The sequence below is a fragment of the Ammospiza caudacuta genome, chromosome 2 (genome assembly GCF_027887145.1).
Source record: "Ammospiza caudacuta isolate bAmmCau1 chromosome 2, bAmmCau1.pri, whole genome shotgun sequence".
NCBI classification, from domain to species: domain Eukaryota; kingdom Metazoa; phylum Chordata; class Aves; order Passeriformes; family Passerellidae; genus Ammospiza; species Ammospiza caudacuta.
In genome coordinates, this window is record NC_080594.1 from 40,668,988 (window position 1) to 40,741,076 (window position 72,089).

Here is a 72,089-nt window from a genome sequence, read left to right on the forward strand (position 1 = left end):
AAGTATAGAACTGAATTAAAGCAACTGCTGTGCTGGGAGTCCCTGATGTGTGCTTCATCTGATTTCGAAGTGTTTGGCATCTCCAGACAACTTAAGGAGACGATGATCTTTGCAAAATACATAAATAAATAGATAAATAGAGAAAATGCTCTAAAAATAAAGCTATTTAAGAATGAAATTAGACCCTGTTACAGCTCTCAAAAATAAAAATGCATTAATGAGACTGAATACCTTACAGAAGAGATGATGTACAGCCTGTTGTATTCTACAGCCCCTTCTGCCAGGGACAGGGCGCTTTTCCTGTATTCCAGGTTGCTCAAAACCCCATTCAAACTGTCCTTGAACACTTGTCCCAGGAATGGGGCATCTACAAGTTCTCTGGGCAACCTATTCCCTGTATCTCACCAGCCTCACAGTGAAGAATTTCTTCCCAATACAGGTCTAATTCTACTCTTTCTCAGTTTGCAGCCAGCTATTTGAAGACTGGATCCATGTGAGCCCAGCGCTGCAGAGTTGCAGACAGGCTGTGTGAACAAGACATTCAGTGCAGAACTGAATCATGGACAGATCATGGACATCTCTCTCTGTAAGGGAGGCATTGAGACACTTTCTGTCTCTAAAATCTCAGTAGGACAAGGCCCTCCAACACCCCTGAGCTCATGCTTCCTGCTGACACCAGCTCATTTGATAACACTCCTTAACTTGCTCCTTACCCAGGTGTGAAAGAAAGGGCAGCATCTTTTGCAGATCTGGTTGGCACTAACACACAGCATAACCACAGCCTTTTCCTCCTTCCTTCTTGCCTCTGTCATCGTTTCTCCCATGGCCTCTTGCACAGTGGGCCTCAGCCAGAGTGGCTTAACCAAAGTTTAAAAAAGAGACTCATGAAATTTCAATCAATGTTTATTCAGAAATTTTTCAAATGTGACTCACTTATGTAAAGCCCTGGAGCCTGGAGACTCAATTCGGATTACTTACAATTACCTGGAATCATTTGAGCAGAGTAAATCTTCCTCTTTCAAGCTCTTTAAGATCAAAGAGTCAGCATTCACCCTTTATGGCTTGTCACTTTAAAACCCTGAAGTAATAATCAGAGGGCACCTTTTCTCAAGAGCTTCTATTATATCCAGACTATATAACTGTGCTGCAATGGAAATAGGAATGGAAAGATATTTGCTTTTTTTGTTATATTTCATCAGGTGCCTTTAGCTTTTTTCTAAGGATATCAGTCAAATTTCCCAAAAATCATCTCTCCTCGTCTCTTCAGAGCTTCATTTTTACAAGTTCAAATGGATATTTACTTCAAAGCTGTAAAACCAGCCTTAAAAATGCCATATTCCTCGGGTCATCTGGGTTGCAGAGATCAAATATGGGGGCTATCCAAAATCAGAAGTCCGTTTAATAGATCTTTATATTTTACCATGACCCTACAAAGCAGAGACCACTCTTGGGCCTTCAGTGTAACACACCAATCTGTGTCCTTAAGGGCAATAATCCTTTGTAATCTTGATCCTCAGGACTCTTTCCCCCCTTCTTCCTCCTCCCCATAAGCATTTGAATACGGTTCTGGTTTTTCTCCTCCAAAACAATTCTTAGCTGAAAACAATCTGCTTTGTGCAGCACATAGTGCCAATGGCACCTACTGCTAGGTTGGAATTTACTGCTCTCTTTTAAGCTAGAGAAAAATGCCTGCTGCCTGCTCTAACAAGCTGGGGACAGTAGGACATCATGAGCCCTCATGTCAGACTTCATAAAATCCATTCACAATCGAGCCTGGATTTTGGCAGTAGCTGTTGTGTCCACTGAAATTCCATTTATGCAGTCAGATTTGATACAGCAGAAAGGGGCAGATGACACCGGTCACTGACACAGAGAAGCAGGAGATGGCAGTTCCAGCCAGAGGCCACACTTCTAGTGCAGGAATCATAGCAATAAAACAAAAGAAATGTTTCATATTTTGGCACTGTCATTCTCTCTATAGGGTAAAAAAATTAGCTTTGAACTGGAAAACTTATAAGGACAAAATGAATTGCAATAACATTCACTGAGGGCCCAGTGCATAGTTGGTTAGATCAAAAGAAAGGCAAAACAATCATCATCCTATTAGTTTCTGGTTTTGTTTATGTCTTTTTTAAAACCAAGGATTGCAATTCATTTGTCAGATAGTGAAAATGTTGGTGTAAAATTAATCAACTCCCTCATGTTGTGAACACTGTGAAACAACTAAAATGCAGATTGCCTTATTACACTGCTCATGTTTATACCATTTTAGACTCAGTAGATAGATTCGATCTCCAGGAGGAGAAATATACTTTGTCAGATAATGGCAATAATCATCACTTACACCAGTGCTACTGTATGGCTGCATATATAAACACCTAGCATTTAAGGAGCACTAATTAAGGCCAAATATTCTGTCTGCTTTTATTTTCCCCACTTGCATATGTGCATTACAGCACAACCACTAATTGTGGGACACACATTATATTAACTGCAAAATAAAATCAATGCCGGCTATATTTCCTCACATTTACCTATGTAGGGCAATAATATAAGAAACTTTTAGCCAAATCTCAGAGCATTTCTGGAATTAAATCACCTGAAACCCAGCAGAAAAGCTACTAATGGAGAGCCTGGGGTATTTTTCTTTGATGGTCCTGAGGGCTTCATTCTCCATCTGTTCTGCAAGTGTCTGTGTTGTCCTCCCCTCCTGCTGCCAGGCGCTCCTTCTGCCGTAGGCCAGTCGCAGGATTATGAGTATGAACGTTAGCTTCTTTCTGCCTGCTCTGCTAAGTAAAAATCTGTTACCTTCAGAAACTTGCCCGCTGCAAAAAAACACTCATTGGTCAGAGATAGGACAGCGCTGGTCCCAAACCAACAGATGAGAACACACACGGAAAGCTGCTACCTGGTTGCTCCAGAGCCAGAACCAAGAGAGGTGCTAGTGTTGAGTATGTCACTTCAGGGTTAGTGGCAGAGGCCTGGGCTTTGATGGCATGCAGGTTTCCATGCTGTCCCTGTTCATCCTAAATAGTTTCCAGGTGGATGTGATTAGTGGTAAAGAAACAACTGTGATGTTTTTAAGCAGCAGTATTTTGCCAAAGGACTGTTACCCTTTTTATGTGTATGCTGGAACTGAGACTCATAACAGCTAGGAAACCAAATCTTTATTTAGGCAACCCAAGCAGCGGCCTGATTTCCTACAGCTTCTACTCCCCTGGAGGGAACAGGAGCTCTGGGCACTCAGTAGGATTGAAAAACTACCCATTAACTTCTGAATCTACAGGCATTTCACAGCTGTATCTCTGTTTCACACCACGCTGCTCAGTTTTCGTCGGCAGCGGAGAAGAGCCTCTCGCGCATAAGAGAAAGGCAGACGGCTGCTCAGTGCACTGATCTCTGGTGTCCTGCTCTGGAAAATGCAACCCATATGGCTGGGTTGCTCGCAGATTGCCTGCTGCATCTCCTCCCACTCCTGGACCTCACCCTCCCAGCAGCTTGCCCTTCCCTAATACCATTGTTGAATGTAAGACAAAAAAAAGACACCATTTTCTTCATTTACATGTAGAGTATAGAGTAAAACATAATTAAATCACATGCTACAGATGCACTATAATAAAAAAGAGAAATAGTGGAAGCAATTACAGGCTGGCATACTTACTGCTTCACATTTAAATAATAATGTGAACTATTAAGTAAACTAGGGCATAATCAGCTGAGGTTCATTAACTTATCTCACTGTAGAAATAGTACTACAATTCAACACAATTAGGTACAAGCTAGCAGGAAACAGTGGTTTTTGTGCACCATGCTGGGTCCAGTCTTAGAGATGCTGAGGTATTTCACTTCCTGCTGACAGCTCAGAGCATGCCTGCTCCCCATCAGGAGGCACCCAGCACCACTCTGGATCCATGCCCTGGTAAAGAAATGGGTGTTGTCAGTTCACTCCAGTGCTGTTGATAGCCATGGAATCCTGAAAAAACTGCTAAGAATAAGCCACATTCATGTGATGCCCTTTTTGGGCTCACCTGAAAAGAAAGGCCAGACAAAGTTAAAAGAATAAAAGCAGATATATTCAATGGGAGCCTTCAGGTACATTAAGGGCAGACAAAGCCTCCCCAAGGGGCTACATCCAAAATGGGCAATGGTCACAAGTTTTTCAGGCAGATATAAGTTTGATCTATTTACATATCGGGGTTAATCCTCCAATTACAGCTTCAGGTAATGAAGTCATATACTCCAAGCTTTCTCCCCCCAATTCACTTTTGTTTATGTTTTTTGGGGCCTGAGGCAGTAGGATGTCCTTGAATTTCAGCCTTGGAGGGATTGTTTTTTGTGACTCAAATGTGAAGACAGTAACTAACACTTTTTGTGGAGTTAAGACTTAAAAACTAACGCTGTACAGGATTTAACAAATGTGCAAGCTAAAATCCTAAAGTATCACATGGGCTATTTTCATCTGGGCTAACATTACCTCTCCACACTTAAGGAGAGCAGCAATGAAGGCATGTATGAAGGAGATATGTATGACATTAGCCTGCACACAATGGGAATCTGGCCTGAGCAGACCCAGAAGTACTTCAGGTAGAAAATCTCCAGGACACTTCTGGCTTTTAAAAGCCCTGGGAGACACTGATTCTGGATAGTTTAAAGTCATGCAGAAGAAATGAGAAAGACTCAAACAATCTACATCCGGCTGTGGCACTTTTTGTGTGCTACAAGCTGCAGTAGATTCTGTCCCACTTCCAAATGACCTTTCAAGTCCCTGTGGAACAGGGAGTTAAGGCACAGAGCCCTTAAAATGTATCCAAAAAATCTCATTACATTGCAAATTAGCCTCTTCACCAGAAGCCATGTGCTGTCCCTGGCTGTGTCTATAGTAGGAAAGCAGGCTAGGATTTGACCACTGATGCTGAGAGCAAGCAGCAGGAGCAGCTGATGTCCATCCAGATTGAGGGGTTTTGCTTGAAAAAAGGCAGGTTTGGCTAAACTGTCTATCTGGTAAAATTCCTGCCTCTCCAGACACAATCTGATACAATGCAGGCAAAACTGCACCACAAGGGCTCAAGCATTTAAATAATATGGAAAATCACACCTCCCTGGTTGACTCAAAGGCTTCACCCATTTATTTTTCTTTGGTTTCCTAAGAGTTAGCCAAGGTGGTATTTTGATGAAAGGGATTTGGCTTGAGTTAACAGAGGATGCTGATAGATTGTAGTGAGCATCTGGAGGATTGTTTGTGATGAATGTCTGAAGAATTTCTCTAATCTTTCTTAAAGTGCTCCTTACTGTCGAAACACTTTTGAACCTCTTGTTTCTTCTGCCTCTAAATAAGTTTGCTCAGTAGAAACTATTTTTTCTCTTCCATCTGTGTTTATCAAGGAGGTACAACATGGGACCATATGGAGATGCTGAAGGTCTCCCTGAGACCACCACATGGAGAGTGGTCAAAAACTTATGAAAAAGGACATTATTCTTTTTGGACAGAAATTTTAATCATAATTTCTACATAACGGCATATGGTACTAGAGAGTAAAACACACAGCTGCTGAGGGAAAAAATACTCTGTCTTTACAAGCTAGGTTCCATAAATATTACTAATTAAATGCATTTATAATATATTCTTTGGGTCACAGCCATTATGCATCCCTAAAATGCATTCAGTTATACATTTCTCCAGGTTATATGAAGTGACTAAGAGTTCCAGCTGCCTATGTCTTCAAGGAAAGGAACTTGGAAAGAGATGCTCCACAACATCTTTACAGCAGGTGTCATGCAGAAAACTCAGCTTAGGAAGCACTGGTTTTAAATCTGGTGCCAGTGAGTGCAGTCAGGCAGAAAGTTTGTTACAAAAATCTCAGATGAACAATTCACCAAAAAGCCCTAAGCAAGGATCTGTTCAATAAAAACATGGGTCAAACAATAGGTCAAACAATTGCTAGCACCAAAGTAACTCATGTTTAAATTAAATACCTCTCTGTGTGTGACATTAGGGATAAGAAAATGAAGTTTAATTGTCTGAATACATTTACTCCAAATTTCCCACTCAGATGCCTATACCACGGAGCTAATAAGCTGGAACTTGAACTTCATGGAAAATTCCACAGATCTCCTGTGCAGTTTTCTTCCAGGCTGGGGAAACAAACAATCAAAGGAAATGAACAAAAATAAAAACCAAAGTATTAATCTATAATACTCTGCAAAAGATGATTTGAATACACAAGATGTATTTTTTGACTTATTGGAATACTTAGTTACAACACAATTTTTTGTTGTTGTTGTTTTATTTTAAGCTGTTTGGGTTTCCCAATTAAATTACCCATAAAAAAATCAGATTAAGATAAAGAAAAAAACCCAACTTTCTAAACTGAAATGCTTTTTAAAAAGAATAGCAAGTAAACTCTATTTACAAATGCAAAGTTGTCCTCATACTCTTAAGGTGACATAGCATTTCCCAGCAGAAAAATGTTCCTTAGGAAAGCATGTGACCAGAATGCAAGGCAGCTCTCCACAGAATGTCTGTGACAGAGTTTGTTTCTATGATTATAGTGCTTCAGAGGAACTTTCTGCAGTACATGTTCTCTAGACATATACCATATCTCTGTGGGTAAACAAAGGAAATCTTAGGTCAAACTGAAAAAAAATCTAAGTACACTTCAGGAAACAGAAAATAAGCAGTCCCTCTGGATTGCCATTCTCAAGGTTTTTCTCCAATGCTGCTTCCGTGATGTCTTACAAATGGATTTACCAGGACTCTGCTGGCCCCAGGTGATTAAACTACTGAAAGCAGGGAAGAATATTCCATTGCACAGGTGCGAAGTCCATTCTTTAATCATATGAAACCTCATAGCTTCAGAAATACATTATAGGCAATTTCAAACAGCAAAGGCTAACTGCTCTTTTTTTTCTTTTACTGCAGTTTACCATATCTAGATCAACTCAGATAATATTCTTTTTTACTCCCTTTCTTTGTTAGGCATGCAAAACCTTTCAGCTTCCATTAAAACTTTCTACACTCCAATAAATAAGCTAAATTACTGACTTACCTGCACACACAGCTATCTGCCTACTTTTCTACCCTGATGATACAGCTCTGCACATAATGCAAATTAACAAAACTAATTTGGTATTCATTATGATGTTAATGAATAGTTCTTTTATAAAATACTTTGAGATCTAGTGACACAAGGCAATATATCAGACTTGGCACTAACATTTACTATGTATTTATGATTATTATACCTCTTACAAATATAATTGATTTTCCATGTTATTAAAATTCTCTGTACACTTGTAAAAATTCCCACTCAAGCATCTCAAAATCAGATGCATTGTTTCTGTTTCTTGGACATCCTAATTAATCTGTTACATTGTTGTAATTAAAGCTTTTCAGAGTTCTGGTTCTTGTGATATAATCACCATCATTTTTATTCATTAGTAGTTGATGGTAGTGACCACAAAATACTCAGCAATTTCCAGACATTCAGAAGGGAGAATAACTGCCCTAAGTAGATGAGAGTCCAAAAAAGAGCTCATTAAAAGAGTATTTAATTTTTTGGACTCACTGAAAATCTGTATTAGACCCATTCATCTTTTGATTTAAAGGTTTTGCTCCGCAGAGGATGCAATATGGGCCTTAGTTAGGAAATGAGCCTGTAAAGTAAGAGTGAGTATATGCACATGTGCTGAGAAATGCACTGCAGCCTCTCATGCTTAAATTCCCAATTTTCTGTTCGGCTAAGGTGGAGTACACAAAGGAAGTGCAGTACACCTTCTTCATAGGAGGAAGGTGCTGTCCTTGTGTCACAGGGAACATTTGCCTGTGCTGGTCCCCAAGGGCCCTTTCCAAAGCTATGGGTGCTTGAGCTGTGGCTTTGTTTGAAAGAGCACTAAAATAATCACATCCTGTAAATCTGGGTCAGATGTCTGACCTATGAAAGCATTTTTTTCTGGCTTTATGTGGGTATAATGAAATCCCTGCATAAAACACTTCTTAAATATCAGCTGCCCACACCTGACCTTCTGCCTCTAGAGACTGTATCCCCTCAAATGGAAACTTTTGAGATCATCAAGAGCTAGAAAGGTGTGTGTGCATGTGTGTGGGTGGGATTTTATGATTCTGAATTAGCTAGAGGGATTTTTCTCTAGCTTTATAAATTTATCAATTTAGTACTGCTACAAAAAATCTCAACCAGAATTTTCTTCAGTCTAAGTATGAAACAATGAAGTGAGTAAATGAGCTTTCATTAGAAGCTGAAATTCTACCTGGCAAGGAGTTCATAGCAGAAATTCGAACCAAGGGACAACATAGATTTTTTGAGGGTTTTATTTAACATTTTCTGTTATTTGATTAACATAGCTTCTATTAGCCTAGAAGCAGCTGGGATTTGATTCTGTTTATGCAGCAGCTCGGAAAACAAATGGTACTTTTGAGCAAGCTCGTGTCCCCCAAAGCAGTTTTGTGATGTAGTAATAGCAATGTGTCAAGTCCTTCCTTTCACTCTTCTTCTTTCTGTGTCTTAGCTGTTCTTAAAATAAATTTGCAGCCTAGAAAATGTGGTTTATCTGAGACAGATTGAAGAGCTTTGGGGTTTTTTTTAATTGTTATTTTCAGTTTATATGAAACAGCAGCACAAGGCCCAAATCTTAGTATTCCTTTTTCACAGTTTTTAATCTGTCAGTGGTTCTCTAACCTTCTACTATCCCCCCGCCCTGTTTTTTTTTAACACTGATTTTAATGTACCTGTTTTGAGCAACATTATCTAATTTCCTAAAACTCTTTGCAATACCAAACTGCAGTAAGTCAAAAAGAGATTTTGGTAGCAGTCACCTCTTTAAGACTGGAACTACAAAATATGTATATTCCCATATCTGCTATGTTCACACAATTTGGCATATTTAATTGATCACTAAAATTATTCTTAGATAACCTGGATAATACTTCTAGAAATGTTTTAATAAGGTGTTGAAGCTAGTCTGTAATCATCTTAATGGGAGTGCAGGGCTATCAGTAAACAAAGAAGCAAATGAAATAAATTCCATTAATTAGGGTGAAACAGTAACAGAACAGTTCTGGTTTTACAGATGGACAAGATGTCTGATTGAATTTCCCAGGCTATGCAGATTGGCTGCAGATGGTGTGGAAAGTGGTCCAGAACTCAGAATTCATATAATCAAAAACATGCTTAGATCCAAACAAGAATGTTTTCCCATGTGATGCTGTATAGCTTGCAACCTTATCACAAGCATTTGGTAACTTTTCAAATCAAATCATAACATAAACCTCACACAACACAGCACACATCAGCAAGGGCTCTCATTAATGATGCCATTATATCTAATAATTCTATAATAGCAGAGTTGCTGGACACAAGTTAATTTGGCCCCAAGTTATAATTTCCTATTGAAAATGCTGACTGATAAGTGCCCAGGCCAACTGGAGATTTGAAGAGAAGAGCATTCACTGAGTAGGTAGTATATGAGCAGCACCTGTTATCATTAAGAAAATTACCCTGGAACAACTCCCTGCCAGTGAAAATATCCTGAAAAATCAGCAACATATTATTACATTGTAATACATTATATTCTCAAGATCTGAATCTGAAATTTTGGATACTTCCATATATAGACATTAGACTGTATAAATTACTTTTCTTTAAATAATGACATGTCAGAGAACAATAATCTCTTGCAAAGGGGTCTGTGTAAATATGGTCACATCTTACCCCCTGGAAGGACACTGAGACTGTTCTGCTGACTTCAGAAATCAGCAAGTAGATGACTCCCCCCTTCAACCCTGTTCAGCTTGCAAGCTCATACCCCTTTTTATAAGGACATTGCTTCAGTTTTAATTTGAACATAATAAACCCTGTTTAAGCAGCTATTACATGCCCTTTGATGCTATTCTGATGTAAAAAGCCAAAAATATGTGCAGCTGCCTATCTGACATAAAAGCTCCTTGCTTCACCATCCTCCTTAGGAAGAATGAGCAAGCCTGCTGAATGCCTGGGGGCAAGAACTGCATGGGAAATAATCCTTTTGTGCTTTTCCTTACACTTGCACCTAGAACTGACCTCAGCTTAACTCACTCTAAGCCAGCAGATACCACATTTCTCAATGAATTTAGCTCACCTGGTGCAGCCTTCACCTCTGCACCAAATCACCTTAATCTAATGGAAGAAACATCAGGATTGACAGAGAACCATGCTCAGAGGCTTTGCAGAGGTGTCCCTAATACTTCAGCCATGCATTGGGCCTTCTTTATCATCACTCATTTTCCTTCTAGCAATAAGAGATTCCGTCTTCAAATTCCATCATTTTTGAGATAAATTAGAAAAATTAGCACACTAAGTTATGTGAGACATTAGATCATAAGCAAATACACAGCAAGACTTAGTAATTAACTGGTATAATGACAGCTGCTAATTTTGGCGGGAACAATTTAGAAAGTCACTCAAGTTCAAAAATTTGTCATTGAGTCTCTTGTAATAGACTGGTACTGCTTGAAGGTAGCAAGACATCCAGAAGTAGAGCAATAAGGGAAGTAAAAATGAATCTCATATATTAATTTGTACACTCAATTTCAGAGAAGAACCACATTTTATACAAAGGCAGTGAGCCTTGTCAGAGAGTTTCACAAAGAATGAGATACCAGTGGAAGCTTAATTTTTATATTCCTCTCAAAAGATCTTAATTAACAGGGGATGATGAAAGTGAACTTTAAAAAAACCCACTAAAGTCACTCCGTAAAGAGAAATGCCATTAAATAAATTCCCATCACTTGGCACTTTTAAATTTAACTTGATAAATGATGGTCTAAAATACAACTGACAGAAATTCTGCACTAAGGCACCTCTAGAGTTTATGAGAATCACCAGATCTTGCAGCTGGGATAAAAAAGTATAGAAAGTCATGAAGGAGAAAAAGGAAAAGGAAAAGCTCATGATTTTAAGGAAAATTCACAAGTGAGGAATACCTTGTGAAGGTATCTCAAGGGGAGTGGGAAAAACCTGTTTCAGATGAAGCTGTCAGCTGCCAGCCACAAGCAGAAAAGCTCTGTCAAATTCCGTATCCAGCAGAAGCTGAGTTTCTGGCAGAAGCGGAATTTGACAATTTTCCCTCCAGCTGGGCTTCAGGGCTAGGGCACTTAGGGAGTCATGCTGTCTATGTAGCAGCTCTGTTTTAGTTACTCTCCTTTTTTTGGCAGATTCAGATAAATTTTGCTTTCTTTCTAGAAACAGAACTGAATATGACAAGAATCTTCCCAGTTGAAAACTAGAGAGACATAATTTTCCTTTTTTTGAATCACAACTAATGTTTTCAACAGAATTGAAATTTAAATTTTGAACAGCTCTAGGTTTCCCTGGTGTTGTGGAATTGTAGGAGACTGGAAATTACTTCTATAAACTATGCATAAATCTCTGGACAAGAAGCAACATCTGTGGCATGATATAGCGCTCAAATGTAATGAAGAATAAAGAAACAGCTGCCACTGCATCAGATGATCAGGAAGCAGGTTAAAGAGGGGAGAAAATGGAAACCTACTTTTTGTGCTAGAAGAATTAAACTGTGAAATTCATTAACACAATTCAGAAAAGCCAATGGATTAAAGAGCCTATTCCTCATAGTAATGGGGAAGAGTTCCCATTTAAGAGAATGGACAACAGGAAAACTCCCAGTTCAGGAAGTCCTTAAAACAACAAAAGACAGAATCCAGGAAAGTTTATGGAACATTGTCTTGGTTCTTATTCTGTGTCTTTAAGTATTTGAACACCAGCTACTATCAGGCAGAAAGACAGTGGTAAAGTGGACAATTGGTCTGAACTGCTGTGGCAGTTCAGGCCACTGAAACCTGCTTTATGTAGTCACAGTGGAAAGATGCGCAAAACCCAAAGCATTAACTGATGTTTAGCTGAGCCTTATCTTCAGTTTGTTAAGGAGAAGTTACATATATGAGTCACCATGTAGAAAGAGGAAAGCAAACATTGCCACACAAGAAGTCTACCTGCTAGGTTAGTTTTACCAGTAGCCTGCTCAAATATCACTAATTTTGACACTTCTTCAAGAGTCAGAAGTTTTAAGAATGAGAAAAGTCTTGCTCCCCAAACACCCTTTTCTCTTTTGACTTTATTTTTGTTTCTTCTAAGATTAAACATGTCTTCAAATACATAACATAAATAGCATTTGAAAGTCCTTGATCTGAATCTGGTTAGGATCAGGTGTTTTCAGTTGACCATTACTCTCTTCTTAAGACCAACAAAGAGTGAAATAAATATTCAATAAATCCATTTCCTTAGAAAAGAGATTTCAAACTGAAGAATGGTAGACTGAAGAGTACCCCAGAATAATGAAAATTGGTTATCTATTTTTACCTCAGTTACAAAACCTTTTTTTTTCACTTTGCCTCACTTGATTCCACTCTTTTTCATGACTTCATTTATAAAATGGTACAATAATTTCCTGAAACACTGTAAAATTCAATGTTTGCAACTCAGTGTTTGCAAAGTCTTCCGAAGACCATACATGAGCAATGTAAGAAGAAGTAAAACCCATCAACTGCTTTTATTCCTAAGGACAATGAGACAATTATTAAAAAGTCTGAATGGGACTACTTACCTTGAATTAATTTTATGACAATTGTAAAAGTATCTGGATGGGGTTGCTTACCTTGAATTAACTTTATAATTAATGCTTGCAAATTTTTTGTGTCACTGGAACCATTATTTTTAGTGAAACGGTGGTTATCTGCACAGTGAACACTTTCAAACCCTTTGCTGTTACATAATAGCATTTCATGGGGGCGATCCATGCTTTAATTGTCTTTAAAATTGAGATTTTGGAAAAAGATATGCACACAAGAACAAACAGACTTTTGAAGGCTATGACACATTTCAGATTTATTGCATGTTTTGAAAGAAGGCCCTGGAGATACCAAATGGGTGGTCAGACTCATACCTGAAAGTGTGCTATATTCAAAGCAGCTGATAATAAATGCTAAAATGGTCACTGTATGCACTTCCTAGCAAAGATCTGTGTGCTCACACAGGAGAAGGCAGGTTTATTTGGGTTTTACAATAACCACATGCAAAGTCCTCGGCAGTTTTGAAGACCTATAAACCTTAATAAAAGGCTCCAGTTCTTAACAGCATCATGGTATAGATGATCTCATAAATTACAGACACAGCTCATGGCTTCTGCACCCCGAAGGTCACAACCTTCAGGGGGCTTGACAATGCCATGACCAGGGTTCAAGTTATAAAAGTCAGTAAAATGAGATGTGAGACCTGGCATTGTACATGCTGCTAGAAGATCATGTATAGACATAAAAACTAAGCCTCTATATAAAATTATAACATTTCAGCATATAGGGAATAAATTTAAAAAAAATTAAAAAATAGGAAATGTTAAAAAAATATTCAAATCTGGGAGTTACCCTTGAAATCTACCAAGTTCAACAGAAGATTTTGACTTAGTTCTTCCATTGCAAAAATACTTCTGCACAAGGTGTGCTCATGTCCCAGTAACTGTCATGTTTTACATGCCTGAAATTCGTGCTCCTTCAAGTACTGGAATGCATTTAACTTATGCTAGCAACTTTCCATGGCATCAGCACCAAAGAGCAGATTCATTTTACCTAGCTGGGCACATCAAGTGAGAGGCATAAACTACCAGTATGGTCATTTTAAGGAGAAGCTTACTTCTCACTTCTCACCTACCTTTAGTCATCTGAAACCTTGACACTTGGTCGTGATCTCTACAACTGGTGAAGGTAGACACCTCTAGGAGATTTATGCCATTCTAGACCAGCATCTAAAACTGATAAACTGAGTGATTCCTGCTCACATCTTGCTCTCTTGAACACAGAAAGAGTTTATTGTTCTCATCAAGACTTAGATAACTTGGATAGTCAAAGAACCTCTACCATCTTTTTTAGTTAAAGAGCAAAGGATGAAACAATCACCCACTGAATCACCCCCTGGGACATGGTATTCTCTATTCAATGACATTCAAAATAGATTAACTTCTGTTTTGGAACTGCCCTTTACTTTTTTTTCTCCTTCAATTAAAAATATAGCTTGACATGATTTTTGTTTCAGGATTAAAAATATCTCAACTAAAACCTCACTTTTGCCCCCATTTTTATGATTGTTCATTAAAAACCCCACCAAAAGTGGCTTCTAATCAGAATATTTTGGGGTTCCTCGAGATTTATTTGTGAAAATCCAAAAAATATTATTTCAGTCATTTCTAGTCCAATCATCTGCAATATAAAAATCCATCTAAAGTAAGATATGTACTATTCTACTAGTCAAAAATCTGCAGCTGCTTTTATAGGGGCATGGTTAGTACTCTGTCTATGGTGTTTTGGACAAATTCCAAGCCAAGTAATTACATTTACATACCTAAATTCACTGTGGTTGTTTCATCTGGATACTGCAATATTATGTAAGCTTGTTTAGCTAATTTAGCACCCACATGAACAGCATAGGTTCAAAAGTTCAACTGAAACTTTATTAGGTTTACAGTCTGCTTAATAATACTTAGCACTTAATTAATCTGCACAACACCCTTGTGAGCTACTTAAGTTAGTATTAGCAGGAGAGTCTGTGAAAAAGGAACAAAAAGCCAGGAAGAAAAATGTCCATCCTATAATGCCATCTCTCATTCTCAAATAGGTGTTCAAGTGCCTATAGTACTCATTTTTAGTTCAACGGTATTTAGTCTTGAAAAGACATTAAATCAAAGAAAAGCTCACAAAAGGCAAAGTGACAGTCTACACCATTTTTGGTGTGCCTATGCATGTGTCAAAAAAATCTGAAAAAAAAGAACACATTTTCATTTTCTCTTACGTACATGGAAGCATTGCATGCATTCATTGAACAGAGGAATCTGAGATGGGAAAAAAGCCAATAACAACAATAAGGTAATATTGCAATAGTGTGAGTACCTGCTTGACGTACTTATCATACCACTGATGCATGGTACCACACAGGGCAACCTGCAGAACAAACAAAGACCAAATGACTTTAATAAAAAATAAACAAACACTGAGTCTTATTCTCTGATACATGAGAAGTCCTCTGTACTCCAATTCCTATGTCAGCACCATGTCAATAAACAGGCTGGTGTAATGGTAGTCATGTCCAAATGCAAAAGGAGGCAGTGCAATTGCAGGCTATCTGAGAAGCTGCCATGTGAAAATGAAGCAGGTGGAGGAGGGCTCACAGGCAATTCTGAGTTTGCTCTACCCTTCTGCCTAAACTTTGCATTGCTTAGACAAGTATTCAAAATGCATAGAAATTGTTACTGTCTGTGTCTCCTGTCTCGTGGGAATTCTTTTCTGAGTTGTTACTTGAGATCCTACTGTTTGATCCAGCTCCACTCATCAAGACTGACTCCAAGTCCTTAAGTCCTGTTTTCTATCTAACTGTGCCCTCTTTTCTGTGTCATTGATAGGGACAAACCCTTTCTATGCTGCAGGAAGCTCTGTAAGAGAAAACCATAGAAATCTAAATCTACGTCGTAAAGGGACTTGTACAGCTATGGATATGCATAAGGCTGAAACAGCAGAAGAGAAAAAGATTTCCTTTTCTTTTGAAGATTATGACTGCAATTGAACTCAATGATAGCCACAGACCACAGTCTGTATGGACTTACAATGAGGTTTCCATATGGTCCCTATCACAGTAGGAACCTCTCACACTTTCAGTAACTTTATGTTCACAGAATGCTTAATAAAGGAAATTAATGTGTTTTCATATACAGTGGAATGGTGCACATACAAAAAAATTAAAATTATTTGCCAAGGAAAACATATAGGATAAATGTAAGGTGTGTGTAAGCAAATCTGTAATCCCTAGGGAAGCCTCTAGCTACTAAAAATCTTTCTGCTCCACTGGACTCTTGATTTGCAGTAATTCTCACAGGCATGTTTGTTATAACATCATTGCGTCACTCATGGCATGACATGAGAATTCCAGGACAGGATCCTGCTAGAAGATCCATGCGGGTAGAACTATAGGCTTGAGGTACCTTTTGACTTGAGGTGGGTCTGCACAGACATGAGGGACAAACCTTTGCTGAGGATGAGGAGTAGGCATAATTATCTGCATGGCAAAGCAGTTAAGAAATGTCAGGTATGTATCAAATAGAGTGACAGCAAATCTGACATGGTTTTGTGATCACATCTTGGTTTTACTGGTTCACTTTGCCTGCCCCATTACACTTGCTCCTCTTCGCTGCTCTAGGAAAATTAATTTCTTCCTTTTCCAAACTATTTGATATGAGACAATCAAGTCAAGAAGATGAGGGTGGTACAAAATATGATCTTTCCTATCTCCTCAAGCATATGTATATATGTTGTAAGTCAGGATGTCTGAGGGAAACTTTTGTGATCCATTATTTTCTTGGTATATATAAAGTATTAATTACTATATATATATATATATATATAAATAACATCTTCAAGGTAATATGTTAACTTAGAGAGTAAATGGCAATGACAAACAGAATAGTCAAGCCTTTTCCTACCTGCAAATGTACACTGTTATCACAAAAAAATTGCTTCGATCTTTCTTTCATGCACTTATTAAATTTTCGTAAACCCATCTTGACTTAGCATTAATTTCTTCATTGAAGCCTTAAAGAAAGGGAAGGTTGTATCTTTTGATCCTCAAGACGTTGAGCCCATCAGCAAGCTTTCTTGGCAGAAGTGGAGAGTTCTCATCTTTATAGTGCTTCAACAATATGCTAGAAATGAAGGGCCTTTTCATGCCAGTGGCACTTGAAACTGAAATGAATTCCAAAACACTGCAATTAAAATACCAGGAAAAGTGTATTGAAAGGGACTTTGTAGACATTCATTATATCTGAAGACATGATAAATCTTCCATCTCTGTATAAAAATGCATCCTATTATTCACTCAAATCCACAGCAACAAGCTACAGATATAGTGTAGTTTAGAGAAAGTCCAAAAACAAAAGTTTTCTGCATTTCTAGGAAGGTATTACTAAGATCATCCAAGATCAGGAGAGCTTAAGTCTTTTCACACAGAGCTCCTGAAAACCCCCCTTTTTATGGGTAGAATCAAATTTTTCCATCCATGCTGATTACTTCAGGCTCCCTGCAAATTCTGCTAGAGGAGAAAGAAGAGAAAAAAATATATATATATATATATTTCCAAGACAAGGACTAGGATTTAATTTTTCATCTTAGAAGGCTGTCATCTCTACCCTTCAAACTTGGTTGGGCACCACAACTCTATGTCAGTAGCAGATAGACAAAGTTGAGACAAAATTCCTCCATGGGAGAAATTGATGAAATCAAATAGTACTTTAATCAGGGACTTAAAAATTACAGGGTCAAGGACACAAATAGAGATGACTCATGAGAAGAAGAGAATCTGAATGAAATTTTTTTCTTTTTTAATAGAAAACAGATGGTGGGGATTCAGCAAACTAGAAGTCAACAGGAAGAGCCAGAAGAGCTACCTTGTACCATGGATGATTACCACTCTCTCCCTTTCCTCCCATCAAAGGGCTGCCTGTGCCTCATCACTTTATGCTGCTGATTTCAGGACACCAGCTCTGCAACTTGGACAACTACCCAGCCAACTCTTTCTGACTTTGCCATGTAGCTGTCTTTATTCCCCCTTCTCTTTTGTCAGAGCCATGTCATAACCAGTGATGGCCCATGAGCAACAAAATTAATCCAAAGCTTCAACCTTTGATATAATAAACTGAACAGACAAAAGTTGCCAAAATTTTCATAGGAATGCAATCTAAACATTTACCATGTACCAGGAAACATGAACACCTTTTTGGTTTTGTTGTGAAATTTGCACTTTGTACATTGCTTTCCACCTAAGGGCCCTTCTCTCAGGCTTCACCTCATACTTCCTTGTTTTTTGGTTTTTTTTTTAATTATTCCAAAAGGTTTTGTCTTTTCCCTGGATGATGTGGTTTATTTGTCCTACTTCCATGTGGACACAGGGGATCTCCAGCAGATCAAACAGACCCCACCACCCAGCAGGCCTGGCCAGTGGAGCTGGGCAGTGGCTGCACCTTTGTTCTGTCACCTAGCATATCCTTATGACTGTCCCTTATCCTCCAGATAAAGCTCCTTCTGAAGTTTCCCCTCTCCCCTCAGGTCTTTTTTTCTGAGGGAACAAGAACTCAGGGGTAGGAGTGACAAGCAATTCCCACCTTCACATGTAGCTGGCACATCATGAACCCATACACACAAGAGCAAGACTGCAGTTATCTCCCATCATAAATGGGCAGCTTCATGGTGCCATTACCATTCCGAGCCTAGAAAATCCTGCACTCTTCCACCATTGTTCCCTCTCTGTACACAGACACACACTGTCTCATTGACCTTTCTGACATTTTCAGGCTGCAAATTCTCTCATTATTGCCCATTTAGTTTTCTCAGACTGCTGTTCATAACCTGATCTCTGCTCTCAGGTGAATGTCCAGCTGGAAAAAATAAGCTTCCTCTTCAGGTCCATCCTGGTTTTAATCTGTTGCTGTCGCAATAAATCCCCTGTGGAGGTTTTCTTACTTCCTATTGTTTTCCCTCTTCTGCTATAAACCTCACAAATATTAATCTCTTTTGGTCCTGATTTTCCCTTGCCTCCCATCTTTTATTTGTCTAAAATGCCTGCCAGGACTTTTCACACTTCATCATGTCTCCAGCAATACCGGCTCTGGGCCAATGCCAGAGACTGCAACTTGACAAAATATGTTGCAAGGTGGCTTTTCTTCCACACCGTCTGCAGCTGTCATCTTCTCTCAGGGTCTGATATTACAAATTAGGCAGAGCTGGCAGGAGACCATAAGTTTTTACCTCCCAAAAGTTAGATTGGGAACAGAATTTCCAGGGAATTTTTCTTTTAGCTCCTTATATGTGGGATAAGCAGCCTGGGAATCAAGGTGCTACTTTATCCTGACATTTTCATCTCCTTTTGTTTATTGTGCTGTGCCAACTTTTACGGATACTATTATGATGCAATGTCTGGTCAATTTGCAGGCATCACCTCATGCCATGCTAGCCTGGACTGTGAAATCTGTTAAAGAGTGAATAAAACTGAAAGGGAAAATGTTAGAAGACCAGCAGTTTCATGCTGCAACAAGTGCAAGAGTAAAAAACCTGGGGACTCCTGGAGGTTTTGGTCCATTGATCTGCAAGGACTGGTTCACTATGAGCAGGGAGATAGCATAGGTGTTTGTATATCCTAGCAATTTCTCCATCAAACACATGCTACAGGCACTAGGTTTTGTGTCGCAGAATGAGGCCTTTGGCGGGGATGAGCCATTTGTCGGGTGCAGGGAAAACTCGGGGCTCAATATGAGTCATCAGCAAGTTCCGTTTATTGAAGAGAGCATCAGACACTTATACAGCAAGTAATAAGCTTATGAATATTCTGTAAGCCAAGCGATCTATTGGTTAAACTATACCATCAACTCTTCCTCATTCCTTTGGGCCTACATTCTCTATTTCCCACGTCTTTCTGTCCACTTGTTATCATACCCAACTAGGCCCAAGGACACGCTATCTTGCAGGTGCAGGACTTGGAATTAGCCACGGCCTTGTACTTTTCCAGTCTCTAGTCAGCTAAATTCCCAACAGTTTTGTAGAGCTACCTTTTTTGTACCAACAGCTGGAAGTGATGGGCTATGTATCGTTTGAGTTGGGAAGTATTACAGCTTCTTCATGACCTTCCTTAGTCTACAAGTACCTGGGTGTGTCTTGTCTAGCTGGATTAATGAGAATGAAAACAATATTTTTCAGTTACTGAGGTTCTTTTGGGTTTTGGAGAGCTTTGGTTGCTTGGTTGGATTTTGGGAGTTTGTTTTGGTTTGGGTTTTGTTTAAGGTTACAAATCAGGATATATGTAAGGAAAGGCAAAACACCTCTCAGCTAAATATAGTTATCTTTCAGAGCTCTGCCTGGTTGAAACCTGAGGAGGAAAGAGTTTCCAGCATAAAAATCTGTCGCAGAACTTCCCACCAACATGAAGAAGGTGAGCTGCACTGCCTGATGAAGACTTGCCAACTGGAGTCTCTCAGGTTGTTGGCTCACAGTCCTGTAGTTTGTACTTTGATCCTTAGAAAAGCACAGAGAATAGTGAGAGTAAAATAATGTGTATAATTTAAGCTGATGATATAGTGGAGAAGTGGTAGCTCAGTGCAAGGAGATCATGGAACAATGAGAAAATAAAGATACTTGCTCTGTGATGGTATCAAACATCTAAAAAAAAAATTTCAGTATTTAAGGTTCCCATGGGATGAATGGTGTCAGGAAGGGTTGATTTAGCAGTATTTGAAAAAGGGATAAGTAGTAACTGAGAGAAGACTCAAGTGAGTACTAAATGAAAAAAGAAGGCCTCTGGAGGCTCTGGAGACCCCCTTTGAGCTCATCCCAACAGTCTTATCTTAAATCAGATCTCCCACTTGATCAATGCTTTCTCAGAATATTTTTCTTTTTTATTGTTATTATGCTGGTATTGCATTATGATTTTTCTGTTCTTCTTAAATTCCAATTTCCTAAAGTTCAATTCATAAATTCTGATGAAAAATCCTACAGCAAATTATCAGTGGTGTAATTAAATTAATCTCTTTTGTCTACAGTGAGGTTTTGTTGACTTCTGGATGGATTATCTATATTTATACCCAATGGGGATAGAAAGTAATCTTTCCTTGGACTGGTTCAGCAGTGTAATACAAAGGGAATCAGCAATCCTGGATTTCCTCAGTAGCTCTTATTCTGATCTGCTGTGTGACCCTCTGCAAGTTACTTCACTACCCTCAACTGTTAACTCCTTTCCTATACATAAAAGTTTAATGAAAGACTTCCTGTTGAAGAGTCTTTATTTTGCTGTATAATCTTCAACTGCCTACAAAAATGACAGCCTCAGTCTCCCTACACATGACTGTAATACAAATAAGCAATAATAATGCCTGGTTGCATGCAATGTTGACAAACTGAGAAGTAAATTTCTCCCAGGATGCTTTTCCAGCTAATGTATGCCTATATTTATTTGAAAAAAGCAAAGCATATCCTTGTGGGACCATTACCCACCCACAGCCAGCAGACATACCAGTCCCAATGGAATGTCAGTTATGAAAACTACAAAAATAATCCAAAAGGAGAACGCATTTAAGTTTCCAGTTTGAAAGATTTAAACATTTTTGCTGCATGAAAATCTCTTTTTAAAGCAGACTTATGCTATTTGATAGTTTGAAAAAGGAAAAAAAAAGAAGATGAAAACATAAATATTTGAAAATCTGCTACTGTTCTCTGTGTGTTCCTGAACGCTTCTCATCGTAACATTTATCAGCTACATGGTTAGATCAAACAGTTCACAGAAACTGAAGTGAATACATCAGAGTGAAATGGGCTATTTGCTTTTTTCCATTTGGATACCTTTGTTTCAATTTTTATTGTATACAAAGAAATCCAGTCAGATTAACCTACATACTTAATATTTCCCAACCAGAAGCATGTTGCTCTTTTCCCCAGAACCTCCCACCAATGCATAGGGCACATATAATATCACTTTGCTCAAGATCAACGTAATCACACATTTTTTTGTCTTATTTATTATATTACAGCACTTCTGCACTGGCAGGGCTGCACTGCATATCTGTATTCAGCAGAGTTAAAGAACAAATGAAACTATTGCATTACAGGGTACTTTTAATATATGATATCTCCATCACAGAAACATGCTACACATTTTACTAATTTTCAGCTGTTTTTTTACCAGGTTGTGTTGATCTCTGCATCTTTTGCTAGAAGATGTTTCCTTTAGTCTTTGGATCAGAACATTGCTACTCTCTGTATCAACTCTGACTTTTTAGCTTTCTTCTGAAAACGGTTAAAATTAGACGCATGCTGTTTCCATCAGTGATCTATACAGGAGCAAAGAGATCCTTACATGCCTTTTGGCTTAGGAACTATGAATCCCACTGTCTTTTTGACCCTAGTTTAACATGAGAATCTGAATTTAGTTGTTAGCTCACTGTGATGCTCCAAGCTCTTCAGGATCTGTTTTTACAAGAACGTGAAAAAAGAACAGAAAGTTCAGAAAATGGCAAAAATGGAGGGAACTGGAAGGACACAGACACAGAAGTGTAAGGCAGGTCTTTCTTGTAGGTCTGAACCCACACTGATTGCATGCTTAGCCCAGCAAAAGACTGGTATTTTGAAGTTTCCTTTCTATTGGGAAGAGTACAAAGCAGATGTTTTCAAAAGTTGATCCATTCTGTTATGAGACAGGTTTGTAAAAGAGATAAGGGAACTGGCCCCAAAGAGAAATCTCTTTCCCTTGTTTAATAGAGAGCTACTATTGCGGGCGAAGGGTAGATATAAGTCCAATTGTGTCAGGAACCCACGTCTTAAAAAAGGAACCCACTATGCTGTGGGGTTCAGATATGGACAACATTAGAACCAGACCAGTGAAGAGATTTTTGCTTTTATTTTCAGAACATCAGTCTCAAAACAATCAAGACATGATGTTAACAGCTCACTGGTCTGCACAAAATGTCCCCCGAGGGTGTGGTGATACAGAAAGACATAAAATCATCTCAGTCTAGATTTCAGCCAATCATACACAGAAAAACACATATTGACAAGCATTCTATCCAATCTTATAAAACACACGTAATGGTAGCTAAAATAAAGACTAGTTCATAAGAGACAAAGAACAGAGCTCTATTCATGCTAACCTTCTAAAGATATACATTAAATAACCTTGTTGCCATCCTAAAGCCAATTCTATAGAGGCCTATTGTTATTTGTCACATCTACTGCTTGGGAAACTTTTCTGCTTGCTTGGGAAACTTTTCTGCTGTAACAGAACTTCAGCCTGAGGCCTACATATTTTTTTTAACCATTTTAACCATTTCCCAAAAACCCTCTAACTTTATGGATTCCAACAAGCTACTACGTTTTCAGCTAGTTAACTTTTGGTGACATTATTCTGTGTCAGGCATGTGCCTTCACCTGCTTCTTCTCTGAAAATTCTGTAAACATATCTTCCTTTTTTTTTTTTTGGCCCTGAATATGCATTTTGTACTTGGATGCATTAAAGAACAATTTATTTTAACAATCTCAGTTTACCAAGTATATGTCTGTAGGGCCATCTTGTTATCTGAGAAAATTTTCCTATATTTTTTGCTTCTTGCCAAAGTTAAAAGTACTGATCTCATATTTATTCTTAGTTCACGGAATCATAGAATCATTGGCTTGAAAGAGGTCTTAAAGATAATCTAGTTCCAATCCACCTTCCACATTGCTTCATCCACCCTAGCCTTGAACACTTCCAGGGATGGGGCATCCACTTCTCTGCGCAACCTGTGCCAGTGCCTCACCACCCTCAAGGAAAATAATTTTTCCTAATATCTAATCAAAACTTACTCTTTTTCAGTTAGAAACTAATCCCTCTTGTCCTATTCCTACATGAACTTGCAATGAGAGTCTCTCAGCAGAGATTAGATTATTTTAAAAAATAGTTGAAACTAATCCACAGGACTGCAGGAAAAAGGAAGAAATATTTCCACTTGATTAATTATTGAGATCTAAATTTGGACTACACTAGTTACCAATTTCTTGTTTATTTCATGTTTTGGGGGTTTTTTCCTACATTATAATAATCTTATTCTTCATTGAAACCAAGGGTAAGGCTTGACAGATCATTCTTACAATAAGTAATTGAATTTGTATAATTAAAGGCAATGCCGATTCAGCTTTTCAAGGGTCCTGTGAGGGGTTTACTACTGAATTTTCTTAATATCTTGTGAAAATGCTGGACCATACTAAATTAGCATTTTAATCCTAATCTCCCAGAAATGTGTTTATAAGTCACAGTTGAGGGCAAAACATGTTTCTACACATACAATTTCCTCCTCCTCACACATACCATGCAACTATGCATCAATAAACTTACAATTTGTCTGGGCAGAACCTTTCACACAGAGGTTGATATATTTGTAAGAAATGCAGCACACATTTGTCTTCACCAATGTAATGGACATGGAGCAAGAGACAGCTGAGAGAAGCTATCATTCCTTCCCTCTCTTTTTCACCAAATACTAAACAAAGGATAAACTCTTGTACCAGATGTTCATATCATGGTGTTAGGAGGCCAGAGAAGAGAGTAAAAGTTTCTCACCATCTTATTATAAATGCTAACTTCTCTGCAATAGTAGTACTCATATGTTAATATTTTGGACTGATTAAAATCTGTCTGGAATATTTTAGAAGGGTGAGGTTTTTCCAACGGTGTAGGAGTTTTCATTCTTTTCTCTTTTTCTTTAAATAATCAGGGGAAAAAAGCAACCTTATTTTGATTAATTGAACAGTTTCCATAGCAGCTGTGAGCCAGGTGGTTGGAACCAGTTACTAGGGATGCTAAAGTAAGGGTAATTAGTTTATTTTTAATCTTTCAATTCTGTGGGAGTGGAGTTTAGTGTGTTAATGGGAGAGGTTTTTTCAAGAAGTGTCTTGACTAATCTGTTATTATCATTTAGTTTTATTGATGAAGCTCAGGCTTTATATGAAAAGAAAATGAGTGGAAAATTCTGAGACAAGGCAAGCTACAGTTTTCATTCTGGTTTAAAAGTCTCTAAAGGGCTTTTTTATATTTTATTCTTATCAGGACTTTTTTATAACTGAAAACCTGAGGGATTTGGTTTGCTTCAAAGAACAACTTGTGTTCATGCAGAAGGACCTGCTCTAACACAGCAAAAAAAGGGCATTAATTGCAGAATGAGAAGGCATGGAAAACATATTAAGTGTGTAATTCTTTTACCAGCTCCAATTGTTGAGGGAGGGCTGATTTTGATTAATTTAAAGTGTGTACCTTTGCTGAGCAAAAAAAAATTTTATTACTTAATAATCATGTTTCTTAACTCGACTTTCCAGCCCATTTTTTTTTTTTTAATTCCTCCCACTAACTTCTGGTTTTAGTTTTAAAGCTACTTGTTCAATTACCTAGTTTTCCAGGTTAAAGAAATGCATTTTTTGGCTTAAAACATGAAAATTGATCGATGCATCATTTCAGCATTTTCCATGTTCTATGAAGGTTTTCTTTTCTGTGGATTAAGGCCAATTAGCAGATGGAGATTTGTGAGCTGGAGAAAGTCCAAGGGGGAGGAGGTGTTTTCTTTCAACTAGAGGCTCACTGACTTTACATCTACTATCAGCTAAATATTTTATTAGAAGAAAAATCCCTTCTCAGGGGTCCTACCATTTTCCCCAGCATGTTCTAAAGCTACCTGAACAACTGAAGAATATCGAGTTTTCCAGAGCTGTGCTCTGGACAAGGATGAGCCCAAATTCAGCCCACCTACCCTATTTCCTGACTCAAGCATAGTTGCTTCTTCCCTGTAAGAGGGGACTTGTAGGTTTGAAGTTAAGTTTAGGAAAGGCTTAGAACTGCTCCAGACCATCTTGACTTTGCTTATCTGAATTAGAAAGCTGGGTCAGGTAACCAAGAAAAGCTTAGACTGTGCCTGTGATCTGCTGGCCTTGTACATCAGTTGTGCGGGCTGTGGTTGCATTTGCTTTGGATTTCTGATTCTCATCTGACACATATTTCTGGATTTAATCTCTTAGTAGCCATCATTTACTGAGTTTTTCTTCATGACACAGAGCAGTCCCAAGGCACCTTTTTGGTCAGAGTTAACAAAATGTTCTCCAGAAGCACACCTATTGTGTTCTCATCTCCAAAAGGCGGTCAGTTCAAGGAAAAATGAACAACCCAAAAAAGCACAGTGTTTACACCAGGTCCTCAGCACCAATGTCTTCACTCTATGGATCGCTCTGTTGGGTCCCACTACCTACTACTGAAGTCAGAGGCTAACAAAGAAAACAAAAAAGCTATACAAACAAGTTTCTATACTGTTTAAAAACCCCCAAAGGTCTTCGTCTACACTTTCGATCCTCTTCACTAACTACTGTGAAAGGTCCTTGGCCCATGGCAGGACTATCCCCCTCAGCTATGTCAAGACTGTTTTCTGGGAGATTGCTGGGAGATTGCACACCTAAGAGGTACCACGGAGTATGGCAAGAACTACTTGATATGGGTGAGTCTGTGCCAGTGCATGACTACGATGCCAGAGCATCATGCCAGAGCACGACAAAGCAGTACCTTAGCACAGCAGAAAAGGATTCTTTGCTTGTTTCAGACACTGTCGCATCTTCACCCAGTTGATATGCATCTTCCCCCAGTTTAGTGCTTTGAAGAATTATTTGCCATCAACTGGATGCTGTGTCTCAGCACAGCAAAGGTGTTAGAAAACAAAAAACGAAAAAAACAATTCTGATTCTGGCCCAGTCTAGATGAGGAAGCACAATATCTAGGTTGAGTCTAAATAAAACTAATAAATAGTTTTAATTGTCTTTTAAAAAGAGCTTTTAATTAAAGCTAAGTTACAGAGGTCAGCAAACTTTAGACAAGTATTAGATATTACTACATGACTCTACATCCACTATCACTACACTGTTAAAATGTAAGATTTTTGTAACTAGATATCTAATTCTAAAATAATCATGTAGATATGGCCAGCATTTTCATGTGCATAATAAGTAAATGTTCAACAAAGTTTTCATTGCACTTATTTTGAATCTTCTCATTTCAATGTATATAGACACACATTTATTTTTAAAGGTATGAAGGAGCAATAGACCGGGGCATCTCAGTCTGAGCTCCCAGACTGCCTCCTTCCTCTTTGTTATTCTCTTTCTGGACCCTATTTCCATACCTCCATGTCCCATTTGCTTACACCTGCTGCTAGTGAACATCTACAGTTGCAGAACAGTTAATGGTAACTCACATCCTTCCCTCACTGACCAGGTCTGGTCCGGTCACTCTAAGCAGGTTGATAGCCTTCTCTTTAAAAAATCTTTAGAGAAAACAATGCCATGGCTTACAACAAAGAGCAAGACTAGTGGAAGTTCAAATAATTTCTTTCTTTCTTTTTCCTTTGGTGTATGTTAAAGAGCTCTTGTTCTTTTAGATAATGTAACCAGCTTGGTTTTGTCTTACTGTATTATAGTGATAAAATTTTAATTTTATTCAAATAATGATCTTAAAGTAGCAAATACTACAGATTCCGGGGTGATGGAGTGCTCAAGATACGGAAGGTTCATGTGGTGTAAGAAAAGGAAAAGCAAAATGAAGAGAAATCTTTGGTGGCTACATCAAGGATAGTTTTTTACCTTGAAGAACCCATCTGTGTTTCCAAACATAAATATGTGAAGGTGAGGGGTGTCCTTATTATTCAGGTAGGGCAGAACAAGGCTGAATTCTATCCAGCTGAGCTGGTTCTGTTGCTTTGAACCCTCTGGAAACATAAAGATCACAGTATTTCACTGTGCAGCTGCTGCATTTCTTGGTTTGTTCCGTCAGTTGGCTTTCTCTTCCCTTTCAGTATTTTTGGACTGCACCTTCAGAGAATATTTAACTCTGCCTCATCCACACTGTAAAGTGTGAAGGGTATTAATAGAATGTTTTTTATTAACTATATTAAAATCTATGAAAACTGATTTAGGCTTCCGTTGCAACATTTGTTTACCGTGATCATTATTTACAAAGTATTCCATGCAGTGGAAGGGTGAAATTCTTTAAATACTTTTACTTTCAAAGAAAAAATAGTAATGAAATGTATGTAAAGGGAGGTATAAAAGGCAACTCTTAGTTCAAAACTACAGATTTAAGTTTGGGCTGGAGAGGTATCAAGTTCTGTGATTCTCAAAGTAGACAATACTGCTGAACGTGACTCATTAAAAAAAACTATACTACTATCTGAATTTAGATTCCAAAAAAAAAAATTGAGTGTTACATCTCCGTCCTGTCATGAAGCTGTGTTAGTCCTCACTATAGTCCTGAAGCTGGGGGAAAGGGTCATGAAATTTAAAAGCTGTTTAGAAAAGTTTACCCCTTTTCTTGCTTTCTCAGACTCCATTCTCACAGAGTTCTTTGCTGTTCCTTGCTGCTCCTTGAGTTCCTTGCTTAATCATGCCTTGCTTGATTATTGAGATAAAAGATAATCCTGTAGAAAGGCTGGAGGGTTACAGAAATCAACGAAGCCACAGTAATATGCCACAGCTGAGGCTCTGGCTCCTGACTTACCCTTTTATCCATCTTGTAAGGTGCAACTCTCCGTCTCCATTCCTGCAATCTGCAGCCTTTTCCAAGGTAATTCTAGAAATCCCTCTAAAGAATGGTAGTCTCCCATAATTGCAGTTTATTTTATCAATTTCTATATTTTTATCAATAAATAAATTATTAATGAATATATGCATGTATAAGCCTATACACTTAACACAAGATGGCACCAGAACAGCTGTTGGCATTGACAAATGACTGTATTTGCCAGTGGAGCTCTAACTACTTAGAAAGACTTAGAAAAAAGCCCACTTTAATTTAATTTAAAAAATTTGAGATATAGGTGCATGTGTCAGTAGAATTTTATTTTCTCACTGATTGCCCAGGGTTTTTTCTAAATATTTTCTTTTCCTCCTTTGAAAAAAGCAATTCTAGCAAGCTACCGTATCTTGAGACTGAAAATGAACTTGAATTACATTTAATTTTCATTTTGTGCTATATTACATGGTTTACTGTTACACCTTTAGAACACAATCTAAATGAATAATAGAAAAGACAATGGTAAAAATAAGAACAATCATATCAAGAAAATGCTGTAGGTTTAATGTCGCTATTATTTAAACAGCAGCTTCCTGTCCTAATAGTCTCAAGTGAGCAATGACAGCTGCCTGTTGTTTGAAGACATCAGTAGACACTGTCATTTACTTTGAATAGGATTGAGAGCACATGTGAACAAAAATATTCTTCTCCTATAGCATGATGACAGTAAAAGTAAGTCTGGAAGATGCTAACTATTTCCTAGGTATAAATTAATAATTCTCCACAGTGAAGATTTATTAACAAAACAGCAATGCTTGAACAGTAGGTATCACTTTTTCTTTTTTTTAACATCTCATTTCTTGTAGGTACTGACAGTTTTCAAGCTGAGGTATATATTTCAGAGAGCAAGGTCTTGATGATATGAGCATATTGTACTATATAAATAATAGCTTCTGTGAGTGGGTCTTGGCACATTCTTTCCAGTGCCAGATTCTTTTGCTCAAACTGTTCATGTGGTGAGGGAAAAAAGGACTTGCATTTTTCAAACAGGCTTTGTTCTTGTCAGGCTGACAACATTTAAGCAAACATAATCATCTGTTTTGTCATCATTCTTGAGTGCAAATAACTTCTGAGAAAAGGTTTGCCTCATTTTAAAAAACAAAAAATGAAAGATGTATGGGCCTGAAACCCCAGGGCCCTGCTTAGATATCCTTACAACTTGCAAAAGCACATTTTATTAAAGACAAGGAATTGGCTTCATGGTACCATTCTTCTTTTATTGATGCCCTCATTACTGTGGGATAATGCATGATTAAGGCATGAGGCCAGGATCCCATGTCTTTTTCCCTGCCCATCTGTGGGAGTAAATTCAATTTCCTCTGTTAACCTGTATGTTTTCAGAAGTCTTTTCCTTCTCTTCGTGTAGCATTATCTTTTTTCTACATTTACAATCAGGAAAAGGACTTAGTAAATGGGAAGGTACTGTGGACAATTAATGGAGGAAAACCACTACAAGAATGACTACTTTCAGAATTCAGAACCCATGTTTTGAAGTGTTTTATAAAATTTTATTATTCTCCTGAAACAATAACATCTCAGCTTCAAATTTTGAATAAATTATAGTTTTCTACTTCTCTCTTGGCAGGCCACACCTGAAATACTGTGTTCAGTTTTGTCCCCTGCTATAGAAGAGGTATGTGGACAGGCTGGAGAGGGTCCAGACTAGGGCCATGATGACTCTGATTTTCTGGATACTTAATACAGCTTGAAAGGTTTAACTTTACCCTTAAAATTGCTCTTGCCAAACTGAAAAAAACGCTTATCTCTGCACATGTACTGAAGAAGAATATCCCTAAAACTATTAAAAATTTAATTGCCTGTAGGGCTGAAACTGTAAATAGAGACTGGGAAGCCTGCGGCATGAGAAAAAGCTGAGAGAACAGGATGTAATCCCTCTTGAGAAAAGAAGGCTTATGGAAGGCCTTGTCACCATGTTCCAGTATTTAAAAGGTGGCTACAATGATGAAGACTCCTTTTCTACAAGGAAACACATGGGAAAGACATGGGTTGTGTGTACAAGTTACTCCTGGGGAGTAACTTCTGTCTTCTCAGAAGGGCACTCCTGAGAACAAGCACAGAATATCTGTGAACTTTTCACATTTGTTTCAGAAATGGATAAAATGTTATTTTCATAATAACTAAATAAGGAGATCTCTGTATGTAAACCTTTCTACAACATTCAGAGAAAGAAGATCTGGTGATTGTTATAAGAGAAGCTTTGCACACCATGTACAGTAACGAGGGCAAGCAGATTGCAAAAGCAGAAGCATGTGGTACAAAGCCAAAGCTTTTATGACCAACTGTAAAGAAGTGGTGAAATGCCTTCCATCTGGAATGGATTATGACCCAGAAACTACTAAAAGCTGGACAGCCATGAGGACCTGACCATGTCTGACCTCTAAGGTTTTTGCAGAAATATTCAACTGATTCACTGTAAGAAAAATGTTAAATACTTGAAATATAAACTTTTTTGAGCCTTTGTATCTTTACAGAAGTTTGGCAGGGAATCAACTGAAGGATTGTGAAGTAAAGAAAAAATTCTCTACAACAGTGGCTAGTCTCAGAATCTATAATATGTATTTGGAAGTGTTTTTAAAAATCTTATTCCCATAATTAACATTTTTATTGATCAAGGCACTGGGAGCTTTGTTGGATGAAAGATTTTGCCCTGAATTAAGTGGATGGAAGGAAAAATATCTCTCTTCCAGTACCACTTCCTAACAGTATATCGCTGAGATATTTATAGATGTTTCCTCCACAGGCATCACAGAGAAGACCTTTGTAATGATTTCCTTTAGAAGATGTTTTTCAAAAGTAGGGATTCTGGGGAGAGCAACTGACCTCTTGCCTAGCATGTGGGCTCCCCCTGATACGTTTAATGGGTTTATTGTCTTCAAGGCTGGTCAAAATTCTGTTCAGAGAAATGTATCTTTGGCTGGGTATAATAAAAATTTCCAACATTAAATCCCAAGAAACAGAACCAAGACATAATATCTTGGATGTTGTGTGTAGTATGTCCATTCAATTTCCTGAAGGTTTTCAGTTTCAGGGCAATTTCCTTATAGCTTTAAGCTTTAGCACTTTCAGATATAGTTTTTCTTAGGGAAAAAAAAAAGGAATAAAAAGCCTAGAAAGCAAAGAAAAATGGTACTTTTTCACCAGGGAATGGTAGGTTATAACCCAACAGTCTATCATGAAACAATACTGTTTGATTGCATCACAATCTGTTTCAGTATGATTCATGTGTTCCTAAACTACTCAGTACCATGCTGTAGGAAATATATTATATTAATTCCAGAATAAAACTCTTAATTAACCTGCAAGTAAGGTACAAAATAACTAGTATACATTTGATCAAGGATCTCTTTTCAAAACACTGAAATACATCCAGGAGAAAGTCTGGGATTTAAAATAAGATTTCTGAGGAACAAAATACTAAAATAACTCCAAGTACTAGTACACAACAGCTCAGCCTTTACAGTTTATTTATTGTGGTCTTGATCCTGTTCTTCAAATAAATGTAAATGATAATTTATTTGGTGGAACAAATTCTTTGAAAGCAGGCAGAAATCCCACAGTGTCACTTAGCTCAGCTTAGCTTAGAATCTCACGCTGGAATTTGAAGTGTAGAATATTTTGTTCTTGTAAAGGTTATAAGTTCTTATAAAGCTTACAATTTCTACAACCTCCACAGTCTCCTGCAATCTTTTCTCATATGTAGAAATTAGTCCTAAACCCTATGGGATGTTCTATCTTGTACATGGAATGTTGCATATGAACAGGTCTTGTCAGTGTTGTTGTGAACTTGTAACTCAGGTCTAATGGTGAACTCCCTTTTGGGGGGCTTGTGTGTGGGAGGTGAGCAGATGACAAATTGCTACTGATGAACAAAATAAATTATGAATGTACAGCTCCCAAGTAATTTTGCAGTAATAAAACAGACACCTCCCCTCGTCCTAGCCCTCCACTCCCAAATATGTTTAGATTTAAAACCCTTTTTGCTCTAAATACATCTCCAATTGCAAAAACAAAATCTTATTTGGTTTATGAAATGTTGGGCATTTTACTTCAGTTTAGATCAAGTTATTGGGTAGTGAGGGAAAAAAGGTCAGAATGCAAAAGAATCTGTCTTCATGCAAAAGCTAAACTAAAGCTGCAGTCTTTCCACCGTGTAATATTTCATTGTCCTATGTACCACATTTTCTGGTACACAGGATTCTGCAGCCAAATAAGGTAGTTCAATCACTTTAGAGGGAATGCATTATTTATTGACCAAAAGGTCAAAGGGGACCATGTGGTGCAGGGAATTTTCAGGAGGAATGGTGATCATTTGTCAAGAAAGAAGAAATGTACATTGATATGTGAAGTTATTATCCCTCTCCTGATCACAATTTGACCTTTGTCTTGCTAGGACTATATATCACCTTAAAGGAAAGGAAAGCAGGACACAACCCACAAGCAAGCAGGAGACTGAAGGGATGATTAGAAGAGCTAAAATGAATGGAAAAGCAAGAAAAATGGGCCATTTGGACACACAAACATTACATTTGTTTCAGAGGACACAAGACAGTTTTATCACAGAGGTGATATGTAGTCCTTTCAAAATCTGAAGGTTTATACTAAAAATCGAAGAACACTTCTATTTTTCTTTTTTTTTAAAGTCAAACATTTAAAAATATTGCAATTCATAAACATCTTCAGAAAAGTAACTTTTCTACTAAACTCAGTTTATTCTGTTCTTAATTTTTTTCTTTCAGGATGTGCTATTCATAGGTATATGATAAGAATAGAGGAGGGAAAAGGACAAAAAAATGGCAGGTGTGTGAAAGGTTGAATAATCCACAGATGGAAAAAAATCAATTATGTTTGTCACCCATTGGAATACAGAGATTGTACATGTGGCAAGGGTAAGAACAAAATACATCTTCTGTTATGATTAAACTCACAGCACACTATTCAAATGACAGGTTGTATGGCACACAAAAACTTGGGGCAGCTGTGCAGAAAGACAGGTAGAATTTGTCATTTTGGAACTGATATTTCTTTTGGTTTCCTATAATTTTCAAAACACTTAGGATATGCCCAAAGTATTATTTGTTGAGAAAAAATATATTTAAGGGTAATTTCTAAATCTTCCCTTTAGGCTATGGAATTTTGTAGCAAAGGAGCCATGGGAGGCAGAGATCGAAGATACATCTACCAATGTGTGCATAGTTATTTCACAAAAGTTTTACATTATTCTAGTGCGTTTGTCCAGCTAAGCCTCACACAGCTTCTCACTTGCCTCCACATCTCAGCCCAGAGGTTTTACCTTAATGCCCTCACCCACATATTTACAATTCAGCATCATACATGGAGTTTATCCAACTCTATGTCCAATTTTGCAGTCCTTTGTCTCCTGCTCAGCTGTTTTGCAAAGTACAGGAAAATAGACATTAACAAAATACAACATTGTGGAATATTCAAATGCATCATTAAAGTACAACAACTGGGATCGTTGAATTATTTTCCTCATTAATTAGTTCTATTTCCAGAGTCAAAAGTCCTTAGAAAACCAGTCTTTTCCACCAAATATTTCATTTCTTATCCTAAAATCCTAACCCAATCAAGTCAGTAGACAGTGTATCTTTTGTCTGATGTTTTCAAATTACAACTTAGAACCTTATCACACACAAGAAAAGTTACTTTTGAAAAAGGAATTGTCTTCACACTCTGACTGAAGAACAGTTTTTCTGTTTAATATATTGCTGAGCATATTGGTGGTTAAATGCTGATAACTGTGCTGAATCCTTTACTTCACTGGAATTACTGATGATTAAATGTCTTTCTGGCAAACTATAGTAATAATAATTTTCAATGTTGATTTTGATTTCATTACAAAGCCTTCTGAGGAAAAAGGAGAGAAATGCCTTAAGCATTTTATAGTGAAAGGAAGGCATCAAATGCCTAGGAAGAACCTCCTAGCACCAGCCATTGCTGAGGATGCCATTCTAAGATAACCTGTGTATTTGCCCACTACTTAGTCAAATCTTTGATGGAAACATTCCGCAATGCATGCCTGAGAGAAGCTAAGCTTTTCTAAAAGAGGTAAATCAAAGCAGACATTCAGCCTCGCATTTATAATCATTTTGCCTATGCTGAGTCAAACAAGTAAACTTTCTGTTTGCAAAATTATAATTCACAGAAGCTTGGGACTGGCAGTCTGTAGAGCAGATCCATCTCTTCTTTCAAAAATATGATTTTCACTTATGATAACTGAAGTTTTGATTCATATTTTATTACTAAAGCCTTATTCCAGGTAAGCTTAAAAAGTCAACAGGGCTGAGTCTGCACTGTATAAGAGTAAGAAACCCTTCTTTTTCCATTCTTCCAGCATTTTCTCTTCAGATCTCAAGAAAATTTTGGCAACAAAGACAAAATTTTGCTGGCTGGATCAGGACACACAAAATTCACCAAAGACTGTGAATGAAGAGACTGAAATTGGGTGGAGGTTGGTCAAGGGTCATGCCTGGCATCCACCAGAAGCTAAGACCAAATGAGTAATTGGCAGAAGGATTACTACTGGGAGTTGTTTGTGGGTGAAATGAGAGGTCTGAACAATCCTATTAGAAAGTATTACACTCAAGCCAATTCACTGAATAATTCCCAAATAAACAGATCTTTTCCAAAGGTTGAGAAGTAACATTAAAGTCTCATCATTTTTATGCTATATAAGTGATGTATTTTTTGATTTTTGGATATTCTCTGACAGAAAATCTCACCTATTAAATTGGCATCTAAAGACTTAAACAAAAAAGCCCTCAAAAAAATCCAAAAGTTGCAGGAGAAAGGATTTTTTAAGGTAGAGTCCATCACTTTGGAATAATCCCCTAGGAAGACGTAATATTTCAATTAAGGACAGCAATCCATCTAAGAATACACTTTAAATTTGAGTTTGTGTAAAACATTTAAGACCAGAAATTGTAAAAAAAAAGGTTCTGACATCACAAAAAAGAGACAAGCAGTATAATAGGTATCATAAAACTCTGAAAAGTGTCATATGGCATCTGTATTATGATGCACAGATACCTCCTCCATCATTGCTTTGCAGTCATTCTGCTATTTCACAGTTGTTTCATGTTCCTGCCAAACACTTCCAAGATTTGCCGGTATTCAGGAAAGAGTAGAAGAACTCGGCAACATCTGGACTCAAGTGGTAACTTCAAAAAACATTATAAGCACACCTTATCTCAAACATTCATGGTGAATGAGGTAGAGAGAATAGAACTCATCTGAAGTAGCTCGATATTTTTTTTAATACAAAAGTCAGAATTACCTGAATTAAGATGAACTCCAAAGTTATCATTTTCCCTAATTTCAAATTATTGAAGCATCAGTCATAGAGGACTCAATCAATGTAAGAACTGAAACACTGTTGATGGGATCTTTATCCTGTGAGGGTTAAAAAGGAAATATCTGTAGGTTTTAAGATTAAATTGTAGAAGAGATTCAGACATAACAGAGGCAAAAAAGAGAAAATATAATCCTGAATAATTTATTAATGATTCAAAATTTTTAATGAAATAATATAAATTTATCTTTTTTTTCCCTTTAATAAACTTCTTTTAAAAACTGCAGATTACTTATTTTAAAAACTGTAGATTAATTGATCCATAATGGATGGAGGTTTAGAAAAAGTTGAAATTATGTGTTTTGGCATTTTCAAATAGAAAATTAAGAAAAATTCAGTTGTTTTAATTAGCTGTCTTCACTTTGTTTCATTTTCTGTTAAATTCAGCAAAAAATTATGTATTTGCAATACTGCCCCAAAACATTAGAGCTTTATGGCTGCCTGACTATATATATCCTAGAAACCATCTTGAATGGCTGTGTTCCCCTCACCCTTTTCTGAAAGTATCCAAATATAATATTTTGAAAAGCCAACAGGTTGATGGGGAAATTCAGTTTAATTCTCTTTTTGAAGACAATTAACACAAAATATTTCAAAACATTCTAAATTGACAAGCTGATAGAAAGTAATTTAAAGGTTCAGTTGTGGGTTTTTTCCATAAGCCATTTCTGTAATAAATTATAAAAATGAAAAATTTCCAACCAACATATGTGTTCTAAGTAAAATAGTTAATGTAGTCTGCATTGGTTGACTGCATTCCAATGTGAAAATCTAAAAATAGTTAGGCCAAGAAAGAAAGGGGAGGGCACAGATTTTCCAAAGAGAAATATCTGCTATATTAAGGAGGTTGTCTGAGAGGACTGAACATAAGGCTCCAATATTTTGGTGAAAATTTGTTTCTTTTCCCCATGGGTGCATGATATAGTTGATGCCATCATAGGTCTTTAGCAGTGCGTAGAACTAATGTACATAATTTTTATCAGTCAAAGAAGACATAGCAAATAAGTAAGAGAAATTAAACAAGGAATATTAGTAAGGAAGAATTCAATAATGGTTTTAATCCCAGACTATGACAAGTTCAAATTCCAGTTTGAGGACGTTCTGGCCACTTCTTTCTAGTCCTAGTCACATGTCCTAGTCATGTCTGTGCCATCTGGGAGGCTGTGCCATGCATTGGATAGGTCTAATGAATCACATCTAGTTGCAAAGAGGCAGATTCAATGCTGTCGTGACAGGGATATAGAAAGGTGGTACCACCTCTCAATTTCCTTCAGCCAAAGAATTCCAGGTTCTGAAATTCAATAAGTAGAAGTGGAATTCATGCAGAATTTTTAAGAACCCACAAATGTATTGGGTAGAAAATAAAGTGCAGAACTGATGAATGTCACATATGACAAAACACAGTAATAAGAGTCCTTCTGTTCCCTCTGTAGGTGAAGAATGACTCTATGAGAAAAGATAAAGGGTGCCTGGCAAAAAAAAAATTAACCATATGTTCCTGCAGCCCTCCTACATCACTTGCAATTTGTATAAAATATGAGCCAGGTCAGATACAGCAAATGGATAAGGTGACTGCAGCAGGGTACTCCCACCCAAGAGTGGCTGCCATTAAAAACCAGAACTGTCAGAATCACAGGTCTGGCTTCACAGCCATTTACACATTTATGGGTGATAGATAGCTTATGTGCATAAGAGCCTGCATGGAAAAAGAGGCAAGAGAAGATTTTTATGAAGGAGCAAGACAGCGATGTCACCAGTGGAAAAATTCTAGCATTGGTTCATCTGTGGTGTCCTATGATGTGTTGTCATGTCATTTAATGTACCTACTCTCTACTGATTTCTATATAAAATGGGATAGTATTTTCCAGCTTTATGGAAGTTGTGTTTAGAAAAAAAAAATTGGTCTTGTTGACTGTTACAGATACAACTCATAAAACTAGACAAAAGGAGTCTCTTCAAATGGAGAAATACAATGCATATAGAAGGTTATTTCAAATTTCATAAATTGCTTTGGCTTTATTCACTTTTACTTATATATTTTTCCTTATTCAGAATGAGAAACAATTAAGAAAGCCCTGTAGGTCATGGACCTGTTTCTGTGACACATTTTTCCAGTGCACACTGACTCTCAGAATGATATTGCAATGACCAAATAATCTGGAAATTGCAAAGAATTCTAAAATATATTTGGGATTTTCAATGAACTTCACAATTCAAAGATACTTTCTTCTCCTTAGAATCAGCAGGAAAACTAGACCATGTGACTCATAAAAACACCAGTACATAATCAAAGCTTTCTGTGGAAAAAGACATGCTATGGAATTTTCAACAAATGGTAATGTACTACAAGTTTTAAAATGTGATATGTGACTACGTAAAATTTTCTTTCTTTTTTGAGAGACTCAAAACTCTTTACTTCAGATAATATGTTAAAAAAGTAATAGCTAACAAAAAAAGAAAATGAAGAAATATTGCTAAGATAACATAATAAAGTAGTATGATTTATTCTACAGCTGTACATTAGAATGTGCAGCCTTCTCATCAGATATATTTTGGCCTTAATTCTAACAAACAGCTCAAGAGAACCGTGACATATAGGAGAATTAACCCCACTTGTAGAGAGTAAGGTAAACAAAAATATTTCTCTTTGCAGCGGTGCACATCACAAAGAGCTAGAGTGGCTAAGAAAAATAACAAGTTAAACTAATGTCAGCAACTGCTGGTTAATATTAATTAATACATATCAAAATAGGGTCATTCATTTTCCTTCACTTTCCAGCCATTTTGTAGTTTGGGCATCTAGATATCAAAATGATTCAATGAATTTAAATACTGAGTCCACCCAACTACATTCAGATGTCATGGGTTCACAGTCTGAGAACTGTGACCTTTGCCTTATGCTAACAATTTCAGGAAGTTTGGACAGGCAAAAAGCACTGAAAATCTTGATACAAAGAAGATCTGGAGTATCAAAAAGGTTGAGAAACATAGGAAGCATAGGTGATTTAAACTTTTACTGAGAGGCAAATTTCTGTGTTCTTAAATTCTGTTACATTTGTGTTTTCTCCATTTATTATTATCATCCTATGAAAAGACCACATGAAAACCTTGAGATGTGAGTTATGCAACTCATCTTTTTTTAAAAATTACTATGCACTTGTTAAATTAATTTCTTTTCTCTTTCTCTCTTTTTTTTCTTTGTCTTATTATGCTACTATTCAAATGTGGATTTTGAAAATAACTTTATTTTCAAATGTGTATATTTTGACTGAAATATGTTCAAATAATTAGTCTGTCAATTTGTAAAGATAAAGCCAGAGGAAAGAGCAGTTCCTACTTTTCACCATTTGCATGCTTTTTATCCCCTTTTGCAGGACTGTGTAAAGGCAGGAAGATTTGCTGTTCTGTTTATTTACACTAAGGACAGAACAACAGAATAGTTTGGGTTCAAAAAAAATGGGTAAAGCTCCTCTAGTCCAACATCCCACATTTTCAACTAGATGAGGTTTGTCAGAGCCCAATCCAAGCTGACCTTGACTGTTTCTTGGAATGGGGCAGTTACCACTTCTCTCACCAAGCTCTGCCAGTGTTTGACCACCATCATCATAAAAATCTTCTTCCTTATTTCTAATCTAAATGGATCTTCTCATAGTTTTAAACCCCTACCCCTTGTCCTGTCACAACAGGCCCAGCACAAGAGAGACACTGACCTGTTGGAATGAGTCCAGCTGAGGGCCATTAAGTTTTTCACAGGTCTGGAGCCCCTATCCCATGAACACAGGCTGTCAGAGCTGTGGCTACTCAGCCTGGAGAAGAGAAGGCCCCAGGGACACCTTCTAGCAGCCTTCCAGCAAATTATGAGAGCTTACAAGAGAGCCAGAGAATTTTCATAAGGGTATGTAGGGGTAGGACAAAGGAGGATGGCCTTAAGCTGAAGGAGGGTAGATTTCAATTAGCTCCTAGGAATAAAAACTATTTACTGTGAGAGTGGTGAGACACTGGATCAGGCTGCCCTGGGAAGCTCTGGACTCCCCATCCCTGGAGGTGCTCAAGCCCAGGGTGAATAGGAGTCTGGTCATCCTGGTCTTGTGCAAGGTGTCCCTGTCCATAGCGGGTGGATTGGACTTAGTTGATGTTTAAGATCTCTTCCAACATCAACCATTTTATGGTTCTATGATTTTTCCTATAGCCCCCTCTAAATACTAAAAGGCCAACTAAGGATTCCCCGGAGCTCTCCTACAGGCTGAACAACTCATGCCACGCCTGAGTATGTTGAGCTGGGCTTCTTTGCAGAAATCTCTATTCTGAGACAAATACCTGCATTATTTTCAAAAAGCACAGTAAGGAATTTTTGTGTTATGTGTTTATATCACAGAAGTTAAAGTAATTCTGCTATTAAGATTTGAGCAGGCTGGTGCAGAAGCAAAGAAATCATCTGGCAAAACAATTTTAAGCAAGGAAAATGTGGGTATAAATATGTCATGTGTATTATATTGTAATTCAGTTGCCTGCTTCTCACACTGCACAAGAAAGAATACTAATGAATATGGGCATAAATAATCAGTGCACTCATCAAGCTATAGTTCAGTAAAAACGTGAATTAATGAATTAATGCAAACCTAAAATCATAACTTTCTATTTAGCTGTTATCCCATGCAGATTAATAGATATATAATTAGCAAGTATTCGTGAACATCAGTTATTTTTTCTCCTCCCCAGTAACAACTCTGTAGGAAGGATGTTTTTCTACATTCTAGGATTGTTAGAGCAGGGAAAGAGGCAATGCCAGCTATGTGCCGATGTCATTAGCAATACAAGTTTTCTTTCTATCTGTACTATTTGAAAATAATATAAAATAAATAAATAAAATGCTCTCTTTGGGTAAAGGCTGGATTTTTTTATATCAGTGTTCAAATGAATACTTCTGTAATGAGGAATGAGCAGAACAAGTTTTCTTTCTGTCTGCTGTACAGACTAAAGCAAGAGGAAAAGTTCAGTGTGTGATTATCGTTTTCCTAAAAGATGGAAAAATGCAGTTAGTTATTTATCTGAATTTCAGACGGAGCACAGAGAAGAGTACCAGAGACTATCTGGAGAATAAAGAGCAACATTATCATGAGAGAGAGTGTTCATCAGTTTTAGTTAAATTGATTAAACTGCTTCTCAGATAGATATTTTGGTCTGTAGCAGAGTAATTGAAATAAAGGGTCTATTCCAAAGAGACCAAAGCAATTACTAAAATACAAGACATAAATAAATCATAATTTATTATGCTTAATAAAGGGGTAATTAAATAAAATGCAATGGGGTGTCATGTGTTATATATAAGAAGTCATGACAGATGGCCTACTGATACCATCTTAATTTAAACTTCAGTGACATTCTAGAAAGTGGAAATCTGAAGAGTTCTATACTACTTCTCTATTTCAAATATGATGGAAACACACTGCAGATACAAGCACTTAAATAATTTCAGAAATATTTCTTAAATTTTTTCCAAATTAAATTACAGTTTACCTTGTAACTAAAGCAAAAGCATTTAATTTTCCTATAAATGATGCTAGTAGAAGCTGAGGTATAATAATGCCTTCAGGAGAATAATAGAATAAGCTGAGTTGGAATGGACATATCAGTATCATCACGTCCAACTCAGCCCTCCACAGCACATCCCCAACAGTCACAACACGTGTTTGACAGTGTTGTTCTGATGTTTCTTGACCTTTGTTAGGCATGGTGCTGTGAGCATTTCCCTGTGGGTCATATTCCACTGCCCAAACACCCTCTGGGTGAAGAACCTTTTCCTGATATCCAACCTAAATTTCCCCTGACACAGCTTCATGCTGAGTTTCCTTGGGGTCCTGTCGCTGGTCCCCAAAGAGATCAGTGCCTGCTCCTCCTCTTCCCCTCATGAGGAAGTTGCAGACTGCAATGAGGTCTCTCCTCAGTCTCCTCCAGGCTGAACAGACCAAGTGCCCTCAGCTCAGACACAGGGTATCGAATTCCAATGTCTGGGAATGATTGGCATCTGACTCCATTGATTCAGAATGCTGAAAAATTGCTTTATTAAAACTATACTATATTGCATCAATACTGTGTTATGACTACACTAAAGATACATACTAAAGAAAAACCTGTGACTGCCACAGCCAGGACACAGCTTTGGCCCAATTGGCCAAGAAAACAAAACAATCCTCAGCAGAATCCAATTAACAAATCACTTCAGGTAAACAATCTTCATTGTCGCAGACATTTTTTCATAGAAATCCTTTCTTTCAGATTTGTTCATCTTCTGGGAAGCTGAGGCCCCAGAAGAGAATGTAAACAATGATTATCAGCTGCTGTGAAATGCAATAGCGTGCACCTGTGATTGGCCCATGTTCCATGTGTACAATTAAGGGCCAATCACAGGGCAAGCTCTCTGGAACACAGTGACAGAGAACTCTCTTGTTTTTAGATCCTTTTTAGATCCTTTTCTATGCTAGCATGCTTAGCAGCATCTGCAACTTCTCTCCTTATTCTTTTTAGTATAGTAATAATGTATTATATATCATATATCAATAAATCCAGCCTTCTGATCATCAAACAAGATTCTCATCCTTCTCTCACCCTGGAGACCTTATCAGGTCGCTGTAATACTTCATAACAAATTCTACATGTGCAAAAGCAACAGGAGCAGAGAATAGAGATAAGAATTGTTTTCTCTTCTTCTCTGTGATTCTCCAGGAAAAATCCTGTGAGAGAAAATTATGTCTCTCTCTGTTCAGAGAATGTGAATGCCACAAGCGGAGGTTTTCCCTCAAAGGCCCTTCACCATCATCATTGCCCTCCTTTGGACACTCTCTCTAGTTTAATGTCTTTTTCTATTGTGGTACCCAAAACTGCCCCCAGCACTGGATGTGAGCCCACCCCAGTGCACAGCAGAGCAGGACAATCCCCTCCCTTGCCCAGCTGGCCGTGCTGTGCCTGATGCCCCCCAGGACAGGGTTGGCCCTCCTGGCTGCCAGGGAACTGCTGGCTCGTGTTCAACTTGTCATCAGCCAGGTCCCATTCCAAAGCTCTGCTTTCCAGCCTCTCCTTCCCTGGTCTATAAACATATCCAGGGTTGTCCCAGCCCAGGGGCAGATTCTGGCACTTCCCGTTGTTAAACTTCATAAGGCTGGTAATTGTTCATCTCTAATTTGTTGAGGTCTTTTTGCGGTAGTTGTACTAATGATGGGCAAATATTTTAGCTAGCAGTTAGCACCCCACTATAAGTAACAGAAAACCTTACAGTTTTCCAAAATTTACCCAGAACACTGATGTATTCTGTTTGCTGTGTAAGGAATTGAAAGTTATATTGAAATTGTGAGACTGAGAACATTTCTCAGAAACCAGTGTACACTGCTGGTGTTGCATTTTCATGAGACGAGTGAGATGAGTCTCAGTGATACAGAACTTCATTTCCCTTCCCCTAATACAAATAATGCAACTGAAATCAGGTTACAAGGCAGATAGTCATAGTGTGAGCCAGCAGATTTGTAAAAGGAGAGGGTCATGGAGCCATGTGATGGTATGGTATTGCATTGATCATGACTCCCCTTAAATGGGAGCCTTAAATGTCTGTAATTAAATAATGTGAGTGGTACTTGCAAACTTGTGTAATTAATCTATATTTCTAGAACAGGTTAAAAAATTGTGTGTGTGTGTATTGCACCACTCAGATTTTTATAATGTTGTAGGATAAGAGTATGGATTTTCATGAAAAGTTTAATAAGAGTATTAGAATGTTATAATTTTTAGAATGCTTTTTCATCCAAGAATTCCAAGCTTAAGCACATTAATAAAAACAACAAATTATTAGAAAAGTATGAATGCATTCTGCTTGCAGATTCCTCTGTGAAGTGGATTACCTGGTGAATTTCACATAGCTGCAATTGGGATTTTCTTAATTTCTCATTAGAAGTATTGAACTACTTTTTAAACATACAATTAATCCTCATTAAAAGCCTAGAAACAATTTCTCCAGCATAACTGCCGATTGATTAATATTCTGAGAGAGTGCTCATGTATCCTATTACAAACTACACAAGAGGGTATTAGAGAACATTAGGATCACAGGATACTGAGCTTTCAGACAGCCAGAGAGGCACTGGGTCAGTATGTCAAACGCTTGAACAGCTCCCCATTGTTTAGACACCACATTTATTTGTCTGCACCCTCATGCTGGGCTCTGGCTCCCTCTGCCCCAGCCCTGACAGTGAGGCCCAGGGGAGGTGGGGTGGGCTGGGGGTGATGAGGGTCTGAGATGTGAACACAGCCCTGGGTGCCAAGCTGTCCCCGCACAGACAGGAGTGACAACAGGCTGTCCATGTTGGTCACTGTCCTCGTAGGCCTGAGTTATCATTTGCTCCTCTGCATTCAAGCAAATCTGATGAACAACAAAAACTTTTCTTGGGAAGCTGAGGGCTGGGCTGGAACCACTCTCTCTCGCCCTGTTGTGATAGCTGCTCTGTCACAGCAGGCAGAACATGGGCACGGGCTGTGTCACCAGGTGCTGGTGAGGGTGTAAAAATAACTGCACTGTATAAGATTCATTTTGTTGTTGCAAGGCCCAATCTGGCCACAGTAGTCATGAACCAGATGTGGAAGCAGGGAGCTACACTCATGGTTGTGGTGGGTTAACTTTGGCTAAGGGCTACAGTCCCACCACAGTGCTCACTCTCTGCTTCTCCTCAATGGGACAGTGAGAACAGCAGATGAAAAACCATTTTTGCTTGAGATACAGCCAGGGAGGTTGCTGAATGGTTACTATCATGCGCAAAATGGCTTAGAGAAAATTAATTTAACATATTGACAATTGAAATAAATTTTGGCAGTAAGAAACTGAGGCAAAAATTAAAACTACATCTTCCCCTTTCCCAGCTTCAACTTCACTCCTGAGTCCCCTAATATTCCCAACCCCACATGGTGTAGGGAGGTGAGGAATGGGACTTATGGTCACTAAGTAACTGTGACTCAGCTGGTCCTTCCCATGCTCCTGTAGTCCACTGGCAACTGCTCCAGTGTGCGTCCTTAACAATGGCTGCAGTGTGAATTTTCTGCTTCAACGTGGCCTCTCTGTGGCCTGCCAGGCAGCGCCTGTTACAGCACCTGGAGCACCACCTCCCCCTCATCCTGCTCTTTCCTTGGTGCTTACACTGCTGATTTGCACATTTCACCCCTTGCTCCTCTGCTTTTCCATTTTTTTTTTTCCATTTCTTAAATATGTTTTCACAGGGGCACACCACGTTTGGCCCCAGTTATTTCCTGAGATGGATGGGTCTGCTGGAGCCAGCTGGCGGCAGCCTGCCTCTCCTGACAGAGCCCACGCAGCTCCCCTCACCTGCGTCTCTCCAGAGACAGCCAGCATACCTGTCACATACGCGCACTTTCATGTGGCCCAGCTCTCTGCTCTAGAAACCGTTTTGGGTTCTAAGTGACTGCACTGGAGAGTTTGAACTGCTCACCTCTTAACATGAGCAAGAGCACAAAAAAATTATTTAGGGAGTAAGAAAAGATTGTGACAAGAATGATGATGCAGAGTATACCAAAACTTCTGGTTAACCAGGAAGCATCTGCTCAGAAAAGAAATAGCATATCTATCAATTTGCTGCTTTAATATCTCAGTGACAATGTTTCTACACCTCACAGAGGTTTATATGAAAACATCACCCATGTTTTTGCATCTTAAACTGAAGTGCGGTGAGACTGGTGGTGTAATATAGAGAGGCACACATACCACAGGGTTACAGATATGCATAGCAACTGAGCAAAGCAAGAGCAAGTTAATGCACTTTTAAATTACTGTTTTCAATCCAGGCAATTAAAATCACTCTTATTGAGATTTACTGTGTTAGCTAGTATTTCCCAGGAGTGTAGGATATGAAAAACATTCCAAATACTATCAAAGTTAACTTTTTAAACCACAATTTAAAAATCATCTCCAGGAGGATGGAGAGAGGTCTAGAGGGAAAACCTTATGAGGAGCCCTAATGCCATTTTTTTTCATCCTAGAGAAAAGGAGTCTGAGGGCTCACCTCGTTGTGGTCTTCAGTATCATTACAAGGGGAAGTGGAGGGGCAAGTACCAATCCCTTCACTCACGTGCCCAGTGGCAGGACCTGAGGGAATGGCCTGAAGCTGTGTCAGGGGAGGTTTAGGTTGGATATCTGGAAAAGGTTCTTCGCCCGGAGCGTAGCTGTCTACTACAACAGGCTTACCACAGAAGTGGTCACGGCACCAAACCTGACAGAGTTCAAGAAGTGTTTGGACAATGCTCTCAGGCCCATGGTGTGACTCTTGGAGTGTCCTGTGCAGGGCCAGGAGTTGGACTTGATGGTCCTTGTGGGTCCCTTCCAACTTAAGATACTTCATGATTCTATGATTTTATGGTATTGATAACAGTCCTTAAGCATTACTTGAGTTCAAACTTTCTCCTTGCAGGATATCTGCCCTTACAAGATGCTGAACTGTGTAGCTTCTTAGTAGCAATCTTCTCAGTCTGAGGCATGGGAGAACAAACAGCTCTTCTTACTCAGGTATTCTTCACCTAGCAGCCAAGGCAGCTGAATGCATATTCAGGAAGCAAGTTAATTTGGGGAAAGAAAATATTCTTCCCCATCAGCTCTGCTAACGCCTCTTTAAAAGAATGGGTTTTTACTGCAGATGTTATAGGGGGAAGGTTTTGCTAATCTTTCTGAAGGTGAACTAGAGAGATCTTCAGACAAATCATTTGTGTTCAGCTGTCATTCTAGCACAACGACAAGATCTGTCTTAATGGCTGTTGTAACAAAAGGTGACAGAAATTCGTTAAAAGCAGTGTAAGTCAGCAAAATTTAAAATCCAGTTTTTACAAGGAAAGCAATGTTTTCTGATCTCTTTATTTTCTTTTTTTTTTTTTGAAGGTCTGTTAAGCCCAATTGTAGACTGAAGGTTTTTCTACAGAAAAGCGATAAGATTCTGTATTATAGAATTTCCAGAGCAGCCTGAAAAGTCAAATCCGTAACAAATCTTGCATCCAAAACCACTCATTTGATTGTGTGCAACCCCTACCCAGAAAAGTACATACTTGACATACCATAGACCAAAAGAGATGCCCAATTGTACAGGATTCCTGAGTATTAATATGTTAAGTATATATCAACAAAGCTGATGCAGTTGCACATGAGAACTATATATGTTCCTGAAATATGTTTATCACCAGAGTTTATTAAAATTGAAACAAACACAAGGGAGTTTAATTTTAAATTGGTCCCACAAAATGGTAGTTTTTGGTAAAGGTGGATCAAATTTTCATGTGACTCAGTTCACACTTAATTTTGAATAATTTTTCACTCCTGTGTTTTTTTCAGTTTTGCTTGTTACATGCACTTAATGTGATGACTTTAAAAGATCTTCTAATTAACCTTTGTTACCATGGAAACAAACAGTTTTACCCGTTCAGCATGTTCAAAAAAAAATTATTTGGTCAGTTTCAAAGAAAGAAACCATTGCTCTGTTCATCTAAAAGCTAGAGACATTCCTCTTCAGCTTAAGCACTGAAAAAACAAATTAACTTCAGTGTTAATATTTATTTTACAAGTAAGTTCTATAATAGAACTGTTCACTTAACACATAAGAAATATTTGTTTTAATCATAGAATTTTGTAGGTTGGAATAGATCATTAAGCCCAGTCATTAACCCAGTATTGCCAAGTCTCCCACTACATCCTTTTCCTAAGTGTCACATCTACACATTTTAAACACCTCTGGAGACAGCAATTCAACCACTTCCCTGGACAGCCTTTTCCAATATTTGCAACCCTTTCTGTGAAGAAATTTTTCCTAATAACTCATCCAAACCTTCCCTGGTACAAACTTGAGGCCATTTCCTTTTGTCTCACCACAAGTTACTGGGAAGAAGAGACTGACACTTTCTTATAATCTGTCAAAATACAGTCTTCTTTAAAATAGCAACAAAAAAAAAAAAAGAAAAAAGAAAAAGTGTTTCAATGACTACTATCTGTGTATAACCAATTTTAACATTAATGAAAGTGGTTGTTATTTAAAATATTTATTTTGGATATTTAGAAGCAGGTATACATATATAGAAATATATATATTCATATGTTTTACATCTGCAACCTGGAGCATTATATTATTTCTAAAAGATACTTTTGAACTAACACAAATTCAAAAGACATTGAGGAAACTTCCCTTTTGCCAGGTTAATTCAATCAGAATTGATTCTAGTATGCTGCATGGTGGACCAACATGCTGTACATCTATGAATGACTATACTCTGCAAAAGAGATGTAATTCTGGTCTCCTATTTTTATATTGGTACATTTGAAAGTAAATTTATTTATTTAACTATCAGGCAAGATAGAATAAGCTTTTTTTCTCTCACTATAAAATGTTCTCTGTTCTATGAGCTGCAGCAAACACATGCCTTTTAAGTCTCAGTTATCCAAACCACATGCCACATTAATCAATATTTTAGTAGAATTTTTTCAGTAGTGTGTTTCTTTAATTCAGGCTGGTACATGCTGAACCTAATAGATGATATGGAACCAGGATCTCTGAATCAAGAAAAGTTCGATTCAGAGCTTGTGTATGTTCAGCTTCAGTGATTTAAACACTTTCAATTGTGAATTGCGTCCTACTTTTTCTTTTCTCTGGAAGGTATAAAACAAACTGTGTAAAGATAAAACCAGTTCAATTAGCTTTATTGCAAAACATGTAAAAGTTTTTTTACATGTACAGTAAACTAAGTATGAGAACAGTAACTAAGTATGAGAACCTTGATTAAGGCCCTGGTCACTACCAAGTCCCTGGTCACTACCAAGTAGATAATTTCACATAGCCTACAGTTAATTTTTTGTGTACTCAGCTATTTGTGGCAGTATTTTGACAATATGGAGTTAAAACGAATAAAACCCCTACGGATCTCAATAAACTTATAAGTACTTGATGCTACTTGAAGTGGGTCCTATTACTTAATCCCAGTCCTAAGGTGTCACTCAGAAAGTGTGACTTACATTGGAATTCAGCCATAGAATAAAACAGGTTTAACAGAACATTTTCTTCCAGTGAAGGACATCCTGTATAAAATGGAAGAGTGTGGATAGTGCAGAAGATCTGGGCCCTGATGACCACAGCAATGCTGTAAGGCCTTGAAATAAGTACATTGAAAAAACTAGGAGAAAATTACAGACCTCAGATTTAGAATGTTAATTTTTTTTATATTCTCTGGTCATCAAAATGTCTAGTTTCTTTATATTTGATTTTTGTGTTCAACATTGCCAAGTCTAAGATAAAAACAGAAAATAAAAGTAAAAAGAAAAAAAAATTATTTTTCTCTAGTTCTTCGATAGTTTCTGCTTTGGAATTGAAGAGAAAACCTGTGTCTTTACAGTTCAATTTATAGACTAAAATAAAACCTTTATAACAAGGAAATAGTCTCCTCTGCCTTCTACAAGATGAAATTCTGGCTCTATTATTGTCACGGAGGAACTGTTATAAATACCTTCACTTACATCCAGATTTCCCCACAGATTTTCAAATTAGTTTTAATATTCAGTAGATCACTATGTCATTCCTACTCAGTTCTATTTTATCTTCATGCACTTCTATGAAAACACTCAGCAGAAAAGGACATGCACTCATATTTTTCTGGCCACAGTTACTATGGAGCTGTCAGTCACAAGAACAGAGCCATCACAGGTCAGCACCTTAAAATATTTATCCTTGGCCAGCCGTGATTCCATGACTTTACTACTCTGGCTCTTGCACATGGAAAAACTTACATCGCTACATGGAGGCAAGAAACAGTTAATAATCTTCCTGAAAATGAGAAAGGTTTTATGCCAAGTCCCTAAGGAACTATATTCCTTTCTAAAGAATTGGAAAACTACGCTATTTCTATTATGCTATTTTTGCTTCATCTGCCTAATTGATAGGTTCATTAAAAAGGAAAATAAAAGATGCAGGAGTATGCAGAAAGCAAACACAGTGTATAATGCTCTTGGAAGGTCCCAGTCTCTAAATCCTGGCTTCCCTCTGCCTCCAAGACATGACTGCAGAATAAGCACTTTTTTCAACAAAGCTGTTCAGCCAAAGATGGAAGAAATAATTCAGGATTGTATTCCCTTCCACTGAGGCTGTTGATGACAGTTCCCATGAAGTGGAAAGGCTCAGATAAGGACTGTTGTGACTTAGGTATTTCTTAGTTCAACTGAGTGTTTTAATTACTAATTTCCTAATAGTTGGTGATTAATGCTCCCTTGGATATTTAAGGTGGAAATGGTAATATTTCAGTGACAAATAGGAAACCTCTCAAGGTTATAGTTTTGAAACAGAAAATGGATCGAATTCAGTATATAACCAAGCATGATTACAGGTTTCCAGTATTCTTATATCCTTCAGAGTGAAACTGTTCCACTTTTTGCTTCAAAATAGGAGTTTTCCTTTATAAACTGTTCTAACTTCTAAAAATTCAGCTAAAATTCTTACATCAGTTCAAAAATAAATAAAAGGGATTTGGGATGCCACTGAGAAATTGGGGCAGGGGGGTGGGAATATCTTTATGAAACACAAAGAAAAAATTGCATTTTGGCTCAAGACAAATAACGACCCCCTGAAATCTTTCTGTTGACCCGTCAAGTGCTATGCCAAAATCATGGGACAGTGAATCGGAGCAGTATTTTTTCTGTTTCCTATTGCTCCAAAATATTGTTTGGTGTCAGTGAAATGACATTCTAGACTCTTGTTCCAACTTTGGAACATTGGAACATTTCGAACAATGTGCTTATTTAAGGTTGTGAGAAAAAATTTAAAAAAAATTTAAAGATGGCTTTTACCATCTCCATCACCATAAAAGTATGCAGAAAATTTATAAATGCCTAGGATGTTTCTAAGGGAATTGAGAAGTTTTCAATGTTTCACTAAACAACCAAAAAACCCCTATAAAATATAATTATTTCAATGAAAGAAAAATCATGAGATCTAACCCCTTACTCTTTTTATTTTTTTGTCTTTGGTACTCATACTAAATAAAAACAAGCCCAAAACCAACAAGCATAGAACTTGAATTTATTGCTTCGGTTACTACATGAATAGAGCTTATTCCATGTAAACTCTTATATATGTGATACAGAGTCTGCCATATTGACCAAAAATCATGTTAAAGGAATAAATGAAAAACTGATTCTCTAATCTACAATCAATGTGACATCTCTTCAATATCAGCAATCCTCCAACTATTCCCAGCATTATGTCCAACCTGCAAAGCTCCTTTTCCCTTCTCTCTCTTGCAGGTCCCATCTTGCAACTCAAATAAAGGTCTTATATTTTTCTGATATTTTTCCTATAATTTTAATCTGTGATGCTTTTGCAAGTACAGGATATTATGTCTGAATTCTGACCACATTTACCAAGCAATGGCAAACCACTTGGACAGACACCATTTTTAAAAATTTGTTAGTAAATAGGATGCAGCTGAGGTGGACAAATTCCTCCCACTGAGTGGGATGGCTGAAAGACAGGATGAAAACTGTAATTTTGCTACAGAATTATTCCTCAAAAGTTTGACTATTCATTAAAAAATATTCCCCGGGTTACAGTTCATATTTTCCTTACCCATACTTGGGGATACAGGTGATGAATGTAACAGACAGAAGAAAGGAAAAGTGGGAATGTTAAGAGTGTATAATCTATAAGGGTGTGGAATTATGTTTTATTAGAAATGTAGAAGAACAGAGGGCTTGTAAGGAAGAGGATGGAGTGGGGTAATATGCTGAGTTATAAAAGGAAAACAGAAAATATTAGGGTTTTTAAGTATCATTATAGAAGGCAAAGGTTTGATGATTATTAAGAATTTGTTTTTATATACTCCAGGTTGTTGAACCCTGGTTGACTGCTAGGCAGAGAACATGACTGAAAAGATTCTACACAAGTGCTAGCATGTGGGAAGGGAGGGCCCAAAAGGAATCTAAGCTACCATTTCACTACTTGTACTTTCACTATCCTGAGGGCTCTTCTTACATCAAGTCCAAGGCTGATAATGATACTCTTTGCCTGGAGTAATAAAGAAGAGAGACAAGAGAGCCACTTTTTCATTATTTTTATTCTCCTGGGTAATCACAGATGCAGTACAACAAAGCAGAGTGGATTGGAAAGCCATCCATCTCTGGAACTCAAATAATGACCTTACACACATAGCACAAAGGCTATGTTCTTCTATTAGTTGTGGCCTCATCTCTCTGGCCAGAGCGTGCCAGCAACAGGCAGACCTTGTATGGGCATTGTCCTGGGGAAGGCTCATGAGCTGACCGGGGAAGGATCTGGTAATCAACGCTGATCTTCACTTGCTGCACCTGTTGATGGGAACACGTGGAATGTGTTGAGGAGATCTGTTTACCAAGGGGTGATTTCCTAATTGGACAATGGTGCTGGAGTTTGGAATCAGGGACCAATTAGGTCTGGTCTGGATCGGACTGTCTGTAAGGGTGATGGGTTTCTAAATATGTAAGGCATAAAGGAACAATTGCTCAGCCTCCAGGGTCATGGGGTCTGTGCTATTTATCACCACATCAGGGGATAAATATCATATTATACATATGACATAAAACATATCATAACTCGGTAACACCGAAGGGAAAGCCACGAAAAGGCATTGTTGGGAATTTAGCTGACTAAAGACTGGAAAAGTACAAGGCCGTGGCTAATTCCAAGTCCTGCACCTGCAAGATAGCGTGTCCTTGGGCCTAGCTGGGTATGATAGCGAAGTGGACAGAGAGACGTGAGAAGTAGAGAATGTAGGCCCAAAGGAATGAGGAAGAGTTGATGGTTTAGTTTAACCAATAGATCGCTTGGCTTACAGAATATTCATAAGCTTATTATTTACCGTATAAGTGTTTGATGCTTTCTTCAATAAACGGGACCTGTTGATGACCATCTGGTGTCCTGGTCTCCCTTCCTTCGACAAAGCATGGCATGCCATCAAGTGCAGGGACATGCACCAAAGCTTGCCCAATTGATCCCTATTGAAATCGCAAGATTTCATTTCCCTTGCGAAATGGGAAACAGGATCTTGTGAAACAGAAAAGAAAGACTCTGGAAAGGAGATATGATCAAATTAAATGCAATTGAAAAAAACACCCAAAAACCAGAAAATCCAGAGATTTACTGACTACAAGAAAGTGGTCTGGGAGGAAGTGAGGTGCAGTGCAAAGGACTAAATAAGACCAAAACTAACTTCACAGATGTTGCAAAAGCAGGTGAAAAAAGTGGAGGAGGAAGACACAACTTGAAGGGGAAAATATGAGAGACATAGCATGAATACTTAAAAAAAAAAAAACAGTAAAATTTTAGGTGATATGAGAACCATCAAAAGGCATGGCATGCCATCAAGTGCAGGGACATGCACGAAAGCTTGCCCAATTGATCCCCATTGAAATCACAAGATTTTGTTTCCTTTCCTGAAAGAAAATTTCATTTCCTTTTGAGAAGGGAAACAGGATCTTGTGAAATAGAAAAGAAAGGCTTACGAACACTCTGGAAGGGAGATAGAATCAAATGAAATGCAATTAAAAAAAATTTCCAAAAAACCAGAAAATTGGGACATTTATGGACTGCGAGCAAACATTCTTGCAGGAAATGAGGTGCAGTGCAAAGGACCAAATAAGGCCAAAGCTAACTTCACAGATGCTGCAAAATCAGAGGAAAAAATCAAGGAGGAAGACACACCTCTGAGGGGAAGAGAGGAGAGAAGCGGCATGGATACCTGAAGGAAGAACACGAAAGAAACCAAAAAAATCTCGGCCAAAGTGAAATCCTCAAATGGCATGGAGAGCCATTAAGTTCAAGGACATGCAACAAAGCTTGCCCAGATTGATCCCCATTGAAATCCTGGAAACAGAACAGAGGACTTACAAACACTCTGGAATGGAGATATGATCAAATAACATGCAATTGAAGGAAAAAAAAATTGGGAAATTTGGTCACCACGAGGAATTGGATCGGGATGACATGAGGTGCAGTGCAAAGGACCAAAACTTGCCAGAAGTAAGCACACAGATGCTGCAAGAACAGGAGAAAAAATCAATGTGGAAGACAGAACGTTGAGGGGAAGGCATGAGAGACATGGCTTGAATACTGGAAAAAAAAGGAAATCTTTGCTGAAGTGGAAACCATTGAACGGCATGGGATGCAATGAAGTGTAGTGACATGAACCACTTGTTCATGTCAGCTTGTTCAGCTTGCCCAATTGATCCCCATTGTAATTGCAAGACTTTTTTTCCTTTCCTGAAAGGAATGATTTTCTTTTGGGAAAGGAAACTAAATATTGCAAATTACAAAAATAAGGTCTTACAAAAACTCCAGAAAGGAGATATGATGAAATGAAATGCTATTGAAAATAAACAAAAAAGATAATTTGGAGATTTTGTGACTACAAGAAAGTGGACCAGGACTACATGGGTTGCAGTTGAAGAGACCAAAATATGCCAAAAAAAGCTCACACGTGTTGCAAAACAAGTCGAACTAATCAAGAAGGAAGACAGATGATTGAGGGGAAGGTATGAAGGAAATGGCATGGAAACTAAAAAAAAAAATTAAAAATTTTTGCCCAATGGAAAACCTTCCAAAGACAGAGCGTCAGCACTAAAAAGTTGACTCTCTCTGTGAAATTTAATTGAATTCTTGTTATTAGAAAGAGAGCAAATAACATAGAGCTGCTAATGACAGGCCATTCACTTTTATATCTTTTAAAAAACAGACACCACTTTTCTAGGAGAAGAAATATTTCAGCTTTCACAACGCACAGGGAAATGTGACAATGTCAGATAACAAACAGTGGGATAATTAGAGCTATTTCCAGTTTTGCTGATGTTTTAACTAAGACTTCTCTCACAGTGAGTAGTTGTACTGTACTTATATCCTCTAAGTATAGTAATGGTACTCTAGTTACAGTGTCATTATTTATTGGATTAATTTCTATTCTATCAAAAATACAATACTTAGAAGGAGACTAAAACTAAAGATGTGAAGGGTATATATGATTTCAAAAAGCCTATAAGAACCAGCCCAGAGCTCAGCCCAGGACTCCTCATTCTTTTGCTAAGTGACTCAATGAAAAAAATTTCAGAGTGCAGTAACTGTGCACCAAAGTCCTATAGCAATCCCCCAGTGTAGTAGGAAAATGTAGGGAGAGAATGGCTCAATACCATTAGGCAAGCTGCAAAGTAAGATGAGGCCTGATCATTTCATAAATTTGTTCTTTAATAAGAAGTGAAGAAACAGACTATTGCACTGAAAATGAGAGTTTTGCCTTCACATAGATAGATCTGACACATTCTTTGCAGAAACACATCAGTACTGCTGCCTGGGGGAGCCAGCATAGAAGCAGAAAACTGGAACTGTCTCTGATCTGTCAAGAAATGCACAGCAAAAAAAATTAAGATTGGCTTAGAAGTTACAAAATTTCTTTAAAAATAGGAAGTATAAAGTTATCTCCATTTGTCTTCTACTTTCTCAACCTTGATTCTAGTTTTATACAAATTTTTGCAAGTTATTTTTTCAAAAGAAGCTGAAAATGCAATCACATTTCCCAGATACTGGGCTTTAAGAAAACAGAGTACTATCATTCTCATTTATAAGGTGAAAAAGTACTACAGTGACAAGGTAATCTGACCTCTTACATGGCATAGACCCCTAGGAAATCTTTGACCAAATTCAGCATTTAAACTACAAGCAGTTCTTATTTCAACCATCACAACACTGAAGTGCTATTGCAAGTGTTAGTCACACTTTGGTTTAAAAATGGCAGCCTATTTCCCATTTTCAGTATTTTAGACTCCGATTTATCCACTGGACCATGTTATAGGTATACTTGCTGCAGTAAGGTCGTTTAGCATCTGGGAAGAGGGAACTACCGGAAATCCTCCATGAGAGGAGCTGGAGGGAATGGCTGACATGAAGCAGGGGAAAATATGCATCCATGAGCATCTCAAAGTTACTGCTTCAAAGGGAGAGCCCCTTTGGAGAAGTGCAGCTTTCACTCTCTCTTCTTGCATTCAGAACTTTCCATCTCTGTGTAAAAAGCCTTTACTTATGACCTACTTATTAAAAGAACTCTTTATCTCATTCATTATTTATAATTTTAAAAATCTTTCAGTTTCCTCCATATGGATTGGTAATAATTTTATGGAGTTGTTTTGTTTTGTTTTGCTCATATAGGACATGACTAAAAACATTGGGCTGTGAAAGGGACAAGAACCAAGAGCTCTGGACTACTGTGTAGCTCCAACAGACACAGCCCATCCCATCTATTTTCTGTGAGTTATTTGTGGCACTTAAATAAATGCCTCTGCAGAATAAAGTAGAATTCAACGGAAAATTTCTGTACATTTATTTACTTAAAGTTTATTACATTACAGTACATTATTATTTGTATCCATCTGAATATTACTTTAATCTAAACAAGTTAGTCAGCAGAAGTATGTTTTCCATAATTCTGTATTTCTTGCCATTACTTATGTATTCCTTTATTTTCTTATTAGTCAAGCCTCATACCAGCTGTTTTATTGTTTTGCCTAGGCTAAATTTAAGACTGATGAGCCTGTAATTCTTTGTGTCTTTCCCCTTCCTCTCTTTTTAGATTTGGCACAGCTTTAGCTTTCTGCCACTTGGCTTCCCCACAGCTACTAGGTTTAATGAAAAATAGCTTAATTTAAAAAGAAAGGTTCTTAGGAGCAAAATTAGAATGTACACAATTGTTATTTAATTCTTGGAACTGTATTTAATTCCTTCAGATTAAGAATTGAATTACACATAATTTCCTCTGTACACAGAAATTGTCCTTATATGATATTATAAAACAAGTAAACATACTTTTAAAATGTATTTTACTAACAAAATGTAAACATAGATAAATATACTCACAAGTAACTTGATTTTGTGCACTTACATGTATTTTGTCTGCTGCAGTATTTCTGAAACATATGAAGTGATTATAAAAACACGTCTTCATGTTGTTTTATAAAGCAAAAAAAGAAATATAATTTTTTTAAGAAATAGAAATGTTTTGCAAAGCCTATAAATGTAAAGCATGGACATGTCAATAGAGATTCATCCGACCAAATACAATATACTGAGATTTCTGGTTTTTAAATATTTCTCAAAGTTTTAAATTTTTCATATGAGGCCCTAGAAGGAAAAAAGAAAGGAAGAAACTGCTGAAGACCAATATTTTAGTCTGCTCTCCTAATTTTTTATTATTTTCCCTTTTCTAAGAAAGAATGAGCATAACACCATCCTCAATACTGTTGTTACTTGTATAAATTATCCTACTTGGTGTTGGACATAACTCTCCACAGGTACTGCAGTTTCCATTAAAGATATAATGACCCTACATTTTCATGCATATTTGCTGCTAAATTTTGCCCACATGGCTGGTTTTTTATATTATTATTTTCAACCTCCTATCATTGCAACAGGTAGAACTACCTAGAACTAGATAGATCCCTGGGTGCATTTTTAGGTATGTGTATGATGAAAATATTGTATGTGAATTCAAATATATAGAGATTAAGGGAAGTACACATCATGTTTTCTGTGTATCCCTTAAATAGCAACATTAATAGTAGGTAGTAATTCCTTGTCAGCTTGGCCCTGCAATATAAGGGATCAGAAGAATCCAATCACATACAAGATTTTGATAAAAAATGAAGTTCTGTAAAAACAATGGGGAGGCAAAGCTTGGAGGATACCATGGGGGAGAATCACTGAGCAGCGGCTGCAGTTGAAGAATCAGGCTTTGACAGGCAGATATAGGAGAGGATGAGCAATTTAGATCGGATTCATTCGAGGGTGAAGCAAGGATGAGTTACCTGCAGAGTACTCAGAATTACTAAAATCAAGATTTGTCCTTGGTTAACCCAAACTTGTTTCTGTCTCCTTCTTAGTAACTATGCTTTCTCATTATTGGCAGCCTTGTACTTGTTCTTCCATTCTTCTCTTCCTAGGCGTTTGAAAATGTATCTTTTTGAACTTGGACAGCTTTTATATTGCATGGTTCGGTATTGACCATTTCTCTTATTTCATGTTAAGTTTTGTGACTTTGGGTTTTTTTTTTAACTGCAGGTCCTCAAAACAGTGGCTATAATTTTTAGTAAAAAGCATATATCGAAAAGACCTACAAAGTATCCAACCCTGTTTCAAGTCCAGTTGGGAGAGAAGATAAAAATGTGCTCTGAATGTGCAAAAGCTGCAAGACAAAAATGAACAGTGCAGAAATTTTCTCATTATTTCTAGTCCAAGCTTTTCAGTTTTATCTGTAGTCAAATTCATGACATTTGAACTTCTGGACTGAAAACACTGGCTTTTTTCAGTGCAAGGTCCTGAACTTTTCAGAGGTGTCTGAACAGCTGAAAACATGGTCTAGTGCAGTTGTGCATGGCTGGAATCAGGCAAGAAGTTAAACAAGTTTTAAATTACTTCTTTACCACTCAATTCCTACCTTCTTGTTGTGGTAAATGTCTCTTCCCCATGGCAGGAGACTTGGTATCCCATGCAGTGGGCTTATGCAACAGATGTCAAGATCTCTATCAGGGAATCACTGTGATGTTGTACCTCATACAAAAAGTGAGCAACTCTCCCAGTCTGAAAGCTTGTGGATCATTATCTGTCTTACATAAGCACATCTCCTATGGAAAGTATGTGTTTACACTTCATACAAAACAAGAAAAAGAACAAGGATGAGGTGGACAAAGAGGTGTTACTTGACCTAAACAAGCAAACAAAATAACCCCAAACAAATAAACAAAAAGCATTGAATCATCCATTTCCATTTAAAGCATGAGCCTATGTCTCGTACTTGTGTAACAATACAACTGCAAACACCAAGCTTTATTCATATAATCTTACCCTGCTATTTATACACATGTAGGTTTTATTTTTCTTGCATCAAACATGAACTCAAACTTCCTTGTATGTATTGTCATCTTGTCTTCCTCCGTAATTACACATAGATATTTTTATATTTTCAATCCTTCCATATATGCACACAGATGGAGGCAGAAGGGCTGGTTCTCTGGATAATCACTGCAAGGAATGTTAGCTGCTAGTTTATGCAGCTTCTGAGCTGGCTGAATGGAAATCGTAGGATGGGTTCTCTACCCATCCACCTCAGGTGAAAAGCTAAAACTTTGAAGAATTTGTATAATCCCATCAGAATACATTGACAACTTGGTACAGACTTTATCTGCAGTGCATGCCAGGTGTATCTTAGGAAAAAAGTTTCTTTTCATCCTATAACTGGGGGATGAAGTGACAGCAATGATGTGGAGCACAGGTTCAGATTAGGCTTTATAACCTACAAGGATTGATGTACACTGTTCTAGGAACAGGAGGCTAAAGACATTGCAAGAATCATAGAATAGTTTGTCTTAAAAAGTACCTTTAAAAGGCATCCAGTCCAGCCTCCACGCAATGACCAGGGACATCTTCAATTAGATCAGGGTTCTCAGAGTCCCATCTGCCCTGACTTTGCAGAGATGGGGCCTCATATTTCACAGTTTCATCACCCTCCTCATAAAAAATCATTTCCTTATATCTGGTCAAACCCAAACTCTTATTTTAAAGCCGTTGGACCTTGTTCTATCACTAGAGGCCCTGCAGAAATAGTCTGTCCCCATTTTTCTTGTACTGAACTTGTACTTTCTTGTACCCCTCAAGTACTGAAAGGCCTCAATAAGATCTGCCTGGAGCCTCCTCCAGGCTGAGCAGCCCCAACTAGCTCAGCTCATCTCTTAATAGGAGACAAGTTCCAGCCCTCTGACCATTTTTGTGGTTCTCCTCTGGACCCATTCATATAGGTCCATGTCTTTCCTGTACTAATTGTGCCAGAGAGGAACACAGCACTGCAGGAGTGGCCTCACCCTGCTGGCCACACTGTTTTTGATTCAGCCCAGAATGAAGCACTTTTTGGGCTACAAGGGCATATGGCTGGCTTGTATTGAGCTTTTTCTCATCCAGCTCCCTGGTGAGAAAGAAAGTCTTTCTCCTCATGGCTGTTCCCAGTCCCTTCATCCCCAACTTGTAAATGAGACAAAGATGGACCCAGACTCCACTACCCATAAGCTCACTGTCACCCATGCAAGGTACAATACAGCTAGGACTGCTGTTCATGCAGCAATCTAACATCCATTTTGAAGAAAAGGCAAATCCCTTGTTCCTGAGGTTATTCCACTCATTAGATCATGGAGAGACTCTCATCAGGCTTACTAATCACTCCAGCTGCTATAGTACTTTGGGTTCTGCAGAAATGAGAGATAACAGAGCAGAGGACCCTCAAGTTCATTGCACAGAGCTGCCAAATCACAATCCTTAAAATGGAGACATTTAGAAAATAAAATGGTAGCAATTATTGACATTGTCAATAGTGCTGAAGCATGACATGAATGAATCTATGCATGCAGGACTTCCAGTATTGGACATCTAGGAAAAAAATAAACTGCTTGGGTTAAACCCCAAATACAAGATCAACAGATCATTTCCAACCATCAATTTGCATTTTCCCTTGCTTTTTCTGCTGGCAACAAAACATTTAATAATTGTAGAAAATGAGCTATGAGCTATGGTGCAATTATGCCAAGTCCAGTATTTGACAGAAAGTATTTGGGACACTAATCATTGATTTTGACTGTAGCTAAAAGGACAGAACATGTTTTTTTTCTCTTAATCATTTGTATGTGCACACAAGTATGAAAAATGGGTTCTGCCATCCAACTGGGAAGCTATAAATTCACCCTTTTAATTCTCCCAGCAAGAGCATGTGTGGGTCTCCAAATATAGCTTGTTATGATCAGTGGATTGGCACATCACTGCAAGGAAAAAAAAAGCCACTGAAGTAAAGCCACATTAAGAATATGGGTGAGGACTATCTGGCCATTTGAATTCCAATTTGTTAAACATGCATTACGGGATAGGTTTAGGGACCTTCAAAATGTGAAAAATTGTAACAGAAGTGAAGTAATACTTCTTATTTAGATAATTTATTATTACTTGAAAAGCCTGAGGGAGCTGGAGAACTGCCATAGCAAATGGAAATTGTCTTTGCTAATATAAATTAATTATGATTCCAAGGGGGAACTAATGGGAACAAGCAGAAATATCTAACATCACTCTGTAAGACAACAGCAGAATGACATCCAAAGAACCAGCTTCACTTCAAGTGACAGCATGGACTAATCAGACTGGAGAGGCCAACAGAGCTCAATTTGTCTCAGCTTTCCTCTTCTCTTAGGTCTTGCAGACGGCTGATTTCACACATCAGATACTTGCCAATTGTGCATGGTAGCCGTGGTCTAATTTAAGATAAAAACTCATAAAAGATCTTTCAAACTTTAATGCACGTATGTACATGCATAGTGGCCAGTGTGATACTATTCCCAGGCCAGACTATTTGGGTGTCTTCTATTAATTCTTCCTTAGAAGAATGTTTTCTAACGTGCATACACAGATAGAGTTGTGCTGTACGTGTTTCTCTTCACCCTTGCAAGACTGATGCAACGCCTTAACCCTCCCACCCATTCAATTTTAGAATATTGCATTTGTTATAGTCCAAGCCGCAGTTTGAAGGCACTACATCAAACTGAAAAACCATGTGTGAAGCCTTAAGAGCTTTAAAATTGATTTATCCTAGGGTAATTATTTAAAACTTACTTCTAAGAAGAGCACCTATCAATGTTCTTGCATATGTTCTAGTAATTCCAGGCTATCTAAGGAGATGTTTGCAACATGGGGTGGACCACAGTTCCAAGAGCCCTGATTTTGCAGGACAGAGCAGAAATGCAGAGAACTCTAGACCAGGTTTTGAAGGCAGTATGCCTCCACTAGAACAGTTCTGCTCCTGACCACATGTACCCCTCAGCAAAAATAGTCATGTTGGCTACTGTGTCAGGATCACGGTCTCACTGACCTCCTGGGGCAGGTTGGCTCTGTTCCTATTCTCAGAGCATAAATGTTCTCTTGAACTCCTCCATACATGTTTCTGCTGAAAACTGGAATAATTATAGAAATGTAAAACTGTACTTCATCTCCTTTTCAGACATGTCATGAGTAAAAATTTGAGGATAATTCTAAATGCTATATACTTGTATTCTGTGCTATTTTGGGTGATGAAGCAGATAAAGTCTTTTTGGAACAACTCTGGAAGGTGGTTAGGCTTTCAAAATACTTCTTAGGTATGCTGTACCTCCCTACACAACTCTGAGTTACAGTTTCCAGGAATTGTGGTGACCAAGACTGCAGGTTATTTTCCTGGTGTTGCACTGAAGAGCTTCGTATTTCCATATTCTTACTTCTATGTTTTGATTTCAAATTCAGAGTGAAGGAACAAAGATTTTTCAACTGTTCCTCCAGCCTCTATTGCTAAGAGGCTGTTAGCACAAGAGAGTGAGCACCATCTCTCCGAGACAGTGAATGTGGCTGGGTTCAATCCACTGCAGGCTCAGAGCTCTGCTTGCTGCCATCATGTGCCTAGAGGACAAAGAGAAGCTACATGGCTGTAGTGGGTTAACCTCACCCACCAGCTGAGCCCCTACCCTGTCTCTATGTCACTCTCCCTAGTGGGATGGGAGAGAGAATCAGAAAGACAAAAGCAAGGGGAAAATAAAAAGATGGATTGAGATAGAGACAGGTCAACAAGTAGAGGTGACAAAAAAGGGAAAACCCCATCCAAAAATCAAAAAAACCCAATCCCGAAACAAAGAAAAAATACCCCAAATAAGGAAAAGGCAATCATGTACCACCTTCCATTATCAGACTGATGCCCTGCCAGTCTCTGAGAAATGGTTACTTTGGAAAAATTTGGTCCTCACTCCCCCTAAGGTTTATTGCTGAGAATGCATTTTTGGTCAGTTTGAGTCAATTGTCTCAACTCTGTTCCCTCCCAGTTTCTTGCCCACACCCAACCAACTCACTGAGGGGGCACAATGGGGTAGAGAAAAGGCATCAGCACTTATCAAATACTGTTCAGCAGCAGCTGAAACATTGATGTGTTATCAACACACTGGTTGGCATCAATGAAAAGCACAGCGCTATATGGGTTGCAATAGGGAAAGTTCCATCCTAACCATATCCAGAGCAGTGGTTCAAATGTACAAATGGTACAGATGTGAAAAACTAATATACAATCCCTTGAAGTAATTAGAGGAACAACTGAGGACAATGGAGCTTCACACTGTAATGCACCCTGGTGTCTCTCCCAGTGGGACTACCTTCAGGAGTGCCACTTCTCTGGGCTGTTTATCCCACTGACATGAAATAAGTTAAGAAAATAAATATTTCTAAGCATATATGAAACTGAGTATCCTGCCAAACTTTCATACTATACAAGAGACATTACCCTGTTTTTCTATCAGTATTGGGAAGTTTCCTGCCTGAGCCTCTGGTTTCAATGACTGATTATTCTCTTTTCTGAAATTGCTGGATGAAAGTGGTTTTGTCTAGAAATTGATAGTTTCTTGGAGAAACTTTGAGCAACTTCTTCCTTTGTCTCGCAGTCAAGCAGCAACATACGCAGAACTAGTGAGAACAACTTTTTTTTTTTTTACTAATGCCTTATTGGGTCTCAACACATCAGGAGACAATTCAAAGAGCCAAGAGTAAAAAGTACATAGACATGGTGCTTCTTTGCAATCCACAGTGTAGAAGGTACTACATTTCTGGCAGTATTTCAAAATATTTCAGAGGTAAATCTGTGAAAGAAGAATCATAGAATCATGGAATGATGTGGAACGGAAGGGACTTTAAAGATCATCATTTTCCTGTCATGATTTTCCATTGCAAGCCTTCTGTCATAAGCAGGGACACCTTCCCCTTGACCAGGTTTCTCAAAGCTCCATTCAACCCTGACTTAAAACAGTTCTCTCCTGAACTGAGGCATCTAGTGCAATTTTAGAATCTCAAAGATTTTGAGACCTCTACCAAGGAATAAAGGATACGAAGCAAGGTTTAAGGGAGATGCATGTGTCTCTGAAATAGATAGGACATCCTGCAGCATCCACAGTAACTCAGCTAACATGAGGCAAGTGTTCCAACAGTTTGTGTAATCCAGGCACATATTCAGTTTGAGAACATTAAGAGCTTTTATTATAGAACAATTCTAGATAAGAGGATTTTGATTTGCAAGAGGATAAAACAATTTTAAGAGAAGCCAGAGGGTTTTCAAAAACAATTTTGTGGTTATTAGTCCTAAATACTGTAAAAGGACAGTAAAGAAGCTTTTCCAAGTCTTTCCTAAGCCAGACATTTAGTTTCCTTATTCCTCAGTAAGACAATGTACAATGACTTGTCTCTGGTTATCCAAGATTACATGACCCGGCCAAAGGTATAGCCTATGAATCAAAATAAAAACACGCAGAAAAAAAAATTGCAGCTTCCATCAAATACCAAAAGTGAACAGAAGTTTCATATTTAGATGTTTTGTAAAACTTTAACACCTCCATGGTAAACATCAAGCACAAGAGAGAAAAATTAAAAAATTAAGGTGAACGGAAAATATAGGTAAGAGATTGTTTGCTGTGTTTCAGCCAAAGAAGTTCCTTTAAGCAAGCTACAATACATTCCTTTTTATCAATGTGATTTATGTTGTATTTCACTGAATTAAATGGGCTCAGGCAGAACTACATACTTCCATAGTCTCACAAAAAGCAAAAGAGGAGAAAGAAATGTTTCTTTAACACGGTGTGGGTAAAGTAAATTCCACCCTGGCCTGAGATGTATGCTTATCAACATTAAACAGAGTCAGCTGTATGTCTCAAAAAGTCAGAGTTGTTTTTTGCCTTCAAAATTACTTCAAAAGAGACATGATGGCTATGCAAACAAATCTTCACACAAATTTGCTTTCTAATAGAATCTTGTTGTAAAGACCGGAGAGATGGGGAAAGTGTGGTCACCTCTAGGCAACCCTGAAGAGTTAGGGAGGGAGATAGACTACAGAAACTAACCAAAGGGAAGAATGCTTGTTTAGGTTGTTTATGAACTGATCACTCTTAGCTGTCTCTAAAGTATTAAAAAAAGAGGGAGAACGGCCAAGGTGAAGTATCATTCCATTGAAGGGAACTCATTTATCATTGTGTTTAAGAACTTGTGCTGTCAGCCTCGATAAATGAAATGGTCCATTGATATAACTAAAATCAATGATGCGTGGCTCCAATATATAATGTTTAATTAGGTGTACTAGATTAACTTATTTCTCTGTAAAGTGTTTGTGTTTTATGGAATGAGCCATTTAATTAAAAAGACCCAGATAGAACATTAGCTTTTGTCATAGCAAAGCCTTTTGATTACCAGTAAAATTCTCAAACTAAAAAATCAAGTGAAGGAAAATTCAGCTAACAGTTGAGAAGATTTTTGTCTCCCTGACATATATGGAGTTTTTTATTTATTTTATATGAGATGTTTTGAAACTACGCTTTGAAAGGTGACTTCTTTCTTTGGTCAGTTCAGGTCAGTTCACCTCAGCTGGTACTGGCTATAGTGAGCAGAGAAACAAATTTTTTAGTGCCCATCCAATTCTAGAATACGTATCTAAGATAAGTGTGAATTGTTGCCCTTTTGGGATGTCTTCTCTTTCCATTTACTATACAGAAACTATAGACAACAGATAACTAATAGCTCAGACAAGACATCTCATGTACTGATAAAAAAATTCAAGTTAGAGAAATACTAATGATACAAACCAGTGAAACAAAAGCTTCCAAATAAGTTATAGATTTCAAACTTACACTGAATAATTGCTTTTTTTTTTTTTTTCAGAAGGGTTGAGCATAATAGCAATAGAGTATTCAACACAGGGCATATAAATATGGCCACACACTCTTCAGGCTTATGGCAAGAAAGAATTTGGAAAGAAGATTGAAAGGGTAAGCTACTTGATATGCCTTTTCTGATAAGAGGATAGAAACATTCCATACATATATATATTTCCCTGTGACTATTTCCTTATAAAAGCTTTCTTGTAACAAAATCATAGCATCATAATTTTCCTGCTACATCATCCTTATGGTTCATCAGCATAAATTTAAATTAGCAATCATTAAAAGTTACGGTTGAAGTCAGAGTCCCTAAAGGTTTTTCTAAAAATTAATAACCCTCTATATCTGTTTGTGATAACTGTGACAAAGTCCCATGATAAACAGAAGGAACTGGAATATAGAAACGATGATATTACACCAGGTTATTTGCCTTTTTACTATTTCATCCATCTTCTCTCAGGAAGGCACTTGTATCCACCAGTACCAATGACAAAATTTTTAGTGATTTTTTTACTGGCTTAAGATATAACTCCTACAAAGTAGTAATATGTATCTCTAGGCAACAGAAAAAAGCATCTCAAGTCTCTTCTAGTGAAGCTTTTTGCCCTTTCAAAACCTTCAATGTTGTTAACTAGAAGGGAAAAACATGTAATAAAACCCAGTTAAATTCAGATGTAAGAGTAATATTTTTGATTATAATGTGAGCCTATAGCAGGTAATTTGCATGGATTAAAGCATTTATTTTCTGAAGATGTGTTTTATTGAAATTAGATATAAACTCAAAATCATTAATTTTCTAAAAAATATCATAAGGTGTATCTTCTCACTCACATGTTTCTATCTCTGTACATATTTATTTTACTTATCAGCTTCACTAGAAATCTTTAAATTCATAGGTATTCTCTCTTGCTATTACATTTTACCTGATAGTTTCCTTGCATGTGAGTGGAACCAAACACACACCAGAAATTCATCCCCATGGAGCAAGTCAGAGGAGGAGTATAGGCTTTTACTTCTAAAAAACCCCAGGTATGTTTGTAAGTATATAATTAAATTACATCCTCCTTAGCAAATTTTTTCAGTGTTTTGTTTTGGTTTTGGGTTTTTTTCATTTTAAATTAAAAATTCACAGTCTGAATGACATGGGAAGATGCTTGGAAGTAATGTTTCATTAACTTCCAATTAATTTTCTTTTTGTCTGTTTTTTGTCCTAATATTTTTGTAATGGTTCGATGTAATATCTTTTTTAATGCTGTCCTCAAAGTATAACTTCCCCAGAGGAAAGTTTGTAGCCAGACCTCCTCCAGCTATTTTCCATCCAGGATCACAACGTTCTGTAGTTATAAAGCTGTGAGAACACATTTATGGAAACTGTGTCATTTAAAATTATTTAGTTGGTCAGGAGTATTTTGGAACTGAATATAGGTTAAATATTAAGCAGTCACCTGCTCTTCAAAGAGGGAAGGAAGAGTGAAATATTGGTGTATGAAGTGAGTACCAGTGTCAATGAAAACAGTTTGACATAAGAAAGCCTAAAACATAACACTACAGTCATCTTGTAAGTGTTAAAAATGTGTATCTCAAAAACTCAGTTAAAGCTTCCTGCTTAAGATTTAAAATGAACAGATGTATTTTTCAGCTTCTCTGGAACATAGATCATAAACTGAGAAAAATCAAAACTTTCTGTGCTTGCTGAAGTCTCGCTCTTTAAACAAAGAGATTATCAATAAGAAACCAGTGTTCATCTTAAGGCTTGTCTTTCAGCTTTGTTTTTTTCTTTCTTAGAAGTATTTTACTCTCATCTTCAGGGGAGCTCTGCTCACTTTTCTCGTTCAGGTGAGGAAGATAATGCCTCCATCGTTGCTCCTCAAACCCTTGAATTTACTTCAATGTTTTTTGCAAGACCGAATTGTGTTACCCCTATTTTACAGGTGAAAAACAGAGGCATTGAAAATCTAAGGGAGAGATCAAAACACCTCATTAAGTACTTCTTATTTAAACATTTCAGTATCTCAGGACTGGGATTCAGATTCATCTTAATTTTAGCAAGCAAGATGAAGCTCCTAATTTAGAAACCTATTTATCTTCACTGGATTTTGTTGTCAGCCAGCTGAGATAGGTTTCATCTGACTGAACATTTGAATGACCCCCAGAGGACAGTTAAGCTCCTGTATGTGATTTCCTCACTGCAGTGCCCAGTGTGCAGTGGGGTGAATCAGTGCTTTGATGTGTGGATCCAGGGCACTCAGAATGGCCGTGTAGGTGTCATATGCTTCCTCTCACAAGGAGTCTCAGGAAAGCCCCTCTGCTGGGTGCCAGGCACTCTTTAATTCAAGCACTCTGGTCACTGCCAGTGGATGTGAAACCCCCAAATGCCATCTGAATGCCAAATTCATCAATTGTCTGGGAATCAGAGCACGGTCTCTCCAGTGCTTGTTAAGTAGTCTGACAACTGAGCCTCTGAATTACATTCATTCTTTTTTGTCATCCTTCTTGCCTCAGGGCTGTAGCATTTTGCCACTGCTTCCAAAGAAGCTACCAGTGTCCCTATGCAACCTGCTCTGTAGCCTACTGCTTTGAACACTGCAAAGAGGCACGAGAGCAAGGAGGACTGAGAACCAACTGACGTCTCCTGCTTTGTGAGTGCTCTAAGTGACTTCCTCTTTGCAGGAGAGGATTTCTTTCTCAGTAACAAAACAAAACAAAACAAAACAAAACCAAAAACCAACCAACCAAATGAACCAACATACCAAACAAAGAAAAAAAAAGAACGACAAGTGTCTGAAATGAAAACAATTGCTTGCCAGCAATCAAATGATGCCCAGCCAGTCCCAGAGGATCGACCCCCAGAGGACTGATCCCCCACCACCACCCTCTTCCCCCTGGTTTATCGCCAAGCTTGATGCCATATGGTGTGGAATATCCCTTGAGTAAGCTGGTGTCAGCTCTCCTGTCTTTGCCCCCTCCCAAGTCCTTGTGCACTCTCAGCCTCCTCTCTGACAGTTTGAGATAGGGTGAGAAGCAGAAAAGGCCTTGACACGGTGTAAATGCTGCTCAGCAATAAGCAAAACATCCTGAATCATCAACACTGCTTCCAGCACAAATCCAAAACATAGTCCCACACTTGCTACTGTGAAGAAATTTTGCTCCACTCTGGCCAAAACGAGCATATTTTTATTCTAAGTGGATTTTTATGAATGAATGTTTTATGCTCTGTAACATCTCAAATGCTTTTAGTAGAATTCTTTTAACATGTGTGCAAAGTGCATTTATTCAAAGAAAACAGGTTTGCTGCATATGAAGTTTTATTTTTGCAAATGTGACATACCCTTAAAATTTTTGGTAATGTTACTGTTATATGTTAAACAAGTATCAGTTTAGTAAGACAGTGAGAAAATTTTCACTGTATTTTTAATGTTAGAACTATTTCTGCTAGTTTCCCATGCATCACGCTGAGTTCCATATTTAATTGCCACTAATGTGTTAATCAGAAATGCAAGAAACAAGTTTATAAATGGAAGATTGTTCTGGAGGTTCTAGTTTCTTTTTCCTATCAGTCAGAGCAACAAATGGGAGTATTGCAAAATAATCAAAATTTTCATATATTTAAAATTTCAGAGACAACAGAATGTGATCTTTTATATTGTTGAAATATAATCCATTGGAGTCTGTCAAACACAAAAACATATGTCTAATTGTCAAATAATCTTTTTTTCAGAGTGGCAATTGGGAGACTAGGACAGGACTTAGAAAAAGGAGAAAAAGATTCGTTTCATCATTGTCTTCCTAGAGGTGAGAAGAACAATAATTTTCCATGTCCCATGTTCTATGTGGATGACCAATCTGTAGTGTTCTTTGATGTTCTTTAAAAAGCTAAGAAAAAGTCTCTACAGTCACTCAAAATCACTATAAAGACAGATAAAACTCTTGCAGAAACCGTTTATGCCATGGGCAGGCACGGGGCAGTGTCCTTGCTAAAGCTCAGTTCATTTCCAAAGGTTCTGCTCCAGTGTGTCCGAGAGGTCAGTTCCAGCTCACAGCTGAGTAGCAGAGAGCTGCATCTCTATGGAGTGAAGATACAGGGCAGGTTTAGACTCAAACATAGCCTCAAGCTGGTGCATTAAATCTGTGGCCTCATGTAATTCACTATTCATTACCTTTAATCTGAAGACTCCTGGGAAGGGAACTATTATTGTATAGGGTAAGTGGCCAATAGTCTTTCTCATTCAAGGCATGTTTTTGTGTTTAAATAATCTTCCTTGGACACTGCGGAAAGCATCCTGAAACAGAGATCAGACATCTCAGTTGTGTTCTAAGAATCAGCAGTGAGAACATTCGAGATTTGAGAGAAGTAGAAGTAATCTTTGCTTTCTCTGATATGTTGTTTCCCATTTCTGTTTCAGTCTCATGTGCAGCCATGTGCAAGACCTTTACTTTTCAAATTTGTTTTTAAATTCTGGAAGGATTTATATTTTGACCAGAAACCACATCCATTTTTCACACTGATACTTATATTCTCAAGGGAGATACTTAGTTTCAGCTAGTCAAAGTTTTTTGATTATGGAATATATCCGGGAACTTCAAGGCAGTTCTGCTCACACTATCAGTTTACAGAAGAATTATTAGACAAGTCAGCAGTCAGCTTACTTGTAGTCAAGGAGCAGCAGACTCTTAAATCAATATTACTCTCTAGCCTCTTGCTGCTGACACATCATCCTAATTAATGCTCTTTAGTTCAGCTTATTTGCTTTTGTGTGTCCAGCTGTCAATTTTTCCAGCAGATAGCATCCATGAGGTGTGGAGGAGGAGAGAGGGCTGGGTGGACATGGAAGCAACATCAGGGTGTGACCTACTTTTTCCTCTCAAACATATGATGTGGTCTGCTGCCAGCTGCTTTGGGTCTCCTCTGAAAATCCCTGACACCTGATGACAATTAGCAATGCACAGAATTTGCCTGTCTGGTTACATTGGCCCTGGGCCTGTAGCTGTGAGTACCAAGTGGAGTCATTCATATTACAGAGACTTCATAAAAAAGCATCAATGTCAACAGTGCTGTCAGCACCTTTCTGATCGTGTCCTGCTCAGTTGGGCTTTAAACATTTGCCACAACTGTTTCTCCATTGCACTCTACTTACTGTTATTCAGCAATAAATTGAAGTCCATTAGTGTGTTTCAAGCACAGCCTAAGCTGTAAATGACTTTGCATGACAATGGGGAAACAGGCTTCCTCTGGAAAGGCTTCAAAACTTAATACTCAGTTTTCAACAGAGGCTGTCCAAAAATTTTCCAGGGTTTTCTTTTTGTGCAAAAGAATAATGACCCTTCCTCAGAAAGCACATACTCAAAATTTCTCACTCTGGAATTCTTGGCAGACATCTCCTTCATCAACTACACCTTTAACAGACTTTGGGCCACATTCTACCCTAGCTTATTGGCCAAACTGACGTAGAACTCCACAAAATTCATAGGAATTCTGCAGATTTTCCTAATGAAGAGTGGAATCTCACACTTCAGGTCTATCAAGCCTTCTGGAATTTCCCCAGTTGTGTTTCTGAAATTGTTTTTGATGTAATTATTCTCATGTGTGTTCTCATCATTACCTGCCTTGTTCAGCCTGGTGGGAGGCAGCGTCTTGCAGATGTTCCTGCTGTCTCCCTGTGGAGCTGAAAAGAACAATGGTCTACTTGCCATCCAGAATTTTTATAACTTTGTAACTACCTTCTTGAAATTAAGTAATTAAACAGAGAAAAATACTGACCTTTTATGTAGACAAGTTTGCATGTTTCTCCCTGAAATAGTATGTGACTGTTATGGCCTCTCAGTCACTCACTCAAGGTCTCTCCACTGCTCAATCATAAATATTGCTGCTAAAGTATAAAGTATTTCAGGCATTTGCCAACATGTAACTTTTCTAAAGTGTGTTTATAGATTGTAGGAGAAAAACAATCCTTGAAAGCATGAAGTAAAAAAAGATTATTCTCATTCTGCACCTGCTTAACTTTTAACAACTGAGTGAATCTAGGGATTTGATTCAATTCTTTAAAACAGTATTACCATATAAAGCATTCAGCAGCAGACTGAGATGCTGAGTTTAGAGCCTAGATTAAAATATTCAGAAGAAAATGGCAGACGGCTGGGAAGGGAAACTCAGAACATGCATGCTAAATTGTAGTTATAACTCCCCTTTTACTGATAATTTTAAGGAGAGCACCCAAGCTAGTTGCTTGAAACAGGTCCATTCTACTTTCATTTGAGAATTTCTAGGTGTCATATTACAAGACTTTATGTCATTTTTGTCTGTGCAATGGACTCTTGGCACTAAAGAGAGGTAGTCCAAGTCTACTCCAGTTGCTGCCTCCAAACTCTGTCCCTGAAATTACCACCACAAATTCAGGTAAGTGTTAGAAACTCCACTCTAGAAAACCAGAGAAAATAAGTGATTGATCTTTTGCAACTTTACTGTGTTGATTAAGTGTTGCTCCTTACTAACTATAAACATTTCTAAATCAAAAATAAAGCATCAGTTTTAATAGGAGATGGAAGTAGCAGAGGGACCACAACTCAGCGAGGTTTTATATCTGCTGTTGGAAAATAATCACAGTCTTCTCTTAGCCATTTTGGGTTTTATTACCCACATCAGTTCATTTTTCCCTCTCATGCTAGCATT